This window comes from Urocitellus parryii, chromosome 2, assembly GCF_045843805.1.
Source record: "Urocitellus parryii isolate mUroPar1 chromosome 2, mUroPar1.hap1, whole genome shotgun sequence".
Classification (NCBI taxonomy): domain Eukaryota; kingdom Metazoa; phylum Chordata; class Mammalia; order Rodentia; family Sciuridae; genus Urocitellus; species Urocitellus parryii.
In genome coordinates, this window is record NC_135532.1 from 118,059,942 (window position 1) to 118,132,030 (window position 72,089).

At 42.1% G+C, this 72,089-nt stretch overlaps 1 protein-coding gene across 1 annotated transcript; it reads right to left on the reverse strand.

The window, feature by feature from the left end:
* Positions 1-16,926: 16,926 nt before the first annotated feature.
* On the reverse strand, positions 16,927-46,805 carry Sucnr1 (succinate receptor 1). The gene is made up of 5 exons (XM_026408152.2): positions 46,764-46,805; positions 37,393-37,458; positions 35,732-36,675; positions 17,271-17,430; positions 16,927-17,223 (listed from the first exon to the last, which is right to left on the reverse strand). Exons 1-5 carry the CDS (start codon positions 46,764-46,766, stop codon positions 16,927-16,929), a joined length of 1,470 nt encoding a protein of 489 aa, XP_026263937.2. The 5' UTR covers positions 46,767-46,805.
* Between the last annotated feature and the right edge of the window lie 25,284 nt (positions 46,806-72,089).

A 72,089-nucleotide genomic window follows, 5' to 3' on the forward strand; every position in this document is an offset into this window, starting at 1 on the left:
ACACAACATCTTTATTTTTTTTTTTATTTTTATGTGGTGCTGAGGATCCAACCCAGCGCCCTGCGAATGCCAGGCGAGCATGTTACCACTTGAGCCACATCCCCAGCCCCATGAACAATGTAATTTTTTAAAAAGCAACCTTGGTTGTCTTTCTTCTCTGTCTGCAGGAACCTGCTTTATCTGACGGGGATATGATTGACAAGGCAGCAGGACTGAGCCACCCCGTGCCTGGATTCTCTCATGCTGGGGTTAGAAGGGACCCTCAGATCGCCGATTTCCTTGTTTATAAGATGACACAGGAAACAGAGGTGGAGGATCACTCAAGGTGACACGGCAGGGCAGTGGAAGGCTTGCAGAAGGCTGGCTGGTAGAGACCTCTGTCATATGTCCTTTGGATGGTGAAGCTGCTCCTGTGCATTATTCCTCTAAGTATCTACTGTGTAAATGTTCTTTCAAAGTGGCCTAGCCTTCCGCCTGACCATGGGAGTGGGCCACACCAGGCTGGCCACAGGTAGTACCGGCTGCTGTCACATGCACCCGCATCCTTTCTTGGGCAAGGAATGGGGTAAAGAGTCACTCTTGGCTCTTGTTTTACGTGATACTATGGATTATACCCAGGGCAAGTGCTCTATTCCTGGGCTACACCTGCAGCCCCCTTTTTATTTTAAACTTTATTTGTGAGACCGGTACTCACTAAATTGCTGAGGCTGGCCTTGAACTTATTATCCTCCTGCCTCAGCCTCCCATGCAGCTGGGATTACCAGCACACACCACCCTGACTAACTCTTCAGTGCTATCAATGGACATGAGAGTAAGGAACGACAAGCAGTTACTTTCGCAGCTTTTGCAATATTTAGGGTTCGGACATGCAACCTTGACATTGCAAGTGATGCAGGTACAGAAGAAATTCTCCTGCTGCAGGAGACAGTTCTGGAGGCAGTCCTGGCAATGGAGCCATGCGATGCCCAGGGTGGGCAGGGTGCTATCTGGCATCCTGCAGCTGTGGCCAGAGAATTCATTTCACTGTTTCCTGAGGAATATTTGAGGCCATGCTCCTGGTACTGTCTTCCTTAGTTCCTATCTGCTTTGAGCTTAACACTCTGGCTTATTTTTGGAAACTCTGTGATAACATTTTGAGAATTCCTTTAAGATTTAGCTCATTTTGAGTTAGCTTTGGTGGCTTCCAATGACAATTCTTGGTAGCTGTGACTGGGTTTGAGTAGGGGAACATGCCCCGGGTCTGGGACTCTGCGGAGAGTGTGCTTTCTTGGCTGTGGGTGGCACTACCAGGTCATGTAGCCAGGGCAAGCTTAATCCCTCAACTGCCAGTAAGTCCTGGCTTCTCTTTCTAGCCATTCCAGAATTTTCTGTATATAATCAGCAACTTGTGAGAGTGAAATATTCCATCTGGGCTGGGGATGTAGCTCCATGATGGAGTGTGTCTCGCATGCATGGAGCCCTAGGTGGGCCCCATCCCCAACAATGAAAAACATCCCCTCCCTGTTTTCTTTTTCCTGATGGTGGAATCCGTTCTTCCTCTGTTATGTCGGCTCCACCCAGGATTTAATAGAAAATTGCATCTGGTGTAGAATTTTCTAATTTACTAAAATTTTGTTATTTTTACATCTTTCCTCCCACCTAGCATCCTGATCAGGAGAACACAGATCACAGTCGCGTTTCCCTGATTATCTGTCACTGTAGCAAATCTCTCCAGCCTTCTGGACAACAGTTTCCCCAGGCACAAAATATAGGGAGGACCGTAGGGAGATCTGCCCTGTCTTCTTCTCCTCGGTCCACCCAAATGTGCATCATTCACTGTCTTTCAATTAAATAGAGGATAAGAGAGGCAATAAGAGAGGACTAGGGGGAAATGCCAAGCCCTTCTTTTTCTTTTGTAGCTGCTCATGAAGTAGAGCCGGGTTAGTTTCAGTTTTTGGTAGTTTGGCTCCATTAGTTAATCATTGCCTCAAAAAGCCAAACACACTCAGGTCCAAAGCTTTAAAAAAGAATTCATTCATTAAAATGAAGGCAGGATCCAGGCATAGGTACAGTGGTATTTTTATTTTTATGAAGCACTGGATTTGTAATTTTCCAACATCTGTGAGGAGTTAAAAAACAATCAGTACCATCCTGTCGGTGACTCCACAGCGCATGAGTCATGCTTAAGCGCTTTTACGGTCCCACAAAATCATCAAATAGATTTTTCAAAAGTGTTCGCAGTAAGAACCGCACCTCTTTTTTTCTAGGCATGGAAAAAACATGTAAAATAGGCTCTCAATGAAGCTGCAATTGTAAGTAACAGACACAGAATTTATTTTTAGAGACTAGGTTACCATTAGCACATAGCTGGACACATTTTAGTCTGTCTCAAAAATGTAAAAAACTTTCCCTAATCATTTATAGAGAAAGGTCTCCCACTCTTGCCCTACACAGAATATAAAATATTAAGAATTCTAATAATAGGGGAGTACTTAATGCTTTCTTTTGCAACACAATTAATTTGCTCCAAGCAGCCTCTGCTTTCTGAGGTCTTGGGTTGTCAGTCTGGATAGGCGTGTTCTGCCTGGATTTCAACACCAGGCAATGGTAGATACCGCTCTTTTTGGCTACTTAAGTTGTCTTTGGAGTCTTTTCCCTCCCTATTTAATATCCCTTTAGGGAGATCGGGTCCATGGACTTCCAGTTGTCTGTCACCTGCCTATAAATCCTGTCACAATGCCACCCAAGGCTGCCCTTTGTTGAAAGCTGACTAATAAAAACTGCTGGCAAACAGCTGGAATGGAGAAGCGTGAGCTCAGAGTGAGGGAAGAGACAGCTCAGGGCCTTGTTCCCTCTTATCATGGCCATAAACAGATGCTGTCTAGAAGGTAGGAGGTCCATTCTGCTGCTGCTGAAACCTGGGGAAACACGGAGTGAAGGCCAGCCTCAGGCGAGATGAAGACGGGAGTGAATTCAGACAGGCTGGATCCCCAGAAGTTACTTCATTTAGGTTCTAACTTCAAATTTCCTTAGGAAAGGAAAATTGTCTTCATTCAACTTTTCAATCTAAGATGTTGAGGGGTGCTATGCTGACCTCCAGTCCCGTGACGGTGCAGAGCTGACTCCATGGTCTTCTGAAGGAGAGAAGAAGAACATGAGTTTTTAAGAAAGTCTGGGGAATTGGGAAGAAAGTGTAATTCATCCACAAAGAAAGGCAAGAATATGGGAGGTGGCTTGTGTGAGTGCAGCACCAGGGGCTGAAGGGCACCTTGAGGGTGGGGACCCTCTGCCAGGCCTGGCTGGATGAGCCCAGCTCGTGTCAGGCAGATGTGGGCCACAGATGCCACCTAGGACTTCTGCTTACTGTGTGTCCTCGGCTCTGGTACAGGAGCCCTTTGAGTGCAGGGAACATGACAGTTTTATTCACTGCTTGATCCCTAGCTCCTAAAAAGTCCCTGGCACATGGAAGGGACTCAATAAACACTTCTCACAGGAGGGAAGCAGAGAAGGAAGGAAAGAAGGGCGGAAGGGAAGGAGGGAGGGAGGGAGGAGCAGAGTCCCCCATTTGGTGGGAGGAAATCTGGGGTGTGTAGTTTTCAGTGTCCAATGTGCATGTGTTTGCAGAACCTCTGCAGGATGTGGACAAATGGATTCATAGCACCCAAGAGTAATCAGTAATGTGGCAGCTGAAGCAACACCCTCTTGTTTGCTACAGTTTGTCCCACCCCCTGTGCTCACTCTCCCCGAGGTTCTCTTTGCCCACTGAAGTCCCCCCCAGGCTTAGTGCCCCTCCCAGTACCCAGACCTCTCTGCTGTGTCCAGTGTGCCACCTTAGACGTGGGGGTAGCTGCTGGTCCTTAGATGGCACCCTACATTTATTCTTGCAATTCACCTGGGGTGACTGGCCTTGAGATACCAAGTCTTCATACAAACCTGTGACTCCCCCGATATTTCAGGTGGGCAGCGAATCCTCATTCTCAAGAATGCACCAATCTGGTCACTGCCCAGCCTTTTATACACCTATGAAATTCAGTCTTCAGAGGAGGGAAACAGAAGGTCACTTGTGAGAAGCTAGCAGCAGAAGGGGTTCAAGAAAGGGTAAGAGAGGAAAGGAAGAAGTGGCCAGGGATCGGGGAGCAGGGAAGCGGGGTGGGAAGGAGTATATTTTAAAGCATGGCCCTGGATCCCTCCTGTCCTGAAGGCTCACTGTACCAGCCTTAAAGCACCCAAGAAATTAACAACTATGCAGACAAGGCAAATTGCAAGCCAGTTTTAGTAAGGGATCACCCTGCCTTTCCCTGCAACCTCCTGTCTTGCAAGCCCAAAGGGAAATGGTTTGTTCCAGTCAGGCCTGTCATTGCTCATCCCACCCTTGGCTGGTGGCAGAGGAGCTTTCCTTCAAGTCCCTGCTGAACATATATGACATGCTCAGCATCCTTATCCATAAACTGCCTTCAAACTAGTGTCTGCCTTGTAAATTGTAATTGGGATTAAAGGAATCCCACCTGGAGTGCTCACAAGATTGCTGCACAGACAGCATCTAAGACGCATTAGCAGCGCTGTTCACTGCCATGATAAGAGGAGGCACTGGTGACGATTGTGATGCTAACAGGTCAGCGGCTGTGCTAACAGGACCAGAAGTGCTTCCCCGGGCTGCCCACCCAGAAGCTGCGTGGCATTGTGTTCAGTGGTCCTGTGATTGTGTGGTTGGTTTCAGAAGGTCAGGTGGACAGACAGACCCCTTACAGACAGAGCCAGGCCATGGTGGCTGGTGAGCGTCACGAGGTGGGAGGCCCAGGGAGCAGTGTTATGAGGGCGGAACTTGGAAGAGAAAAAGCAATGGAACAAAGAGAGAGAGAAAGGAGGATGCTTAAGAAAGAACCAGAAGCAGACACTTGGGAAGAGAGTGCAGGAAAAAAGCCCAGGACTCCCGCCTGTGCCTGTCCCCCACTCCACTCATCTCCTCCCCTCCCGAAATGTCCCCTGTGGTACGACTTGCACACTCAGTAGCTTGTTGTAAATTGCTGTGGTCTTGAATGTTTCTGGTGTTTCTTGAGCCCAAAGGCTCTTGACTGGGTTTTGAAAATACTTTGATAGCATAATTAAGCAGAGCACAAAAGGAGGTAGCTATCATCTGGCTGCAAGACTTCCTCTCAAATGTGGCTCCACACTTCAGAGCATACCAGTGATTCTAAACCTTGATTGACAGCTCGTGCCTGGGAGCCTCGAGTGTAAAGGAGAGGCCTCCTACACAGGCCTCCCCAGGTCCACATAAGAAGATGGCTGGGCTACAGAGACTTGAGCCAAAGATGAGCAGCAGAGGACAGGAGTGCCAGTTGAGGTGCCACAGGGACACTAGCACACAGATCGGGGGCATGAGAGAGGCAGGAGTTCTGCCAAACAGTACATCATTGCATCCCTCCAGCTCCTTCCTCAAGATGGAAATTTTCTTAAGATCAGAGTTCTTTTGATGGATGGAGATAGATTCCCAATTAAAAAAAAAAAAAAACCTGGAAATACAAACTCTAAAATTTTTAAATCTTCTGCTCTTTGAAAAACAATTGAACACAAGTAAGATATGGCCCAAAGAAAAAGCCAGCCTCTATCTGAGCTGCCCATGGGCACCTTCTGGTACAACAGCTGGGCAGCACCCTGTGGAGACCTTGGAAACTTCACAGGGTATCACACTTCCTGAGGGCACGGCCATCTCTGCCCTGTGCTGTCAAGGTCAAGGCACTTTGAGAGCTTTTGCCAGAAGGAAATGAACACATTTACATCGACATTTTTCAAAACATTCAAGCAAGAGTGAACATAGTGACCGAAATGTGGATCCTGGTGATAATGATGCACATATGAAAGGGTGTCGCCTCCCTTGGACACCTGAGTCTCATTATGCAGCTGACCCACCACCTCCATCTCAGCAAGTGTCTGGGAATTCATCCTCTGTGGGCCATTTTCAAAACTAAGAAAAAAAGAAAAAAAATATCCTCATGGATTAGATGACATTTGTGACTTTTGGACATGTGTTTAAACATTTGACTGTGGGAATAAAGTAGTTTAAATGATAGATATAAATATTTTAATTTCTATAGAATAATGTGCTCTAAATTTTTCTTTTCTTCCTTTCTTTCAATTTTCAAGACTGGATTAATTAGTTAACACAGGGTTAAATAGGTTTTGTTTAGTTTGGTTTGCAGGTGAAAATGTTCCTTAAAAAGAGCCACGATACTTCACGGAAATATATTCATTACACAAGTGGGTTCCTCAAGTTCAATAGATCTCAGTAATAGGCAAGTAGCATGAATGAAGCAAGAAGGGCCAGGTGTCCTACCATGGCCGGCACGGCCATCATTTCTGGGGTTCAGGGCCATTCTGAAGCTTAGCTTCTGCCTCAGAGAAACTGTAAGGCATCTTATGTTTTCAAGAGAAACCAGACATTTACATGTTTATAACTAAAACGTCTTCAGCTTATTCAACCAAAAGAAAAGGGTTTTCCCAAGTGCAGGGGGCCTGGGAGGAGAGAGTGGTTGGAGATTACAATTTAGTAATAGCCTTCTCTCTGCAGCCCTTGCCTTTTGACTTATTTTCAAAGAATCCCTGGATCCTTCTGTGAAATATGGGTCTTTTGTGCTCTATATTTTGCTCTAAATTCTTTAAACTGTTTTTAAGGGAGACACACCTCCTTTCCCCATCCCTCTTAAAACTCCTGGAGACAAAGCCAGTGAGTGCTCTTTGGAACTCTGTCTCTAGTAGGAAGACACACTCGCTATTCTGCTGTCAGCCCCGTGAGTAACAAGAGGCTCCAAATAATCACCCATCTTTAGAACAAAAACAGGCCAAGAACCTGGAAGTCAACAGCTGTTCTCAGAGTCCTTGGAGAACTGGATTTTCAAAGCTCACTGATGCTGGACATAGGATAAGTGGGGTGGGCAGGAAGATGGCCCCCGGGGGACAGGGGCTAACCCTGGGACCCGTGCATACTCTATTTCACACAGCAAAGGGGCATTGAGATAGGAGATGGAGCTGTGTTTGCCAGTCAACTGCTACTTAGACAAAGAGATCATTTGGGATGACCCCCTTAGGTCCAGTATAACCACAGGGTCCTCAAAGGCAGAAGATGGAGGCAGAGAGAACTGCACAGATCCCCTGGGCCCACAGGAACAGGCGAGAAGGGGTTGAGTCTGACACCCCAGGAGTGCAAGTGGCCTCCAGAAGGTGGAGAAGACAAAGCAACCTTCTCCTTTGAAGTGTCCAGAAGGAAAGCAACCTACCTGTCCATCGATTTTAGCCCATAGTGACTCATTTTAGAATTCTGACTTCCAGAACATCAAGATGATAAGTCTGCATTGTTTTGAAACTCCATGTTTGTGGTAATTGGCTGCAGAACTAATGGGAAAATAAAACAGGTGAATCTGGAGAATTACAGGGCAGCAGCTGAGCAGGAGCAGAGGTCACCAGAGGCCCGCAGGCTGGAAGAGCACCCACATGGTAGCCCACTGGATGGCTGGTGGCTAAGCGTGCTCTAGTTGAAAGTCCTGGGGGTCACAGTCTTAGAAAGCCTCCAACACTCTTCCTGGGTTTGACCTCCAGGATCCAAGAAGACCCCTTGTGGCTCTGGCAGGGGAAGGAGAGGCTAATCCATTGGAAGACACGTTCAATGCAAAAGACTTCAGCTGAGCCGTACCCCAGCTGGAGAAGGGCGATCCTGCCACTGCAGCACCCTCTCGCCTTCTGTCTTCACTAAGAGGGTGAGGAGAGGTAACCTGCAGGCACTCCTAAAGGCCACAGCCCAGAGACAAAGGCTGAGACTTAGTTCCTACAGTTGAAGGCTTCCCCTCCCCCACACCTCACCACCACACCCACAGGACTCCAGGTGACAGCAGAGGATGCCATCTGAAAAGGGCTATGAGATGCAGACCCCAGGGGCCCAGGTGCTCAGGAAACACAAAGTCCAGAGGAAAGAAAGTCAAGGAGAGCAGAGAGTATCAAGCCTCGGGCACCTGCAGCCAGGGCAGAGGTGGAGCCGCCCAGAGCCCCTCCAGGTTCCTGAGTCACAGTCAAGGGCTGTTCTCCCAAATTCCAATCATGCAGGCCACTCATCAGGCTTTCAACAGAGATTACAAGACATACAAAAGAAGGAAGCAGCAGCATCCCTGTGCCCCAACACACTCCCAAAGTCTGTAGAGGAACAGCAGCACGCGGATCAGGCGCAGGTAAGATGCAGATGTTTGAATTTCAGAAAGAAAATTTAAAGTGACCATGATATAAACACCAAAATAACCATGATAGATATGTCCAGGGCAGTAAAGGGGACAAACAAAAAGTCAGTTAAGGAAAAAACGAAAGTAAAATAAAATGTTACATGTTTCATTCTTAATTGAGTTAATATCAGTTTAAAGTAATGATAACAATGAACTGGAGGGTCATGGCCTATGGTGACCATGGTCAATAAGGCAATTCCAAAAGGGCCATCGAGGGAGGGTGAGGAGAGCCCTGCAGGAGCGCTCTGCACCATGCAGAAGGTGGTAGATTTGCATTCATTAAGAAAGGATGCTGGGCACGATAGGCACCACTAAACAGGCTTGGAAAGAAGCACACTTAATACAAAAGAGAGATTAGATGGAATCTGTAAATGGTCCAGTGGAAAGCAGAGGGATCAGAAAAGGAGTGTGACCCCCAGGGAAAAAAGAAGAAAAAAATTGAAAACCGTTATAAACATGGAGATATCGATCCAACAATAAATGACCACAATTACTTTAAATGTGAGTTGTCTAATCATGTCAATTAAAAGTCACAGTTTGTCAGAGTGGGCATAACACACACACACACACACACACACACACGCACACACGCACGGTGGTCAATGTGCTGAACACAAAAACCCACCTTTACCCATTAAGTCCCAAGTTTTCAACTCTATGGATAGTCAACAAAATCAACACTAGGTTAGAAATCATAATCTAGAGCTTCTCATATAATTTCAGTATCATTAATAATGTTAATGATATAATTATTAATATTAATGAATATTAATGAATAAATGCATATTAATTTTCTCAAGAAAATATAAATACTTACTTCAAAGTTTACCTATGTGGTATGTCTGTTCTCAATTTTATTTTTATAGCTGTCCCCCCATATGGGACGATGGGACATAACGGGTTAAATATGAAGACTGACCAGTTAAAAGTGGAATGGAGAAAGGTTTTTCATGCTAATACTGGTCAACGGAACATTGGATTAGCTCTGTTAATTTCTGACAATGCTGATATCAAAACAAGGGTAATTTTCAAGACTAAAAAGAAAAATAGCTGTAATAGTCAGCTCCAGAGTCCATAGCTAAACCCCATAGATTTGGCAGCTTGAGTAAAAGAAGCAGTTAGAAATAACCCATGAGTCAAAGAAAACTCACAGGACATCAAAATGAAATTAAAAGAAAAATACAACTTATCAAAATGTATAAGATGCAGCGAAAACTGTTTGTAGAAAGAAATTCACAGGATCCAACACATGGATCAGAACAGAAAGAGAAAGATCTAAAGATCAATAACCTCAGTGTCCATCTAGAAAATGAGACAGAAAAGAACAACCTAATCAAAAAGTGAACAGGAGGAGAGAAATAATAATTACAGCACAAACTGATGACATTTGAGAATAGGAAAACAACAGAGAATATCAATGAAATCAAAAGCTGTTTCTGGAAAGTCTAATGAAATTGCTGAACCTCCTGCCAAGCTAAGCAAGGGCAGAGGAAAGGGGAATCTAATTGTATTGAACCCAAAGAGAAATTGCCACCAAAACTCCCATGGAAACTTGAGGATCAGAAGAGTATAAGATTACAAACAGATAACAGATAAAACAGGCCAATCCCTTCCGGAACACCAACCATGAAACTCAAGAAGAAATGACAATTTGATTAAGTATAGTTATAGGTATTGTAATCACAAACATATAGAAATAGCTGAATGAATATAACATAAGTAAATATCATGTATAGTGTACAAGTATACACTAGTTAATGGTAAATAGCAGCACAAGAATGTGTAGCACTTTATACTTTAAATTGAATTAATAACTAAAAACTTCTCAAAAGGAAAGCACCAAGACAAAATGTTTTCTCTAGAGAATTCTACAAACACTGAAGAAGAAACATGTGAATTCTCCACAATCTCTTTCAGATATGAGCAGAAGGAATGTTTCCTAACTCTTTCCATGAGTCCATTATCACATTAATAACAAAACCAGATAAAGATATAACCAAAAGTGGCATTACACACTCATGTCTCTCATGAACACAGACGCAGAAATCCTCAAAAAGTATCAGCAAATTAAACCTAACAATTCAAAAAGGAATTATATGCTGTGACCAAGTGATAATTCTTCTAAGTATACATGGTTGGCACAATATTTATAGTGGTTCAAGGTAATTTACCACTTCAACTGGGTAAAGAAGAAAAGCCATGTTAATTGGAACAGAAAAAGCATTTGACATAATCCGGTATCCATGCATTATAAACATGCTCAGCAAACTGGGAAGACTAGGAAGCTTCCTCTAGTTGGTAAGGGAACCCCCAGGAACTGCACAGCTAACACTATTCTTAATGGTCAGAGACTGTGGGCTTCTCCCTGTGACCAGAAGCAAAGCAAGAATGACCTCCTCCATGACTCCTTCTAGACATCGTGCCTCTGCAATAAGATAAGAAAAATCAGTGGACACAATTTGACTAAATATAGATTTAAAAGAAAGAAAGCAACTATATCCACAAATGACATGATTGCCTATTTAAAAATCTCAATGACAAAAAGTTTCTGTAACTAATGATGGCACACTGAAAGATTAAAAGATAGAAGATTGATATAAAAAGACAGTTGATTACCTATATACCATCAGTGAACTAGTGAACAATTGGTCTTTGAAATAAAACATTCCAATTATAATAGACCCAAATTTAAATACTTTGATGTAGATCTAATGAAATACTTATATGAACTGTTTGTAGGAAATCACAAAACATTGATGGCTAAACTGACCTTAATGAAAGGAGAGAATATATATATATATAATATTATGTATGTATATGTAAATATCATACATACACACATGCACACACACACACTTAGAAAGAGAAAGAGAGAAGGAAGGACGGAGGTAAGAAAGAAAATATTCTACTCTATATTATCACATTCGTAGGTGTCTACCTAACTGGTTTGAAACTTTTGTGCACACAAATATGTATACATGTTTTAGGAAAAACAAAGCTCAGTACTTCGTTTTGTTTTCCATGTTCAGACCCCAGCACCACACATACACACACACACACACACACACACACACACACACACACACACACAAATTCCTTGTGTTTACAATTAATTTCCATTCTTATCAGAAATTTCAAAAATAAACTTTTCAGCTGAAGAAAAGGAAAAGCCTTCACAGCCTGTAAACAAACCACCATTGTGTTAAATAATTTTTCATCACGTGCACGTGGGAATAAAGGTTTTGTTGAGGTTAACTATCCAGAATTTGAAATCTTGATTAGGAATCTTTCAAACATTAAACATTATATTTATGAATTGTATTATCAGAAGTCAATCATTAGGATATTTGGGAATTATTTTAGTTGTAGTTTTTATAAAATTATTTTATATCAATTAAAATTACTATAGCAAAACAATCACTATAGCATTTGCATATATTGTTATCATAATGACATAATAAGAAAAATATACTGAACACTTACGCCAATCTCCATTGACAGGTCCCTGGGTCCCCTTAGGTTTACCTTTGTGTATTTTATAGTACTTGACATGGACTTGGTGTGAACAATTAGGGGAAGTGTGAACAATTAGGGGAAGTGCTAGTTTAGGACAGAGGCTTTAAAGGGTGGTCCCTGAACAAGCAGACGGACATTGGAGCTCTTCTAGTCTACAGAGTCAGAAGCCAGGCCTGGGTCTCGCTCCCAGGGGATTCTGATGCAGCCAGCACTGGAGCAATGGGGGCTTTCAGCAAAAGGAGGGATGGGGGTGCACACCTTTCTCGTGTTTTGAATGTGTCCCCCAAACCCTGTGTAGGAGACCATCATATTGTAGCAGCAGCGAGAGTGGGCCTTCAGAGGTGAGAGGGACCTGAGGGCCGCCCTGGAGAAGGGACCTATGCTGCCATCTGCAGTGCATCAGTCCTCACGAGTGGGCTCCTGGTGAAGGGGGTCAGCCTTCCGGGGTCTCTGTCATCGTGCTCCCTTGCCCTCCCACTTTCTGCCATGGGATGAGCAACAGGAAGGTCCTGGCCAGATGTGGACCCCTCGACCTTGGATTTTCCATCCTCCACAAGTGTAAGAAAAAAAAAAAACAACTTTGTTCATTATGAATTACCCAGTCTCAGGTATTCTTTTAGAGCAGCATAAAAAATGGACCAAGATACCTGCCTCAGCATGGACTGGCTCTTGGTGTGAAAATACCCTGACATTTGTTTTGCCTCCCACACTTGGGAAAGAAGGCAGGAGAAGCAGGAGGCCTAGAGCAGTCCCCTCAAGGTCACGTTGAAGAATAAATACACCAGGAGCAGAAGTTGCAACCAACTTCCTAAGCCAGAGGCTGGTGAGGGGTAGCAGGGAGGGGAGGAAGAAGGCTCAGCTGGGGCCCAGGGCACTGGTAATCCCAGGGGAAACTGAGGCAGCAACATGGACATCAGACATTCAGGCTGGTAAAGCCGTTGCCCTCAGGGAAGCCCAGGGAATTTCCTGCACCCTCCAATATTCTCCAGGAAGGTTCACGGGGAGGGGAGAAATGTTTACAAAAGGCTGAAGCTTGCATTCAAAATGTTTACTGAAATGAAGTGTCTTTAAGGAACTAACCGCACCCCCCGCCCAAACACTGACCAGATGTCTAAGATCTCGTGGAGTCACAGATCAATTGCAAAAGAACAAAAATATTTTTTGCAAAGCAGTGCAGAGAGGACATGCTTCAACAGATCACATATAGTCCACCTGATATTTTATTTTGTCATTTAGAAAATATTTCAAATAAAATATCATTATTCCAGATTGCCCTTGTCAAATAGCCTCTAAAATGTGAAGGCTGAGTGAATTTAATGAAAAATGTTCTCTCTTGGTCAGAGATGTTGCAGTGACAGATGAAAACCGCAGGGGGGCAGTAAAAGCACACGTCTTACTGACATATGGCAGATCAGTTCATTACAACCTCCAAAATAAGCACTCGGCCAGAAGACGCGTTTTGTCTCTTAACCTTGCCTTATTTGCAGTGTGTGTGTGTGTGTGTGTGTGTGTGTGTGTGTGTGTGTGTGTGTGTGTGTGTGTGTGTGTGTGTATGTTTTCACTCAGAGATGATAGAGTAATAAAATGAGCTGTAATCCTCGCAGAGAGCAGGCAGAGCTCCTTTGGACACCCCTGCAGCACCATCACTTTTCCTTGTCACTGTCCTGCAAACCCACCATCCTGCCTACTTTTCATCACCGAGTTAGAGCAGTCTTGGGCAAGTCTCTAGCTTCTTTAGATGTTAAAAAAAAAAAAGAATTTTCAAGTTACTGTTAACCCCATGCCCCCCAATAAATGTTTCATTTTTGTCATCATGAAACCCAGCTCTGAAAGACCAGTTCCCAAATATTTGTGGAATATAAGACAAATTAAAATTTATATCTTTCATCTATAAATACATGTTAACTCATTTGCATTCACTTATCAAACACTACAAATATGCTTTTTTTTTTCTTTTTCTTTTTTTTTTTTTTTTGCTTTATATAACAGCCGATGTTGAATGTGGTAACTAGTTAACTATTCACCAATTTTTATTGCTTAAATTTCTGGGAATTTCATGTAGATGGTGAGTCTATTTTAGGAAATTCTGAAGAGAAACTCCATTCAATTCAAGCTACTGCCTGCACAGAAGAACTTGTTAAGTTAATCGGGGATCTATTGTATGCTAGGTGAACAACACAACTTCTTTGGACAACTGCTTGGATGTTTCCAGGAGAGAAGAACATACACCTGCGATGTTTCCATGGAAGTTTTTCCTGAAGACTCATACCCAAGAGAAATACAAACATATGTCCACTAAAAGGCAATAATGTTTACTACATCTTTATTCATATATAGAAAAGCTCTATGGTGGCGGAATGAGACTCTGGGCAGTGTTCTCTTCACTGAAGATGAGCCAACTGTGTCTACCTGTACCCACACAGACACAGACATCAGAGACTGTCGTGGGACGGCAGCTTAAGCACAAAGATGTAAATACTATAGGATTCCTTCATCGTGAAGTTCAAGAACTAGTGTGGTTCATAGATGAAGTATTAATTTTCCTTTTCTGCTACACAAATAGATGACCACACATTTAGTGGTTTAAAGCAACACACATCTATTATCCCTCTTCCCGGGGGGTGGGGGGAAGGGGAGGTCTGGAAGGGGTCAGGTTGAAGGTTCCTGAACAGGGCATTTACAGAGTAGTCCATGATTGGAACAGGCTGGCCAGTCCTGTCTCTCTGGTTCTGAGCACAGAAGAGACAGGCAGACCTATCACACAGTTCGATGGTAGGATCATCTCCACACCGGCTGACTACCAGGTAATATTTTCCTAAGGGCAAAGAGCCACATTTGATGTAAATGTCATCTGCCTTATCACGCCTTCCAACTGGATTGGCTCCGACTCACGCCGTCGTCACTCAGATCAGGGGAAGAAGAACCCTGTTCCCTAGTTGTGATCACATCTGCCAGGCGTGGACCAGGGCTCTCCCATGGCCAGAGGTGAGTCAACCTCACCAGCTTGTTCACCTTTCCACTCCCTCTCACCTGTACCTCCAAACCCTCCCAAAGACCCTCTGGTAGTCCTCTGTTTCCACCGAGAAGAGGCTGATTTACAGTTGCACAATCTCAGCTGCTGTTGCTCTGACCCCCGGGGAGCCCCAGATTCCTGCTTGTGTCTCTGCTTACACCAGCTCTCTGAGGCCCACGCTGGTGGACTTTACTCCCACATTGAAGAGGGCACCGGGGGTCTGAGGGTGGCACGGCCTCACAGGGCATTTGCCTGTTCTGGCTAAAACCTGGCAGGGAACCAGCGTAACATCATAGCTTGTGAGCCCGACAGTCTAGGACACGAGGACATGTGAGACTGTCCCCACTAAGGCACTCTTGCAAAGGCTGTCCACCACACACTCCAGAAGCCTATTGTGTGGCCCACTTCATGGATAAAAGTTCTAGCTCAGGAAGAGGCCCGCAGCTTTGACCACAGACTAGCAGACCCCAGGCGCCCTGTCTCCAGTTGTTTAATTTTTAAGAACATAAACACCACTCTTACAATTTCTAGGTCAACCTCAACATTTGTTGTGTAACACTGACGGGAATCAGCAGAATTCTAATGGAGATAGGTTGATTAAAATACGTTCTGAACTCTAAGCACTGAAGTCACCTGGAAAAATTTTAAAAGGAAAACTGATGACTTGAATCAGAATTTCTAATCGAAACAAATCTCACCCATTAGTTCTCATGGCCCCGAAAGCCTGGAAATCCCAGGTCTAGAACTCTTCCTCAGAGCTTCACTGGAGGGGTGGTAGGGCCTTCCCTCTCCTCCTACAGCTCCAGGGACATCTGCCCACAGACGGGAGGGAACACAGAGCTAACCAAGCTCTCCCAAGTCAGCAGGGAGGATCAGATGTACTCTTTGACTTTAAACCTCAGCTGAACTCCCAAGCATGCAGGCTTCTCCAAGTCTCCTGGAAGGAGGCCAGCAGAGAAGGCCAGCCTCCGCCTGATGAGAAACTGCTTCTAGTGCACAGCGAACGAGGCAGAGGTTCCTCAGAACTGGCACTCCTTACCCCCAATTCTGCTTCCTTGAGATGGTCTTAACGCTCTAAGAATTCAGCTTTTCCTTCCCAGATTCCTCTCCAGTACCATCATATCATCTAAACATTAAAATACCTTCAAATGGCAACCCCTGCACCCATATTGGACGGGTAGGTAGATGGGATCTGGAGAAAGCCCAATTCATGGTTTCAGATGGAGCCAGAATTGCTCTGGACAAGTAAGAGCTCAATTCTGTCACTTCCTTCAGCTTCAGAATAGCCATTCCTTAAATCTCACAGTGAGAACCGCTGTCCCTTGCAGGCATCGTGGGGCATGCCAACACTGAGACTATTGGTCAGATTTATGCCACTCATTTAGTATACCACTAATATCTCTTTCTGATTTTTCAAGATTTCTCAAGACTCATTTGAACTAAAAATCTCAGTTCTACGAGGACCAGGACCTCAATCGTCAGAGGGTCAGGCATGTCACCGTTCCAGTGGGTCCCAGACCCCATCCCCACAGCCCACCTTAGTCCTACAGTGTAGCCTTCCCCATGGGGGAGAGTTCCTGTTCTCCCTTCCAGGCTTGGTTCTGGGTGGTTGCTGAAGTCAGAATTGTCTCAACTCAGCCTTCATGATGCTCCCTTTGAACCCCCTAGCTGAGACATACCTTCTGACATCTGTCCGTCTTCACAATCATGTGGGTTGGTTGAGTCCTATTCATTTACTTGAAAACTGGACAGAATATTATAATTCAAAGCTTTTCCTGCCTTAGGACTCTGGTCTTCCTCTTCTGCTCCCAAGTCCTCTAAATGGAGATATGGGATTGGGAAAAGGAATAATAATCTTTTTCATTAACTTGCAGCCTCTGGTCTTCGGAGTCCTGTAAGTGAAGCCTCCTCTTGGAGTGTCCTGGCTCTGGAGTCGTGTGCTGTATGTCCTCCGCTCTCCAGCAGAGGGTTCTCCACCTCTGCGCAGCTCCAGCGATTGTCTCACCTCAATGATGGCTTCCTGGATTGAGGGCCAGTAAGACAGTCCAGGCCTAGTGACCCTCGACTAATGGGAAACCCACAAATCCTCTCCAGGCTAACAAGGCTGCCCTGCTGCTGTCTCTCACATCTTGGCCACATGGGTCCACTCAGCGACCTTTAACCTTCTCGGGCTCCTGGATAACAAATGGCTGGAGCTGCTGCCTTCATGTACACACCCAAACATCCAGGGTACGACACTGGTTCCCTGAGGATTCTCCGTGATCCTGCCTTAAAATCAACTTTGTCTTCTTCACTGCACACATAACAGAAAATTTTGTCATCTGAGGGTCCTGATGGGTCTTCTGCTTCACACCCTTCCTTAGAGAGAGAAACCAGTTGGCGCATGCTGACCCGGGTACCGAACTGCTGGGGCCCAGGGCAGAGGCTATGTAGTGTCTTAGTCTGTTGAAGCGTCTACAGAAAATTTAGAAGCCTGGGAAACTTACACATTCATCACTCACTGTCAGGTAGGATGAGAAGTCCAAGATCAAGGAGCCTGGAGATTTGGTGTTGGGCAAGGGTCCACCATCCAGAGACAGCAGCTTGTTGCTGTAGCCACAGGGGGAAGAAGCCCCAGGATGCTCCCTGGAGGCCCATTCCTGAGGGCAGAGGTCTCCAGACCTAATCACCTCCAATGACAACATTAAGCTTGAGGGCACACCAAGATTCTGACAATAGCCTGTGGTCCTTGCTCATTCAGGAGTTGCTCTGGAAGCAGAGTCTCTAATCATGGGGCTTGGGAAGATTTATTAAGGCTCAACTCAGAGTGCAAAGGGTTGGTAATGTCCACTTTATTTACAAAGTCTCCTTCTCCAGGTGTAAACATCAAGGATAGGAGAGAAAGACTCAAATTTGGATACAAAAAGAGGACTATATTTTAAAAAAATGCTATTATTATAAATTCTTTGCTAGCCTCACTAACATCTAACAAGATAAGTAAAACAAGTATAAACAAAGTGGTTCTATTTTTAAAGTGAGAAAAGACAAATTGGAAAATGGAATTTTTATTTTGATTGAGGCTTTATGGTTGTACATAATGTGGGATTTTTTGTTACCTATTCAGAGTAGTGGATATTTGCATAGCCAGTTATTAAAGTTATTCTGCAACTACATGGAAGGAATTATATTCTGTGGTGTGTGTGTGTATGTGTGTGTGTGTGTGTGTGTGTGTTCCATGCCCTTTTGACACATCCCCTATCTGTCCCAAGATACTTTACATGCATCTCTTTTATGCATAACCAAATGGCTCCGATGAAGCATGAAGCACTTGAGTCTTCAGCAGATCTTCAGACAACCACAGGATTTCCCTTTTTTTTTTTTTCCAGGAAATGTCTCGTGAGAGCAAGTGGGACTTACCAGAAGTAATGTGACAAGCCTCCAGAAGTTTCCTGGAAAAGCATCCTACAGTCAAAGTGTAGGAAAAGCCTGAGGCTTGGCTGTGAACTCTGTCATCCTGATAGCAAATCAGACAAGGAGGGCCAGCAGGGCACCCTGGGTGTCAGGAACATGGCCAAGGAGCTGGTGATGTGTGAGGAGCAGATCCTGCTTTCTGTCATGTATTCTCGCTACTGGGTTTCTTATCTCCCTTGTAGTAATATTTATGTGCATTATCTTCTTTATGAGACCATGAAGCTCTGAGGGACATGGTTTTTAACTTATCTCCACCTCTTCCTATCAGTCAGCGTGAAGTGTTATTAGCCCTTAGGATGTACTTGATGGTTGTTGAATGGGTAAAAGGATTTGGGGGTAGGACTGACCCAATTCCCACAGAAAATTCTGACCATCAGGGATCATTTGTTTGAAAACAAAGGGGTTGTGCCTTTAAAGAGAGAGCGTCCCTGGCCACTGTCTTACAGCTGAGCAGTGGTTCTCCTTTGGAATGTCTCCCCAGCCACTCCTGGGACATTTGGTGATTCCTGCAGGTGCTGTTTGGTTGTTCCCAGTTGAATAGGGAGTGCTACTGTCCCCAGGTGAGTAAAACCGAGGGATGGAGCTAAATGTCTACCAGACCAGAACATCCCGCCATCCACCCATGGAGAGGTATCTGGCCCCCAGCATCAAGTGTCAAGGCTGATAAACACGGAACTGGAGCTTCCTGTGCTCAAAGGCTTGGTCTTGCTCACAGGATCAGGAAGAAGACCCTGAGCTTTGGCTGCTAATCCCAACAGCCGGTTGTAGGCTCTGGAACTACAGCATTCTCTGTTTATTTTTTTTTTATTAAGAGTCCAGAGTCATGCCTACCTACTAGAAACCATACTTCTCATCTTCTCTTATAGCAAGAATTAGTGGTGGGACTAAATTCTAGTCTATGGAAGGAATGGAAGTGATATCGACTTTGGGTCCTTAAAAAAAGGAAGCTCTCACCTAATGATTTCGAATTAAGTTTTGCTATCCTATCTGCTAACCAACGCCTTCAGTTTTTCTTTAGGAAATATGTGCAGTTACTGACACAAAAATGATTGAATTATAAACTTGTGTTAAAATGAAAAGAATCTTTCTTCTAAATAAATCAATAGGAAACTCTCAAGAGTCTCCATTCTCTCCTCCCTGCAAGGCCTAACCTGGTTGTGGAGGTGCAGGGGTCCTTGCAGATATGGATGATAACACAGAAGATGGAGGAGCAATGGTCCCTTGGTGACCTGGTGGGGCAGAGTCACCTACTGGTGTTGCTCTACCTGTTTTCTGTGAGAAAGACAAGAAAGCCATGAACCTCTTTGACCACAGCACTGTTGGGACTCTGTCCCTGTGGCTCAGCTTTTTCCACTAACTCACACAAACTGAGAGCAGGTGTCACTCCAAGAGGCAGGCAGCCTCACTCCTGAAGCTCAGGACACAGGGGGCAAGTAATGAAATCAGCTCCACAGGGCATGGTGCCAGACAGAAACAAGCAAACCACATCCCCAGGGAGGCCACACCTGCCACGTGCCACAGCCTGTGCAGCAGCAGCCAGGGAACCAGTGGGTCACACCAACAATGGGGCATGTGAGGACGTGACGTCACTGGGATGGTGCAGTTGCAGGAGTTAGAAGATGCACTGATACTTTACCTGCACTGGTATTGCTTTAAATGTGCATGTTGATAAGCTTAGGAACTGGTTATAACATATGCCATCTAGAGAAAAAAGACACTGGTGTTTTCTGGGAGAATGTTCTATAGGTAAAAGAGAGAGATGTTTGACGGTTACTGTGAGCATTAGAGATCTTAAGAATAATGCAGGATCTTATTTAGAAAGTCAAGAAAAAGCTGGGCATTTGAGCTTCTTCAGCCCCTACCCAGTGCCTGGCACTCTGCTGGTCTCTGCGGTGGGTGGAATTCAGAGGAGGTCACTGCGTTTCCCTGCTATACTCTCAGGTTGCTGCCTTGATCTCCACCTGGCCAGGGAATGGCTTTTGCTCCTCTCCAGGGACCGCAAATGCAGCTGAGAAAAAGGAAATCCACTGATTTCCTGAAGAGAGATGTTAAGCCAGGAGTTGCAGCCAAGCTTTCTGCGAGCCAAGGTTTTTGAGATCACAAAAGATTTTTGAGTTACAAAAGGTTGGGCCTCTGGAGACAGCTGAGCAAGGAGTCTGGGGAGAAAGCTGGGGAAAAGCTTCCTGAGATAAGAGTACTTTCCCACACAGAAGGAGGGGGCGTTTAGCAAGTGCAGGGGAGAATGTGTTTACAGGGAACCACAGTCTGGAAACTCAGACGGCGGCATTTTGTGAGGACTCCCTCCCCTACACGCTCTGGATGGTAGAATGCAGAGCCCGGGGGCTTTGGCAGGGACCAAGGACACAGGCTCTCTGAAAGCCGGGGAATTGAAAGTCTTGAGGATCTGTCCTCTCCGGACACACGCACTTCATCCGGTCATCATGGTTTAGCAAGAGGAGAATATAATTAATCATAGAAGGCCACATACACTAGATCCCAGGCTCCTCATACTTTGGGAATAGCAGAGAAGGGCTTCAGAAAGTTTTCCATGTCCTGGTGAGAAACACAGAAGGCTGAACGGGGGTCTGGCCTGATTTACAGGTGGGATGTTCTGGATGCAGAGTGGATTGCTGGGACATGGAAGAGGGAGGGTGCAGGGTTATGTGGTTGCCATGGCAACAGGCACTTGTGAGCTAGAGGCTGTTGATACCAAGCAGACCCCAATACCAGATGGAGAGAAAAAGAGGTAGAGCATCTGCACTTCAAAATACATTAGTATGGACTCCTCCAAATTAATTTATGTTGGCCATTCATCCAAAGGAAGGTGGAAGCCTCACTAGCAACTCAATTTCATTTCAATTGTCTGGCTTGCACCTAGGATTTCAGCAGAAACTGGAGAGCAGGTAGAAAGGAGGGTGAGGTGGTCACCAGATATGCAGAAGTTGTGAAATGTCCATTTTACACCCCTGAACTTTCTGGGTATGTAATTTGTTCTGAATATGAAAGTTTCTCACCCCAAGCCCACCTGTGGCATGGCTTGCAGCTTGCTTAGAGCAAATGACTTTGGAAATAAAAGATGTCTTGGGCAAAAGGAGAGGGACAGAAGATGATTTTAGTGTTCACAGCATGAAATCTGATGCTAGATGTGTCAGAACTTTTTACAAAGTGTAAAATAACTACTCCTGCCTGTTGTCTCTGTAGTCATAGGTGTGATCAAAGCAGAATACAAAAGCCCCCCGATGTTCCTTGCAATCTTTCCAAGACCCGCTGGGTGCTATACCAGGGACAGAGGCAAAACCTATGTGCATTTTTCCTATATAGACATGATAAAATTTAATTTGTAAGTTAGGTACAGTAAGAGATTAACAACAATAACTCATGATAAGATGGAGCTATTAGGCTTGTGCTCTGCCGAGCTCATGCTCTTGCCATGTGTGAGACGACACAATGCCCTTAGTACCAGAGGAAACTAGGAGGTCAATGTCTAGGCATTGTGACAGACGGTAGGGCTGCTGTGTCGAACTCAAGTACTGTGATGTTATGACAGTTGACTTGACAGCCCAGGTGATTGTCTAAGGCACAGATGCAGTGAACGCAGCAAACTCTCACCGGGCAGGATGGAGCGAGAGGTCGTCACAGACAGCAAGCCATTTAAAACGCATGAGTCATTTAATTCTGGAAATTACCAATTAATATTTGGGGGCTGTGGTTGGCCTCAGAAAACTGAAATGGTGAAAAGCAAAACTGCCAATTAAGGGTGCTACTGTATAAAGTCCTGTCATCGCCAACCCTGATTAACCCTTGACTTGAAAGAGAGAGAGAGAGGCAGAGTGTGAGAGAGGAGAGAAGGAAGGAAGGAGGGAGGGAAGGAGGGAAGGGAGGTGAGTGGGAAGCTGAGGCAGCCCACTGTCTTTGCCAGGCCCAGCCCAGCCTGGACATCCTGAGTTAGGGGCGAGGTGGGGAAGGTATGGGGTCCTGGGGTCCAGCAGTGGGAGGAGGGACCCTTCTACAGGAATACACAGTGACCTCCAGTGAGACAAGGCGGAAACCCTCACATCCATGAGACTGAGGCTAGATACTGGGGACATGCCCCTCCACTGCCCCACAGCTCAGAGCCTGGAGACATGGGCTGGGAACTAAGATTAAAGTTTCCAGATTCTAAGAGAGAACAAAAGTAAGTGCTTTCTGAACACAGCGGAGCAGGAGATGTGGTAGGATAATTTTCGGGGGGTGACACATGAAGCTTCCCACAAACTTCCCAAAAGATTTTGATGGCAATTTCAGAGTCTGGGTAAGGACGATGTCAGAAGGGCAGTGGAAGGAGCTTAAATAGGTGATGTCGGTTCCTGTGGTTAGATCCTGGTGGTCCCCATGGGTCATTGAAAGCCAGGGCTTACTAGAGGAAGAGCCAGAGTGGCAGAAGCACAGGGTATTGAAGGGGCAAATTTCTAAGATGTAAAGATGGCCAAGCTGTGAGTGGAACTGCCACAAGAGGAAGAAGTCCTGGGGATCAGAGTGTGCTTTACTCAGTCCACCACACGGGCAGCCAGGCACCAGGGCAGGAGCCTCGCACAACCAGGGCACCTCCAGGGACTGTTGTGTCGGAAGACGGAGCTTTCAGCCTCCCTGCCCCCTCACTGCCCCACCGCTCAGAGCAGTGGGTAGCAAAGGAATCAGCACCACCGTGGTGCAAACTCCCTGCTCATGGCCAAGTCTGTGTACAGCCATTGAAAAAAAAAAAAAGCTCAAAGCACATGTGGTAAAAGCTCAGTTATTAAGATTTCACCTATAGAAACAAGTCAGAAAACAAAAAGATGGTACTGCCTAAGCCAAGATTAAAAAAAATATACATGTGCACACATATGTATTTACTCTCTCTCTCTCTCTCTCTCTCTCTCTCTCTCTCTCTCTCTCTCTCTCTCTCTCTCTCTCTCTCTGTGTGTGTGTATTGCCTTATTTTTACTGGATTTTAAGAAATAAAATATAAGTAACTCAAGTCCACCCCTACTCCACTCTATTCCCTTACTCTTTTAAGAATATCTTGTGTTTGCTTTTCATAGATGTGAATCCTATGCTGTACTACCCACAGAAAACTATGAGCTCTGAAGTGGTCCCTGGGTCTTGGGCTGGACCTGGGCCTGGGGCTGGGACAAGGCTGAGTCAGTCCTGAGCCTGGGTTGCCATTGTGGCTTGTTCTACGCCGGCCTGGCCAGGAGACACGGCTGAGGTGGGATCTGGGCCTACAGAGGGGGCTGAGGTCAGGGCACAGGCTGGCCCTGGTGTTGGGCCTGGGACTAAGTGTCCATCTAGAGGTCACGACCGCTGCTGGGTGGCAGAGGCCTTACTCCTGATCAAGCCAGCTAATAAGGGAGGTTTATCTAGATGGACTCTGAGAAGGTCACCCACACTGTTACTATCAACACCTTTTAAGTGCAGACTTTCGTTTAAATTTAGAAAATTCAACATCTGAGCTTTAATGTTTACCAAGAGAACAAAAGTAGAGATGCAGCTTTAGTTTTGTCAGAACACAGAGTCTTAATAATTCATTTGTATTTAGCAAAATTTAGTGTTTGGGGTTATTTTAAATCTTTAAAAATTTTTAGTTATTCATATTTTATAAATTTGAAAGCACAAATTCATAATTTAAGCAAAGTATTCTTTTGCTAGTTATTTGCTATCCACATTTTGTGAATCTCTGATTTTGTGAAGCTGGATCATGTTTTAGACACTGCATGTTAGAAACCTCATTTTGTACCTTGATAACAACTTTCCAAGTTTGGCTTTTCCTTTGACTTTTTGTGCCAGGTGGCTCTTAGGACATCACTTGGATAGAACTTCACTGTCTCACGGAGTTGTGAGGATCCGCCAGCTAAGGGGAGTGAACTATGGGATAGACCAGCAGTTTTCTCTAAATGTCTGTTCCCTGGGTAGGTCCAGGAGAGCAGTAGCCAGCTCCTTCTTTGAGTGCTGGTCTCCTGGAGAGAGCAAGCTACTTTGAGCAACAGCTTTTCAGTTGAGCAAAAGAGGCTGCAATGACCTCAAGGCCATAAAGCACTCATGGTAACTGGCTGAAGTGGATTCGCCTGGAACCCATTTTGCCTGTTTGGACCTTGCTGAGGGAAAATCACTGCCGTCAAAGTTTCCCCGGGCATGGCTGGCAGGAGAGACTCATGTTCTCACTTAATTTTTGTCACGACATCCAAAGGGGCATTATTTTCCCTACTGGGAATATGAATCTGAGAGAGGCTTCCTAACTTGCCCCTGGCTGTGTGAATTACCAGATGACAAGTTCACATCCTCTGACCCCGACTAGGAAGCTGTCTGCCTTGTCTTGTCTCTGGCTGCCATGGTGCCTCAGTAGGTGACATTTGGTGGCTCTGACATGTAACCTAGTGCTTGCCTTCTGGTTCCTGACACTTGCTAGGTCCCCATCCCTGGCTGTTCTTTAGCATAGAGACATGGCCACTCCCCTCTTGAACAGGAGCCTCAGCCTGCGACTCGCCTCAACCATTCCCTTAGGTGCCTAAAGCTCAAGCTTCTAATGTATATGAAAAGTTACTTTAGTTTGGACTCATATAATGATGTAGAAATTAAGATATATGATGTATAAGTTGAGGGAAACTAATATAGTAATTATGTATTTTCCTAAGTGTGTAAGTAATATTACTTAGAACAAATTACAAATTTTTTAGACAATTTCTCAAACCTATCTAGCAAATACACTGCTGTCTCCACCAGTGTTTGCAAATTAATTTTAATATTGACGTAAGGCATTTGCAAGTAAGGGAAATCTGTTTTCAAAACATCATATAATTCAAATTTCATTTGTATGTCTCTTTGAATAATATTGCCTGTGGCCTTGCTTCATCTAGTGGCGCAGATGGTAGAAGTGTGTCTGTATATTCAGTTTTATTGTGTGTTTCCTACTGATTTTGTTCCTATTCTTTGGCCCTGTGAGTTGAGACAATTTTGGTTATGGAGATTTTAGCCTAGGTCTAGCAAGTAACCTGTTCAGCTGCTCTGAGTAAACTGGTCCAGGAAGTGCAGGGTCATGAGAACATCATTAGCCGTGACCTTGACCAGTTAGCATAGCAAAGAAATCCAGAAAGAAAGTGTCCTTGGCCTCACAAACTTGCTCATACCACTTATTGTAAAATAAAAATGAGAAAGCCTTCCCAGAGCTGCTCCTTATTGCTGCCCTGGAGTGGCTGACATCATGGTAAATGTTGTCCCTACAACCGTGCACATTCTGCTAGGAGTCACCATGGAAGAACTCTTTTTACTTTATTATTTTCCATTAAGAGGAACTTGTGAATGGTAAGCCATTCAATTAGCTTGAAGAAGCTCTGGCTATTAGAAGCAGTTTAAAGAATGCTGAGAGGAAAATTGAAGAGACCCAACGCTATCATTAAGTCCTAGAAAGGTGGCCTTGAAAAGGAGTTGTGCAGCTGGAGCTAGGTTCATGCATGACAACCTGCCTAAACGCTGACCTGCTGTGCATTCTGTAGTATTGCAAAAATAAGAAGAAAACTTATAATACTCATGCCATCTTTGTTCTCCCTTTAAGTTAGATTTTTATACTCTAATTGATGCAGGCAATTCTCCCTGGAGGACATTCCCCAGACAGCTGCTGCAAAGACGCTTACAGGAGAAATGCAGCAGAGTGGTAGGAGGGACCTGCTGAGTCAGCCACCTCGAAAGTCCATACAGGCTGATTTTCTTAGAGATGCCAGAGTCCACGCCCCTTCCATTCTGCTCTTTTATTTATTAACTCCACAACCTTTGCAGGATACTTGCCCTTGGACATTCCCATCCCTACATCTGTAAAATGATAGTCATATCCAGCTTATAATTAAATATGAGGACACAATGACTTTATAGAGAGCCATTGGATCCCACAAATAGTAAGCACTCAATAAATGCTAGCTGGGATTCCATCTATGTAATTGTAACTACAGGTCAGGATGAGTTCCTCTTTTATTAAATCTACATTTTTTTGATTGCTTCTTATAGGACAGCAGGGTGCAATCTCAGAGCCTGACCTTGGCAATAGACTGAGTGGACAAAGATGCATTACTTGCAGTGTTCATTAGACACTTCTGACATTGCATTGCTTCATCTGGGAATAGGCTGGCAGCATCTGATTTTAAAGTTTGCTCTAGGGAGTAAATGTGTGAATATCTTCACAATGCCAAACACCAAATAGACACCAGTCACAAGGGACTCTCTTGACAATTACTTTTTTACATGGCATGCTTCTCCTGCCATCCTAGGCTGTCCCTGATCAAAGGGTTTAGTGCGACAACATGTGGAAGAGAATATGTGATCACTTCCACTTTTGTGGGATGTTCTTGTATTTGGTTTAATCTTAGCTCTGAGGACTCTTACAGATGCATGGAAATTTCTTGCATGTGAAAAGTGTCTTGATAGAACATGTGAGGGTCACTTATTGTGCCAAGTACATAAGGCTCATCACATAGTATCTTTTCCAAAAATAACACCATGAGGCACAATGTCCTCATTGTGCCCATTTTGTGAAGGAGCTGTGTGGCTTGCATTCCAGTTTGGCCCGTGAGTTGGTCAGTCCCTGTAGACTGAGGGTTCTTTCCTTCTCAGGGCAAATGGTAGGACCCACTGGTCAGACTCAGCCATGGCACAGTTTAGTCTACACTAGTGTCATGGCCACAAACATTCATGGCCAAGTTCAGCATCCACAGGTGAGGTCAAAACTCAGCAGGAGAGGCATACAGGGAGGCACTGCAGAGACATATGACAAAGGTCACAGATGCTCAGAGCGAATAGGAAAAAACAAGATCTCAGCTGACAAACAGTGTTGCTGTCTAAGTGACAGCAACACTGGGGTTTACTTACTATTCCACCTTTTTATTATGTTTCATTTTTTGCTAAAAAGAGCTAAAATGTCAGATTATTTGAAAACAAATAGGGCAGTGATCCTTTATCAGTATTTATAGACTATAAAGTAATAAACAACTACATGTCAATCATCTTTAGATAATGTACACAGATAAGTGGTTAACTCCATCTTAGATAATTTCTTAACCATGAGGTATTTCTAAATTGTGAAAGATCAGATGAGAAGCCCACCATGCTTCTGAGTAATACGTGCTAACAACCTAAGTGACTGTTTCCCAATAGAGCCATTTCAGTTGTATGATTAAATACCTCCCCAAATACCTTCCTAATGGTTACCCAGTGACTTCGCTAAATGAATGATCTTTGGTCTTTTCAGTGTATCAATATTATAGATAACAGCAAAAAAAAATACAATTCTGATCCTTTTCCCTTAACAAATTCTACATGATCAAATTGTTGCCCAATTTACAACCCCCCCCCCCTTTTTTTTTTCTGTTCCCAGGATTGTCCAATCACTTCACATTTTTGTTTGGTGGTATGATGTTATAGAGATTATTTAGCTCTTCCCTTTATTCATGGGAATCTTACAATATTTAAATTCACACAAATCCTTTAGAATTATGACATGAACTTCATCTTCATTACTCTAAGGCTCAATATATACCTTCCAGAAATGTGAGAAAGCAGAGGCAAACATGTTTAAGAAATGTTTCTTAACAGTGCTTTGCCTAAAGAGACAATCATTGACAACTGAACTATCCAGCTCATTGAATGTGGATCCTTATGCCTTAAACAACAATAAGAAGTTATAAAAATAACACAATATTCTAACAAATTAAAATATTTGAAGTCAAGAGTATTTTCACATGAGAAGTGACTTGAATCATGCTGATTTGAAAATAAATTGGACCCTGGATGGACTCAAGCTTGATTCCATGTGTGATTTGAACATGACAAGATCTATTTACAATCAACTCAGCAGAGTTTGGTGATGTTTACAGAGCATAACTAACCAGGCTGGAGAGTGCTGGAACTGAATTTGGAAATGAGTCAGGATTCTCACAGCTGCTTTTTGATCTATTTGTCATTGATTGGGAAGGGAAGATTTCAGCAGCTGCCTGTGATCCATTTCAGGGAGTGGACAGGCAACTAGGAAAGAAAAAGGCTAGTGATGACCTGGCCTACTTCTGCAAACATGGTAACCCCACAGCCTGTAAGACAGATTAACCATGTTTTCTAGAGAGTTCTTATCTATGGAGTGGTTTTGGCAGAATTTTCATGGTTTAGGATTCAGGTATTAATAAATGAAGATATAATCTGACCTCATGAAGCCTGGCTTACTAGAAGCTATCTGGAACTTTAATATCAATCTGTCCTAACCTAAATGCTCAAATAACCTGTGAACTTTCCTTGGTACTTCCTCTGTTACTTGGGTCAGAAACTCTGGCATGCTAGAGCTCTCTCTGCCTTCTCCTAACCTTGAAGATTTATTAGCAAATCTTGATAAAAGATGATATCTTATCTGGGAAGTAAGGTTGATTTTACAACATTTTAAAATATTTAGATACCGTTTAATTTAAATCTTGGTATTTGCCAAAGACTAATTTGGACAATGTGATTCAGACATGGTGTAAAAGATCAAAACAAGTATCATTTTTTGAATAGTTATAAACAATGATTAGTAAAAAAACATTAGTTATCTATTCATAAGAAATATTAATTTTACTGATAAGTGTACTTATGCCAATAAATCAAAAATCATAAGTAAACTGTATACTGAATACTTGATCTGTAATCAATACTTCATTGCTATTTCAATACCTCAGTAGAAAAAAAAAACATAGTTATAAAGTGAGATTGCTTGTTACAATTCACAATGAGGTGCAGGTACTTGTGCATCTGGCATTTACCTTTAGAAGTCTGCATTCTCGGGGGCTTTGGAAAATGTAGAAGCATTGAAAATGGTTCACCTACAGAGGGGCATGAAATTTTTCATGAGTTTGAAAAAAAAAAGAAAATAGCTTGAGAGCTTTGCAGTTGATGTTGACCGCAAGGCTCTTAAGATACCTTAAGAAACCCTGCCAAGGGGGCTGGGGATGTGGCTCAGTGGTAAAGTGCTTGCCCAGAATGCATGAGGGCCTTGGGTCCATTCACAGTATTGGGGGGGTGGAGTTTAATTATTTAATGTTATAATTAGCATGATAAAATGTTTCTCTTTACTGTCAGGCCATCTATAAATTTTTTAAATGGAAGATGAAGTCAACCTTCCCTATACCACAGAATTACATAAAGTGTGTCTGTGGGTGGCACTGTACCCTGTGCCCAGAGGTTCACAGAGGTCGTGATATGGAGGTAGCCCAGAGAGTGAGCTGGAGGCTGGCCTCTCTGTGAGTCTTTACTCACTTCCTTGACTTCTTGGATCACTTGGGTGTTTCTCTTTCACCACCTACTGCCCTACTTCCTGTGTGGTTCCTGAACGTGGAGAGATAATAGGCACATGAATGATGTCCAGGAAAGACTGATGGGGAATGAACTTAGGAGACAAATCTACACTAGAGACAGAAGCTGGTAGATTGGACAAAAGGCAGGATAAGGACATGGAGAAGAGGAAGGGAAAGATGCATCCCTGTGTCCCCGAGAGCATGGGCAGACGGTGGCGAGTCTGTTGAGGAGCACAGCGAGTGCAGTTCTGGCCTCATTAATTGATATTCATGAGAGGGTGCACAGAGAGGCAAAGACATGTGGAGACCTGCGCAGGCAGCACAGGGAAGAGGCCAAGCCTAGAGAGAAGGCACGGGTCGAGGGAAGAGGAGGAGGATGGAAGAAGGCACCATCGGGGCCAGCACAGCAGCCCAGGAGGGAGAGCAGGACCAAGGACATAAAGTCATCTGTTAGATTCTTCAGTGAAACTAATTTTCTGTCTTTGTTGGAGCCTTCTTAAAAAACAAAACCCTTCTCTAGTTTGAGAACCCTTGAATAATTCCACATTCACTTCACTGCAGGCTGAACAGCCCGAGTGCCTGTGTGGCTTCACCACCAAGAGAGACACCACTGAGAATGGGCACCAGTGAAGGAACTGCTCCCTCATCTGGTGTCCCTGCAAATGCCCCAGCAGGTGCTTCAGACCTGGACTCCCCCTGAGGAGGACGAGAATCCCCTCCAAGTCACTCCCCAGCACAGGGACCTGCAGTTACGATCCTCTTCCATGTACTCTGACCCCTGGGCAGATGTGCTTGCCCGAGCACCTCCGTATGCCTGCTTTCCTATGAGACCCTGCGCCAACCGAAGGCCAGTGATGTTGACTATTCACACCTTAACCAGCAGCAACATTTCTGCCAACACAGGTATCTGGAGAATATTTGTTGAACAGGTAGACTTGTTGTGGATGTGGAAGGCTGCCACAGAATTCCGCCTGTTTCTGCAATACAGTTTTCCTGGTCGTTCTGTGTGTGTTTAGGCCCCAAGTCATGCCAGAGCTCAGCACACCTCCCCAGTCCCTGAGACAGAATTTGATAAGCAAACATGAGCTGGAATGAAACAATGGAAGGATGGACACAGGGAGAATTCTCTGTGCCCACCGATGTGTGGACACAAATGGAATCATCGAGTACCAACGCTTTTTCTTGCTTATGCTCAGCCCACTCAACATGTTTAAAATAACGTGAAGAGTGTGTTTATGTAAGACCATTGTGTTAGTCAGCTTTTCGTCACTGTGACCAAAATACCTGACAAGAAACACTTAGGAGAGGAGAAGCTTATTTTGGGCTCATATTTTCAGCGGAGCCGTCCATGGCTGGTGGACTTCACTGCTCTGGGCCTCGGTGAGGCAGAATATCATGACAGGAGGCTGTGCTAGAGGAAAGTGTCTCAGCTCATGGCAGCCAGGAAGAGGGAGGTTAAAGGGCCGGGGTCAGATGTAGTCCAAGGCCACGTCCCCAGAACCCTACCTCCTCCAGCCACTCCCCACCTACCTACAGTCATCACCCTATAGTCCTGAAATGGATTAATCCACTGATGAGGTTAGAGCCCCATGACCTAATCCTTACCTCCAAACCCCACTTCTGAGCCTTGCTGTATTGGGGACCATGCTTCCAAAATCTGAGATTTGGGGGCACTTTAAAAACCCAGATCATAGTGGCACAGAGATGGGTCTCATTGGCCTTGCGTGTTCATGCTTCCGCTTCTGTTCTGGATTCTTCTCTGTGGCATTCTCCTGGGGTCATTGAGCATGAGCCTTCTGACTGACCACCTTTCTCCTTCCCAGTGGCTGCTTCCACTTTGCTGCGGGGTCACAGATTCTCACAGGGGCCACCATCACTACAAACATCGCATGTGCCACTCAGACCTCAAAACAGCTTGATATTCTGAGATCAAGTGTGGGAGAATCTTTCTTCTTCATTTTCAGTTTTGACTGTCTTGGGGTTTAGGGGGTATTTTGCAAAGCTTGTAATGAAGCAACTCATCTCGAATTAGTTTACATCCATATTGCTCCATGGAACTCAGACAGCTATCCTGGGGGGTTGGGACAGAAGAAACCACCACGTGACCCACACTGTGCTATGCTCAGAGTCACCCTTCATCCTCTAGGGGCTCGATCCTGGACCAGATAAGCCTGCCTGTTTGACTCTGTGCTTGGCGTGGTCCCCATACTGCTCTAAAAAGTCTGTCCTGTTGTGAACACAGTAAAGGCTAAAGTTGAGGTGATCATTTCTCATTTCTACATAGAGGTGCTATAGATTGTACCAATGTAACAGCACACTGACAGAAATATTTATTACTCAGTTTCTGATCTGTTAAAAAAAACACAGGAAGTGTGTATTTTGTGAGTTGAGATGCCAACCGCTTGAGTAACAGTTAGTAAATCTAAGGATGGTTCCCCCCCATCCTTTTACCCTACCCTGATAACATCAAAGTTCACTGCAGATGAACTTAAATGAAAAGTTTTTGAAATGAACTTTTATATATTTAAGCTTAGTACAATTTGGATGAAGGGTGACTCTGTAATTACATCCATTAAATTGGTTTCAATTGCTCTACTGTGTCAACAGTTAAGGCTTAAGTGAAGGAAACAACATTTTCAGGAAGAAAACAAAAATCCCGCCCCCCACTCATATTTGTCTCCTCTCATTGAAAGTGATGCACATAACGTTCTCTAAACAGCCTTCCCATTTAGGCCTTTGAGGTAAAACTGTTGGTAATCACTTGGATGGCATTTCAGAAGAGATTGTCACTGAGGTCACATTTCTTCAGAATCAGAAAGAATTAAGTTTCAGATCCAGCTCTGACCCTTTCTTTGAAATCTCCTTCGCAAGGCTCTTCTGCAAGATGGTGATACAGGCCAGTGTGGCAAAGGTCTTGGCAGCCTAGTGAGTTACACAATAAAGCTAATACTTGTGAACCGTATACACACATCATCATGACATTAATTTTTAAGTATTTGTCAACATAGGTTTACATGGGGCATGAAAAGGATCATAATTTTCCATCTTTAGAAATTAGGTCAAACCTCTGTTTCTGCAAATAGAGTTAATAAGTCTAGGAAACTTTGCATTTGAATATGCTGTTTGTTATTCAAAAGGAAAGTTCGACCTCTGCGTAAGAGAAAAAGGAAATCAATGGAGAACAACCCCCAAATGACCCCGATGTGACTCTAGCAGACCTGGATTCCAAGCATCCCTTAAAACTATGTTCAAACATATAGAGGAAAACATAAGGGGCAGCTGAATGGCATCTGGAACCCGTGTTTGTATAGGTACCTGCAGTTATGCACATGAAACACTTATTTAGTAGTGTTGGCAGAAAATAGCTTGACCAGGTGTATTTAAAGGAGCATCGAATTCCAGTTTATTCTGTACATGCACTCATGAATAATAAACAGTAATTTTAAAAAGCTTTCTGGGTATTAGGGAAACAAATACAAACCAAACAAAAAATAGGTCTGATTTTCAACTCATGGACTCTGGATTTGACATAAATTGAAACAAATATAATAGGTGGTTAAAAAAATAGTGCATTTCATAAAAACAGCAATTATTTGTAGCCCAAAGCCCCAGGGGTACTAAGTTTTACTTCCAAATTTGGGGTGGACATAAGGGAAAGCTTGAAGGAATGACCAATGAACAGATGAGATGAACCCTATCAGATGCTTGGGAGGTTTACATGTAGCCAGGGTGGAACAGAAGGGAACAGCCAGGGTGGAACAGGGGGGAGCAGGCAGAACGACAAGGTGGTCTAGAGAAGGTTCTGAATACAGGAGTGGAGGGGGCAGTCTTCCTAGAGTACATTGTGCACCCAAGGTGCAGAGATAAGGTAAGAGGAGCAGGTGAGTCCAGGTTACTGGACACTGGACATCCTCTGAAGACATCAGAAAGCCAATTAAAGGTCAAGATACAAAAGCTCAGTGTTATTTCCTTTGTAAACTACAACTCCAGAAACAATTTCCAAAATTGGTCACAATTCCTACAATTACTTAGTAAAAAAGCAGATGAAATAGCTCTTGTAATTTTAGGGTAGAACCCTTTAGTTTATTCAGGATTAAGTTACCACATGATAGATTTGAGCACCAATTAAGAATCAAGAAATGTGCTATACAGTTTCTTAACTTTTTAATTACAAGATATATGTAAGTTTACGGTTTGACAAAATATTTCAATGCATTAACATAAAGAATCCACTCTTGACATTCATTGGAATGGCAGTAGAGGAAAGAAATTTTTATTTTATGTATACAAAATGAAATCCACACATCAAGCACAAGTTAAAGTTAAATTATAGGTTGCTAGTTTTGCAGAAATAAGTAAATACTTCTTTCCTAAGGTCTTGTCTGTAACGTGTTCTGATGAGGAAGTTAAGGAGTTCTGTTTCTTAGATAACTTATAAAATTACATTGAAAAATTTTAACATTGATAAAGTCGAGACATGACCAAAATATCTTATATCCTGATGCTATGTAATAAAATAAATTCTTAGGGGCTGTGGGTTTTGCCAAATTGTATGGTGCTTGCCTAGTATGCACAGGGCTCTAAGGTTTGATCACCAGCACTGCAAAGATAGAAATAAGAGATAGAGAAAGAGATAGGTAGAGATGAGATAGATAGATAGATAGATATAGAGAGAGAAATATTAAGTTCACAGCAAATAATGTGTTTTATAATAGTTCAGGTTTTGGGGTCTAGTAGGATTCACCAGAAATATTTGAGGATTTTGAAATAATAGAATATAATGCCATCAGAGTATTTCAGAATGGGAAAAGCAAAGGAATTTTATGACCCTGAATTCAAAATGCTTATTTTATCCTTCATGTTACTCCTTACAGCTAATGACATCAAAGAAAGGAACTCAGACACATGGCAGTGGTCACACTTAGTTGCATATCAGTGATTATGTAATACTTGTTTGACTTTTAAAAGCAAACACAGCACAAGTTCCCGTCCCCACACCCTACTCTGTTTTGTGGCATGGAATGGTGCGTAACCTCCTGGGATGATATGTGTTAACATGGACATAATTATTCCTTATGTTCTATAATTGCATAAGGTACGTCTTACAGAGAACATTTCCTCCAAGGGTCTTATGCAATGTTCTATGAAAACAAGCCTTCTCTGGATGTGTGAGTCACTGTCTCCCAGAAAACGTCTTCCTTGTAAATGATTCCAGCGCTTATAAAACAAAAGAAGGGAGGAGAGAAACCATGACCTTTTTCCAAAAGAGAAAACTAACCCAAGGGACAGAGGATTGTCATTTCATTTCCTCTTATTTGCTGGTTTTGGGATTGTAAGACTTTTTAAAGTTGGTTCTTTAATCAAGAGCAGAAAGCCTGATGAACTTTGTCCTGTTTCCATGAACTGGTGGTCAAACGGGGAGTATAAAATTCCAAAACAGCAGGATCATCATAAAATCCATGTACTCACTTTTGTTCTGTTTTATTTGGCTTTAGGTTCCTCAGTTGGCATTTTATGTTCTACACCTGAAATTTTTGCAACTATCCTTGGCATTTCTCTAGTATTTTGATACAATTCCAAGGAATTTTATTAAATTTAAATTTCCCAAGATTGCTTAAATTTCCAAGCACAAACAAATCTATTTTCTCCCTTTGTTGAATTATCTCTTCAGGTTCTTTCCACTGATAACCCATCTAAACAAAACAAAACAAACAAACAAAAAAAGAGTGATTAGTGATTAAATACACATCCACCTCAACACATGGTCAGTGTAAGGAAATATGCTTGAACTCATTACACTGCTTTCTGAATCCTTGTTACTTTAAGTTTTCTTAAGAACACAACTCCTACAAACGACATCTGACAGAATATATCTAATCTGCTCTTTGGCGAGGTCTGGGATGGTACAAATGAGAATCACCGGAGAACTTGGCCAACACAGTGGCTGCGGGTCTGCCCCCTGACTCCAGGCACCAGAAGCTTGCTCCGGGTGAGAAGTCTTTGAGCACCTGGGGCTGGACCTCTTGGGTTCATGGGTGGAGAGCCCCGTACTTTCTCCCCTGCTTCCCACCGCATGTCCAGGTGCCACGCGCCTCTCGAGCTTCAGTTCGGAGCCCCTCCTGATGGACTCTGGGTCCGGAGGAGCCAGGCCGCCGACGGCTTGCTGGGAGCGGTGGCCTTGTGCAGAGCCAAGTCACCCTCTGAGCGCCGCGAGGGACTTCCAGCCCTGCCGCAGCCTGCTGGCCAGCATCTCCCTGAAGTGGTCGCCCAGCAGGAAGTAGAAGACAGGGTTGACAGCGCTGCTCAGGAAGGCTAGCGGGCGCGACAGCACATACAGGCAGCTGATGACCACCTGCGTGCAGCCCTGCCCGCTGCCCAGGCGCGAGGCGATGCGCACGTTGCGCAGCACGTGGTAGGGCGTGAAGAACACGGAGAAGACCACCACAGCCAGGACCACCAGCGCCAGGGGCTTCTCCAGCGTCTGCGCCACGCTCAGCTGCCGGCTCCGCTGCTGCAGGAAGATGGCGATCTTGTAGGAGAAGAAGCACATGACGGCCAGCGGCGCCAGGAACCCCACCAAGGTCAGGCACAGGCTGTAAACGAGGTTGTACCGCGGGTCCCCCGAGCTGGCGTAGTCGATGCAGCTCGTGCCCTCCTCCGTGGTGACCGGGCCGATCACATGGAGGATAGGCAGCAGCTCCAAGGTGACCAACGCCCAGATGGCCAAGGAGATCAAGACGGCGAACTCCTTCTTCTGCAGAAGGTGCTCCCGGAAAGGGAACTTCATGAGCAGGTAGCGGTCGACGCTGATGAAGGTGAGGAAGAGGATGCTGGTGTAGAGGTTGGCATGCAGCACGTAGCGGTTGCTCACGCAGAGCACCTCGCCGTACTGCCAGGCTCCCTTGGCGTAGCTTCGCATCAGCATGGGCAGTGTGCACAGGAAGGCCAGGTCCGAGATGGCCAGGTTGAACAGGTAGACGTTACTGCTGCTCCAGTTCTTCAGACAGAAGAGGTAGCCGAAAACCACCGTGGTGTTCCCGAGCATGCCCACGACGAACTCAAAGCCGTAAAAGATGGGGAGGTAGTACTTCTCCAAGGCAGACTGGACCTCCAGCCAGTCCTTGCACGTTTCATTCCACGCCTGAAGAAGACAGGAAATGCAAGGGCAAAACAAGAGAATGTGACGCAGGACAAGACTCTGCAGAACGCCGTTAACAAAAGGAACACTGGAGGAATGATAGCAGTGAGCTAAGCAAAATTCCTATCTCAGAGTTCACTCTCTTGGGAAATTTTAGGAAATAGCCAGGCGTTGTGGTGCACGCCTGTAATCCCAGTGGCTTGGGAGGCTGAGGCAGGAGGATCACAAGTTCAAAGCCAGCCTCAACAACTTAGTGAGCCCTTAAGCAATTCAGTGAGACCCCAGCTCAAAATAAAATATAAAAAGGGTTGGGGAAGTGGCTCAGTGGTTAAGCTTGATTTCCAGTACCAAAAGAAACAAGTAAATAAAAATTTAAAAAGTTAGAAAGTCAGGAAATAAATAAATTTATGCTATGAATAAAAAGGAGGAACGCTAAAAATTTTAGAGTGCTTGGGGTAGAAGGTGGCTGTGAGCTATTCTTACATATGATGATCAGGGAGCTGCTTCTGTATGAGATTACATTTACACAGAAATTTCAGTGGCGAGGGAAAGAGCCACTTCCCTATCTGGAAAAAGAGTGTTTCTGACAAAGAAAGGGCATGTTCAAAGGCCCTAAGAAAGAAGTGCACAGAGGGCTTAACAAACAGTAAGAGTCCAAAGCAGAGTGTGGTAAAGGAAATGAAGAGGAGAGTCTAATTTGCTTTTGTTTCTAGAACGTACCACAGTTCCTGGCACATCATCGCTGTCCAACAAACTCTGCTGAGTTAAACTGAATTGAACCATAACCTAGAGAAGGAAATAGGGATTGTTAGAATTCCAGTCTACAACTGCCATCTTAAAATAGACTATTTCAAAATTTACAATGTGAAACTGAGCATCTTACTAATGATAATGGTCCCTACTGTTTATTGAGAGCTGATAGCGGGGACAGGCACTGATGCACTACTTTCCAAGAATTATCTCATTTAATGCTTACAGTGACATAATGAAAGAGGGACTTGTGTTCTTTTCATTTGACACATAATTTCTCTGATGCTTGGAAAATTAAATATCTGCTATTTTAGTCTAACCCTGCTGCTATAGCAATATACCTTATAGTGGGTAATCTATAAATAATAGAAATGTTTTCCTCACAGTGTGAACGGTGAGAAGTCCAAGGTCAAGGTGCCAGCAGCTTCCATGTCTGGTGAGCTGACCATTGCTCTTTGCTCCAAAGGTGGTGCCTTTTGATGCTCATAGCAGTGGTGCAAGGCATCCCCCTTGATGAGATCTCATTGATGCTGCAGAGTCCTCATGACTTACCTGTTCCCCAAGGACCTGCCTCTTAGTACTGTTAGTCCCAATGCATGTATTGTTGAAGCCCCCAATACTCAGAGCACAACACTTGTTGAGATCAGATGCTAGTGAAAGATCTTCACAGGGCTATCTTCTGAATACAAACCATGAAAACAGTAATCTAATTCAATAGATCTCAAACATCTTGCTAACTCTTCATTTTCTCCCTTGTCATCAGACCAGATTGTGATTGGATAAGGTATTTCAAAGAATTTGAGTTATCTGAAAAATGTGCTGGATTGCCACTATTCAGTATTACATCTTACTTATCTCAAGGTTGAATATTCTAAATAAAAAACCAACTCCTTATTAAATAGGTTTTTGTTAAGGTCTGTAAATAAGTCAAAAATAACACCTGGTATTTTGCCAGACAAATGTTAGAGTTCGTAAACAAGTCTGGATGGTGCCTGGCAAAATGTCAGAGGGAGTGGTTTGAGAAGTAACAAAAGTGTGGAGATTCCTTATTGGTTGATTGATGTATCTAGTTTATGCTAATTAAGATAAGCTGTGCAAAATGTATAAATAGCTCTGTTGCCCTACAATAAATGGCTCCCATTCCTACTGTATCAACGTGCACAAGTTATTCGTCACCCCCCCGGTTATTTTGCTGCTGCCGCCCTGCGGCAGATGGTGGCCCGTTACGGGGAGCCCCGGGACACTCGGGGGTAAGTGACGAAAAAAAAGCTGCCCGTCCATAGATAGGACGGGAGCAATCCGCTCGTCCCTAGGCAGATAGGGCGAGAAAGGAAAGAGAGAGGAAAAATGGCCATTTTGAGAAAATGGAAAAGATTGATACAGTATGTTTGTGTCTTGTTTTGTCTCAGTGTATTGTATGGTCTTTGTGATGAAAATATTGAAGGGGTGAGAAGTAAATTGATAAGGGAAAGAGGTACCCCAGTGGAACCAAGAATAATTAGGGCATGTGTTGATAAAAGCCCAGGAACTCTAGTCAGAAAGAAAAAGAAAAGGAAAGTTCAGAAGAAAAAGGATTATCAGGAAAAAAGTTGCAACAAAAGGCTATTACTTAATACTTTTCGTTACCGGAGGGTGCGTGAATTGTTGCGGCGGCTGCCACGTGCGGGAGCAGGTCACGGTGCAGCAAGTACTTTCCAAGCGGTGGCAACCGGCCCTTCCACTGCGGAGAGCGCAAATCTAGACCTGACCTGGAGGCACAGTCTCCCAGGCTCTTGCTCCCTGTGCCCAGTAGCAGTTTGAGTCCGGGACACTCCCTGGACTCTCCCCAGGGTCATCTGGGGCTGCCTGGGACGCTACAGCCAGCAGAAGACGCTACCAGCATCCCTGATTTTTGGTCATTTTCAATGCCAATAACTAAGCTACAATGGTTCTCCCACACCTGGAAGCTAATGAGTAATGAGCACTATTAAGGCTTATTTCAAATGTAACAAAACCTTGAGATAATGTACTAAATTGTTCAGAAGGTTGTTTTCTTAGTAGAATGCTACAAGATTTTCTTTAGCCATCCGGAGTTCCTGCCTTCATCCCAGTGCCAGTGAAAATGAGGGTGGAAGAATTTCCAGTGTTGCTGAAAACCGGAGGAGATTTCGGCTGAAAAGCGGACGAGACTTCGGATCAAGCTAGCTGCCTGCAGAACTTACCTGGACTGTGATTTAAGCTAGCTGCCTGCAGAATTTACCTGGACTGTGATTTACCTGGACTGTGAGTTATTCTATTGAGACACTGCTTTACCTGGACTGAGACAACAAACTGTAATGTACAACAAATTGTAACTCGGTATCTTTGCTAACAGTGTCATTGCTGGTGTAATTTTTCCAAGGGCTTCTTGCATGGATCCATCAAGTGGCTTGGTATTGTTACATTTTGTATCCTCACTTTCTGTTTGTAGCAGGTTATTTATGGTGTTTCTGTAAAAACCACTATGGTCTTTATTTAAATTAAACAAAAGGGGGAATTGTTAAGGTCTGTAAATAAGTCAAAAATAACACCTGGTATTTTGCCAGACAAATGTTAGAGTTCGTAAACAAGTCTGGATGGTGCCTGGCAAAATGTCAGAGGGAGTGGTTTGAGAAGTAACAAAAGTGTGGAGATTCCTTATTGGTTGATTGATGTATCTAGTTTATGCTAATTAAGATAAGCTGTGCAAAATGTATAAATAGCTCTGTTGCCCTACAATAAATGGCTCCCATTCCTACTGTATCAACGTGCACAAGTTATTCGTCACCCCCCCGGTTATTTTGCTGCAGCCGGACTGCGGCAGGTTTTAGTGGCAATGAAATGATTCCTTCAATTGAAGAATTTGGGTAAGTACAGCAAAATAATAAGTGCATCTGAACTGCTTTTATCAAGAAGCAGCATCAAACATTCAGTAGAATCTTCTACCATAGAAGCTTCTGGAAAAGTTGCACGACCTCCTTCCAATTCAAGTGGCTTACCTAAAGGCTGGGAGGAGAGGGAGCAGGGCCCTGGGTCACTTCTTAGACAGGAGAGCACAATAGCCCTGCAGATATTTGCTAAGAAACTTACAAAGAGGCTACTTTAAAATCAGGACCTATGTGATGATCGGTGACACTCCAGAAGAGGAAAAGTGCCTGGTTGACATTTTGATGGGACTAAAGGCTGCATGGATACACTGAAGCTGTCCTCACAGTTGGGCAGGGTGGACTTCCAACCTGTAGATCCACACAAACCCCTGTGGTGGGCGGGCTTGGGCGCCTCTCTCCTGGGACCACTCCCTCCTCCCGAGCTCTGCTTTCTTTGTGCTAATCAAGTAAACCCTGTTACTTTCTCTCACCCTGTGTGTGTGAGACACTGGACCCTGGGAGCTGCCCTAGTGCCCACCCACTCAGCCACCCCACAGGGCTCCTCTTCCTCAGGCTCTATTCTGACTTCTCAGCTGCTTCTCACACCAGGATTGGAGAAAACGCCCTCCTGTCGCCTTCTGTCCCCTCACAGCCTCCTGGTTTTCCTCCTTCTACCCTGGCTGTGCCCTGCAGGCTCTTTTGTAGCTCAACTGGTAGATCCTAGGTTCACTGCTCAGCCCTGGGGTTCCTTCTCTACATTCGGCCTAGATAATCTCATCCACTTTAGACCTTCCATGGCTGGCCATCCACCAACAACTCCTAGATTTACAACCAGCCCAGACCTGTTTTATAAGCTCTGGCTTTTATACTCATTGTCATGTATTATTTCTCACCAACGTCTCTGCCATTAAATCCTATGCTAAGTGACACTGGCACCAAAACAGACATGAAGACCATCGGTACTGAACAGAAAACACAGAGACAGACCCACATAAATATAGTTATGTCATACTAGAAAAAGGTTCCATAAATGTACATTAGAGAAAAGATGTCCTCTTCAACAAATGGTCCTGGGAAAACTGGAAATCCATATGTAGAAAAAGTAAATTAAGCCCTTATCTCTCACGGTGCACAAAACTCAACTCTAAGTGGATCAAGGACCTAGGCTTTACACCCAAGACCCTATACCTAATAGAAGAAAAAGTAGGCCCAAATCTCTATTGAGTTGGCTTAGGAACTGAGTTTCTCAACTGCCGCAGTCTGGCTGGGCACAATTCAGGAGCCACTTGTCAAAAGAAGCTAACTTTATTTTTAGAACCACACAGGCCAAACAAAACAGCTCCTCAGGAAAAAACCCTCAGAGCCCAACTGCCACCACCAGCTTCCCACAAGCCTCTCACACCAACACCCAAGCCTCTCCCACTCCCCCAATCCTCCTGCTCTTGAGGCCGATTGGCTGGGTCGTGTGGGCGGAGCAAAAGAAGTCCCCCAATGAGCAGCTCCGTGGTCTGAAAGGGCAGGGAAACAGCCCAATGAGTATCACCGCAGAGGAGCCAATCAGCTAGATGTTGCTGGGGCCGCTGTGAGCCAATCATCAGCTGGCAGTCTGAAAGGGCGGGGAAACAGCTCAATGAGCATCTCCAATGAGCATCACCACAGAGGAGCCAATCAGCTAGATGTTGCTGGGGCCGCTGTGAGCCAATCATCAGTCGGCAGCTGAAAGTTTGCTGGGGCCCCTTCGGCTATGGCTCTCAACACTCAACAAGACTCCTAAAGCGTAAGAAATAAAATCGAGATTCGATAAAAGGAATGGAATCAAACAAAAAAACTTCTTCAGAGCAAAGGAAACAATCAAGAACATGAAGAAAGAGTTTACAGAATGGGAGAAAAATCTTTGCCACCTGCACCTCAGATAGAGCATTAATCTCAGGATATATAAGAACTCAAAAAACTAAATCACACACACACACACAAAACATATGACCCAATTGGTAAGTGGGCAAAGGAACTGAACAGACATTTCACAGAAGAAGAATGTGATTGGTCAATAAACATGAAAAAATATTAAGCATCTCTAGCAATTATAAAAATTCAAATTAAAACTACTCAAATTACATCTCACTCCAGTCAGAATGGCAATTATCAAGAATACAAGTAATAATAAATGTTGGTGAGGATGTGGGGAAAAGGCACACTCATACATTGCTGGTGGGACTACACATTGGTGCAACCACTTTGGAAAGCAGTATGAGGATTCCTTAGAAAACGTGGAATAGAACCACCATTTCACCCAGTTATCCCACTCCTCAGTACATACCCAAAGGACTTAGAATCAGCATACTACAATGACACAGCCACATCAATGTTTATAGCAGTTCGATTCATAATAGTAAGCTATGGAACCAACCTAGGTTCCCTTCAACAGATGAATGGATACAGAAAATTGTGGTACATATATCCAATGAAATATTTCTCAGTCATAAAGAAGAATGAGACTATGGCACTTGCCAGTAAACAGATGGAACTGGAGACTATCATGTTAAGTGAAATAAGCCAATCCCCTAAAACCAAAGCTCGAATGTTCTTTCTGGTATGTGGATGCTAACACACAATAAGCAGGGGTAGGAGGGAAGAACAGAAGTTTGTTGGGTAGACAAAGGGGAATGAAGGGAATTGGGAGGTTTCTGGGAATAGGAAAGACAGTGGAATGAATCACATATAACTTTCCTATGTTTGTGTATGAATAACGACCAGTGTAACTCTACATCATGTACAACCACAAGAATGAGAAGTTATACTACATGTTTGTATAACATGTCAAAATACATTCTACTCTCATGTATAACTAAATAGAATTTAAAAAAAGAAAGCCTATGCTAAGTTCTTCCACTTCCTTACCAGTGTTGCAGATAGATATCCACCTATCTCAGTAAAATTGTGTCATCATGGACTCAAGTGTGCACCACAGAACTCTAAGCAACGACCTCAAAGTCATCCCTTATTTAACCCCAGTAATGAGTCAACTCCCCACATCTTATTGCCTGTCATTCCAGATGTTTCTCAAGTTCATCATTGTACCCACACACCATATTCTAGTCGAAGCCACTGTTCTCTCTATCTTGGATTATGTCACATGCTCTTACTGTCTTACATCTTCTCCAGACCTTTTCAATTTATTGTCCCTATAATAGCCACATAATCTTGAAAATAGAATCACATTGCTCTCCTAGACTTCAACGACTTTCCACAGTCCAAGGACTGCAGTCTGAATCATTGATGGGGACCCCACACCATGACCTGGCTCCTGGGTGCCACTTGGCCTGCCTTAGTGCTCCATGTTCACCTCTCCTCCCACCTGCTCTTGAACACACAGAGTGGTCCATGGCCATCTTCCTGAAGTGACTCTCTTGTGTGACATTCCTCATCTTACATGTAGACTTCTTTCAGGACTCAAATCAAGTGTGGGTTTCCCAGAACAAGCTCTCTGGCCCCCATTCTAAGCCAGCCTCTCCCCCTGGCGCTGTGGGGGCAAGTTGAACTTCCTAGCACCTCTCGCAACTTTGACTCATTGTTTATCTTCTACATCTGGCCCAGTGACTAGCAGATGGTAGATGGTCAGAAAATGCTTGTTGAGTGAAGATAGGACTGTAAACATCTGACTGTTTACCAGGGAGTTTTATAAATAACTCCTCCAAGTTCAGAGAAGTAGCATGTCCACAAAACTAAACCCCAAATTGCTGTATTTCATTACAAAATATGACACTCTGTATAATATAAATGATATTAAAAATTGGAAATGGTAGTACCAATAGCTATGGCTTTGAAATATTTAAAGAAAATGTGTGTGTCTTCTAGGATCCATTTAATAATCCAAGGCATTTAATTAAAAATTCACACCTGAAATTAAGAAACATTCGAAAGATTTGCATCAAAGTGTTGGTAGTTTCATTCCTAACAATGATATTCCAAATAGTTTTTTTCATGTCCTTTTTCCTTTTAGTCTCTGAACATTTTTTTATACTAAAGCAGCATGTATTCAATAATATTAAGTTTTAATTCTTAGAAATATAGAAAAAGGGCCAAGGAACTTCTCTGTGTAAGCTAATATTCCTTGTTTTTCAGATCAGTGGTCTTTTTCACTAGCTCCAACTCTCCTGCTGCTGCTGCCGTTCCCAGCCTCCTGGAAGCATGCGTTCCCTGTCTTCTATGATGTGCCAATCTGGTCCCTCCAGTCCCCACTGCAGACTCCCTTGTGACTGACCCTTCTTTGCCCAAGTTTTAAATGGCTGGACAGTCTGAAGGCTCAATCTGAATCCCTTTGTTATTTGAGGAGCACCCAAAAGTTGGGGTGCACACTTAAAATTGAAATTAAGATAGTAGAAAATTTCTTTCAGACAAGAAACTCATTAGTTTCAGTTTTGAATTTCCTTTTTCCAGTCATAACCAGGAACCAGGTCTTATTTCTGCCTAGTAAGTGCTGGCTTTTGTCAGTAGTTTATGCAACTTGTGCGCAGCAGAAAGTTTGGACGATCATGAATGGAAACTGTGTCTATGAGGACAGGCGTGACTTGAAGCCAGATTGCCACTGACCACCACTCAGGCAAGTTAGGGACCTCATGGAAATGATGGGGAGCTCTTCTACTTTCCAAAGAGGCTGGATATTGAGGGAGCTAGCAAGGATAGAGCACTGCAGGGTGGAGTAAGGAAATGAGGGACTAAACTCACCTGTTCCTTTCCTCCATTAATTTACACCTGCATGTTGCTTCTCATAGAGTGGTTGCCCCATTAAAAAAAAAAAACAAAACTTTAAAAATGTATGTATGGGGCTGGGTTGTAGAGCACTTGCCTAGCACCACATAAAAATAAATAAATAAAATAAAGGTATTGTGTCTATCTACAACTAAAAAATATTTTTAAAATGTATGTATGAAATACATACTAATTGTATAATACCTATCGATGCAAATAGGCAAAAATGATGGAAAAAAGATCTTTAAACCCATCATTTATAATATTAGGGTACCATTCTACACTTTAATTTTTATTTGAATTTGCATTTATAAAAATGAGATGATATTTTTAATGATGTTTTATTATTTGTTTCTTTGATACTTTTGTTTAATAATGGAAAGTTTTTTCTAAGTCTATAATATTCACAAATTATGGCTTTGTAAAGGCAGGCGATCCAATATTCGTAGGCCAGCTTATCTTCTCAAGGAGCCACGGTTATATTCCAAATTGCGTGATATGTGTATGTGTGTTTTTCATGTGGCCATCATGATTGAAGAAATTGGAGAAGTAAGTTGTTTCTTTAAGCACAACTCTCTACTGAAAGGGAAACTTTGTCATAAAAAATTACTATTCTCTTCCACTGTCTAGTGGTTGTACTCTTGGAAATGGAATTAGTGATAAATAGCTTATAACTGATCTGTTTAAATTCTTTTAACAGATCTTTTTCTTTAAAAAGTGTTGTATACTAAAGTGAAGTCAATAATTCTTAGTCCAAAATATACTTATCTAAACCTGCTAGAATTAATACACTAGAAGCAATATCAAATTTACTCTCATAAACATATCAATAATACTGATTTTTAAATTTGGGATAATATTTCTTTCACTTTAAATATATTCATCCTTTTGGAAACATACAGTTTTGACAACTAAATTTAAAATATATATATATATATATATATATATCTGATAGTTTCTTAGACTTTAAATTATTTTCTTACAACCATCAAAATTAAACACAGGAAATTTGTGGAATTTTAATTTTTTACTGCTACCATAAGGTGAACTTACAATTTGAGTGAAAATATATATTCACACTGAAAAAGATACAATAATTTAACTGGTGACTTAATTTTCATATATTCCATACGTTACATCAGAAGTTAAATTATTGAAAAGTGATAGAATGACATCAAATAGTATGCACATTAATTTCTTTACAAATATACTACATATAGGTAGAGTAGCAATGATTTCTGTAATTTTTAATTTTTCTTCAGTAAGTTATATTCTTGAATCATCTTATTTTATTACCTATAAAGGCTAAATTTAATTTTTAAAATACCTTAAAATTACATCTAATACTTTGCTTTCTAAGCATGATAAACTGTTTCATATGATTTAGGATCTTTAATTTTTTCTATAAGTGATAATACATATTCAAGTGAATCCAATTACTAATTTTTGTTGCAATATGTTACCAAGATGTCAGTAAATACAGTAAACCTTTCTAAATGAAATAAACTTACCATTTGGCAATTAACACAAGACATTTAATTTTGTATAATCAAAATGCAAAGGCAACAATTAGGGCTTCCCTTTAGTTTCTTTGGCTGGTTTTCCTCTCCTTGAGAGCACTTCCCCTAAACAGGACTTATACCCCTTTGGCTCACAGAGCAGTTTTTCCCAAAGCCCCCAGCAGCAGCCTGCCCTGCATATGGGAGGAGGAGATGCAGAGCAGCTTACCATTCTGCTGGATGGCCTCTCCCTTGACAGAACCTCGGCCAGCTCTGGAGACAGCTTCTGACCCAGTGCAGTGCGGCCAGACATGCTTAGTTGGGTCTAATTTGCATATCAGGCAGCCAAGATTAATAATTCAAAAGTCAGGGATAATTTATGCAGTCAAACCTCCAAGTCAGAGACATGCATGCAGGGAAATTTCTGCAGAGTGGAGACACGGAACAAATGACTCATTTTGCAGAAAACACATTTGACAAACAGATTTGGAGAACACTACAGTCGGATTGATTTTATCCACTAACAAAGTCACGGAGAAGCAGTCCTTATTTTCATATTTATTTGTGGACTTAGACAATGAGGAATGGTAAACACATTATATTGAGTATACAATTGCATCTGTTTTTTTTTTTTCAATTCTCAATTTTTTGGTGAATGCTAGGTTGGGCATACAATGACTAAGCTACTGTTATCAACAATTTTGAGGGAGCTATAAAACGGAAACTTTGAAGGGACTATACTTATATCCTGTTAGTGTACTAGAAAAGGGACACTAGAGCTTTTTTTTATTTTTTCCATTTTACTTGCTGTGATTAAGTTCAAGAGACACATTAAAAATGCATCAGGTGGCTAGGGATTAGGGAGAGAGGTGCTATAAAAGCCACCTCCAGAGACTGCAATGTATCCATCCCAATCAATGCCTGAGTAGCACCGGGAGCTCATTGCCTCCATTTCAGACAGGAAGCACACCTGGCTTTTCCTGAGGATTATGTTAGATTTATGATCAAGTAAACACTCTGTCTGCTTGATGTGAAGCTTGGGGATTATGCTGAGGAAATGCCTAACTGTTCAGGCAGTAGAAATTCAATTTGAGTGCCATACAAGTTGATTGTAGAGTTAGCAGTGATAAGCAGGAGTCCACAAGAAACTTCATTATGTCTCCTCCTAACCAGGAATTTCCTCTTCCCCCAGGCTCTATGAGCCTTAAACTGAGAAACTTCAAAAAAACCATAAATATTCTTTTTTTTTTTGTGTGTGTGTGTGTGTGTGTGGTGGTGGTGGTGGTGGGGATTAAACCCAAGGCCTTGTGCATGCAAGACAAGCACTCCACCAATGGAGCTATATCCCCAGCCCAAATATTCTTTAAATATATATAAATGTACTTAAAATTATATACATGAATTAAATATAAGTGTATTCATATGTGTATAAATATTTACACATATACAACATGTTTATTTATCTGAAATAACATATCTTCAATTTGTTGAGTTTTTATGATAGCCAGGCATTGAACTGAAAACCTTTATGTGTGTTAAATGCTTAGAGTATGCCTCTGAGTTTGTTATTATTTTTATTTTACAGAATGCAAAACTGAGATCAGAGAGGTCATTAACTTTTCTAGGGTCACAGAATCAGCTAAGGGTGACTGAAGTTTAAGCCTCTGCACTTCCATACTGAAAGCACCTGCGGACCTCTGACTCCTGTGAGAGTGAGTGACAACATTCTTCTTGAGGTGTACAATAAGTTCTGGGAATTAATGACAGGTACTTTTCTACTTTCTCTTTTCTTTAGAGAAAGGCTAAAAAATTATTCCTGTCTATGAATTTAAAAGGGCAAGCGCATTTGCAAAACCATCAGTGTTGTTAATTTTAGACCTAAAATAACACAGAGGAGCAAAGGCGCCTGGGCGTATTTCACAGGTTTCTGCCACCCTTCCAATGGAGATAGGGCAATTCCCTCTGTGGGGAGGCGGGAGTTCCCCAGAGCTTCCTCTTTCTCCTCCCCACCTCCTGACCACCACAGAAGTGGTTTGCACTTCTCCTTTTCCACAGGCCTGCCATCCAGACTCAGCCTGGTGACCTGCTTCCCTGCTTAGTCCACCTTGTCAGGGGCCCCTTCCCTTAGGACATTGTCACTGGAGGAGGAGAGTGAGTCAGGGGAAAGACTTAGGGAAGATCTCCAGTACTCCTGGTGTTCTCAGTACGTCTTGAAGACCTGTGAGAGGTATCCAGTACTTCTGGTCATTTTGCACACAAAAGGAATCAGTCCAGGGACCAGGTTAGATGCAGGGCCATGGCCCATGAGCAGAGCTGGTGTGTCATTGACTGCTGAAGCAACAGGGTCTTGCACCCAGAGGGGCCACACACTTAATCTAATGCTTTTCTGTCACATTCTGTATTTGAAATTCTTCATAATTTCATAATGAACGACCCCATCTTTTCTTTTTGCATTGCTAGCTCCGCCTGCTGAAGTACAAAGCTCGTCGGAAATGATCGCAAATAGCATAGTCAGTTTCAATGGGGCAAAGTTTTTGGTTTTTGCTGTCTTCTTTTTTAGAAACAACCTAGTGAAGTTCATGGCTTGAGGAGCAAGGGGAGTTGGAAGGGCAGTTGAGTTTGCAGGAAAAACCTGCTCTCCCAGAGGTAGTAAGGTAGGAGTGAGAGCCCGGCCCAGGTCAGACCTTTCTAACCCAGACTTTGCTCTTGAATGAGAATTTGGATTCAAGGCCATCAATGCTAGAACATTTTCTTAAATTGACCTTGTAAAAGTCAGCACGAGTAAAAAGACCAAGGGGTCATTGTCCTGACTTTGCCTTTTACTAGTTATGAGATCTTAAAAAAAAAAAAGTACATATTTTAATTTCCTTGTTTGGAAGATGGGAATAATGATCCCTACCCCATAAAACTTACAATGTTCACAGTAGTGAAATGCAATGGGCTGGGAATACCAACGCAGAGCACAATCAGCAAATTCCAGAGGAAAAAAGTGGGAAAGACAACCAAAATATTAATTAAATCTAATACCACCCTACTTATTAGCTTCCACGAGCATCTTTTGAACACCTACTCTCTGTACTCTGTTCTTTAATAGCTGCAAGAGTTTAAGGCACTTCATGATGTTAAAGTTATTAGGATATTCAGGGGAAGAAAATGAAGCCCAACAATGATTAAATAAATTATCCACCATTACACAGCTAAGAAATGAGTGGGCCATAACTTGAGGCCTTGCTTGTTTGATTCTTCACTCTGAGCTTTTGAACATTATTGTGCCTTCCTCGGGGTAAAGAAGAAAATATTAAGTCAAAACCAAATGCTACTGATATTGAATAATTTGACCTTAAATATGGCAATTTTATGTGGTTTGATCTGAAAAAGTAAGTTTAAAAGAATTACTACAACTCATTATGGGATATAAGACTATTGTTTATCAAATCTGATGATTCTAAAAAGAATTAGACATTTTAGGCAAAAAAACAGAGTCAGTAACAAACTGTGACAGCGCTTCTCCGCAGCTGATGCCAGCCAGCTGCTCTGCACACTGTGAGGTACTTCCTTCCACAGCACAGAGAGTCTGTGGGGAGAGTACACCATCCCAAGGTCCCACGATCTTCAAGAAATCGCACACAGGGCAGGAGGAGGATGATCAATCGGTTCAAGGAATTTCCTCCATAGTCTTATGGGGAAAGAAGAACGCAACAGATCCAAGGTGTCCTGTGAAACCGAGGAGGGTATTTGGGCGATGGTGTGCTGGGTAGACATAACCAAGCCTGCCTGGCTCTTCCTCTTTCCAAGAAATGATTCATGAAGGGGAAAAAACGAAAGGGAACAGCAAAGGGAAAGTACAGTAGAGGTTGTCTGTGATTATCTCTCAATTCTCCAGGCAGCAGGAATCATGCAAATTTTATTAACTAAATTTCCTTTCCCAAGGGATAGGGACTATTCAAAATGGGCACTAAAGTCAAGGCAAAGGAATCTACTTCGTCTAACGATCAAACTCCCTATCATTTAAGTTATACTTGTAATGCAAAATTCTACATTATTGTTTTTCCTTATTATGTCATATCTATTAGCAATGCTTTAACTAAAAAACAGAATATTGTTTTCTGCTGAATTAAAATACATTAAGTGGCTTGGCATGGTGGTGCGTGCCTGCAATCCCAGAAACTCAGGAGGCTGAGGCAGGTGGATCAACTTGGTGAGACCTTGTCTCAAAAATAAAATAAAATAAAATAAAAAGGGCTGGAGGTGAGACTCAGTGGTTAAGTACCTCTGGGCTCCACCCAGTATAAAAAAAAAATCAAATTCCTTGAACTATTAATATTTTACCTAGAAACACAGGGAACTCACCTTTTATCTTTTAGTTCATTCTCAAATTTTATCAGCTAAATGATTTTTTAATGATTCATGTGATAACTTATTAATGCTTCTGTAAAAGTACTGTTGTTTTGCTTCCCTGATAAAAACCAAGATATGTGAAATTCAAGCATTTGAATTTAATTCTTAACCATTGATTATGGTATAATCTTTTTGATTGAGAGTTTGTCTGAAATATCAAAATAACATTCATTTGCTAATTAGTCATTCAACTACTCAGCTTCTCTCAATTCACATTGACTGTGGATTTTATAAATTTGCTTGATCCGTGTAACATTTGGCATTAATAATGAAAACAAAAGCCAGGTTGTTGGTTATTTTGATGGACATACTGTAGAGGTACTTCCCCTTGCCTCCTGATTAACCATTCTCTGTCTTGCTTGCTCAAAAATAAAATTTGCTCCTTGAATAAAGAACAAGAAGTCAGTCCAGTTGAATTTCACTGAGCATTTTGGTAATAGAGAGGTTTTCAGAATTGCAGAGAGAACAAGGATCATGCTCACTAGGTGAGCTAAGTGCTTGCTGATTGTGTTATGAATTCAATAAAGTAAATGATGCGACCCCATACAAAATTTGATGACATGATTCTCTTTTTTTAGAATCTTTACCTTCACAACATACTCATTAATGTGAATATTACATTTAAATTTATATTTTACACTGATTTATGACACTGTAAAACTAATACAATTTGACTTCAGATTAGGTCAATATCGTAATGAACTAAGTGAAGATTTTTCACATTGTAGCAACTGTGACATTATAATCAAACACTGTAAAGAATTATGAAAATGAGTCAATTGCTACCTTTTAAAATATCTCCTTCATCCTATAGGAATTATTTATGTGTCTATAAGAAGTATTTTTTCACATTGACCTAATATTAAATTCTAATATCACTTTGTATTATTTATAAGAATCCTTGCTGGTCAAAACACCTACTTTGAATGTCAGATGTAGAGATGGGTTTAGAAGCCATTGAGTTGAGTTCCTAAGGATGAAAGTGGGACTCAGTGGTTAGGAAGGAAAGGGCTGGGGAAGTGACCTTGGGAACAGAGGGGAAGGTCCTGAGCATGAGGGAGATTTAAGTACCATCTTGCGGGAGATGAGCATGGTAGGGAGCCCTCCCTGAGAGCCCTCTCTACACCCTTTTACCTGCCGGAAGAGAAACCCTCTTTCATTCATCCCTAGACCAGAGTCTGCCACTGACTACTTTCATCATTAACAAAGAGGAACGATAGCAAGCTTGAGAGAGGGTGTCCCAGTTTGACCGGGCCAATATATCTTCAGGAGATTGATACAACATCCCAGAGTCGACAAGACCTTCTCACTGCCGAAGCACTTTGGGACATGAAAGCTTATGCCTGCAGACTTTCAGTATAGAGAAAACTCTGCTCGTTCACTGTGACCAGAGTGAAAGACAACAGCTACTGGATTTCTTTTACCACCGGCATGGCCTGTAATTCCCTAAGTCCTTGCAAACTTTTTGAATAAAACTGACCCATTCCCTTTATTCTACTATTTCTTTGTTCTTTTCCCAACACCTTTAAAGGGAACTGAAAATGGGAACTGAAGCATCAACAGTTCAGTTCCCAACGTTAATTGGAAAATGAAAACGGTAAAAAGTTAATTTGGGGCAGAAATTAGAATATGGGGAAAATGAAACTTTAAAAACTCTTATTAAATTTTTTAAATTCGATTAAATTTTTAAAACTAAATTAAAAATCTTCCAGTGTGTTGATTGTTCAATATTAAGCACTGGGAGAGGAAGAAAAGAAGCAGAGATTAGAACAAAGCCATTTCAGATGCTTCTCTTGTCTCATCGTTACCACTCAGGCACTGATCCTTCATGGTCTACCTCACATCTGACCTTCTTTCCATGATTAATTCATAGAACAGAGTTTGATCGCCTACTATGTTCTATGTCCCTGTTGTTGATTGGCTAAGTCAGAATTAATTTAATATTTGATCTTGGACACTTCATATCATCACCTGAGCCTGGACTTCCACAGCTATGAAGGACATTGGCGGAGGGGGCTGTAGATGACACAGGAGGGCCTAAGGATGCCTCTCTCAGGTCTGAGTCTGTGGCAGACGTCCTGCTTCCAGCAGGCTGTGGCTTCTGCTGTGCCCAAGCCTGACAGTGTTTCTTACTACAGTGCTCCAAGAACCTAACAATTAAAGGTGTCGCTCCCTGTATACCTTGGCTTCAATATAAGGAGCTTTCATTTGAATATAAATTTTCTGTTTCTCTGATAGGAAAGCTTCTTAAAGGGGTACCAGGAGTTTGCCCCCCTACCCCTCACCATTTTTACTGCCTATTCTTGATTCTTTATTGTCCTGTAATTCCTTATTGTCCTGGGTTCCTGTCACCCTCTTGGTTGTGGTTTGACCACAGTTGAAACATTAACTAGATTAGCTTACTCTGGCTTTAATGGTTTTACTGTATCTGTATTGTATTTTTGTTATAAACTGCTTCAAACTTGCTTTGCAAAATATCCAGATCTAAGCGTTGTGAATTAACTTTTCCGTGATCATCCTTAGTGACCTGTGTAATCAGGCTCCAGACTCCTATGGTGTCAGTGTCAGCTCAGAGCACCCAGGTGTTGGAGTGTGGGTGGAGTTAGAAGGCAACACAGTGCATGAGATGGCCGGCATTCATTTTGGGGAATATGTGGATTTGTGAATCATGGAGGGATCTTGTTCATCATTGCTTCTTACGTAAGTCTCCTGTAAACAGCAGAAAGAAAATGCATAGAGAACAGAGGGGAATACCAAGTTTCCAAATATTGTTCTCTAGAGAAAGGTTTTTCAGAAGGTCTGTGGTAGGAATGCTGGAAAGTGTCCTCTCCAAGGCCACCACCATGCTGTGAGTGCTTAGGAAGGGAACCAAAAGGAAAAGTACATTATAAGAAGGGGGAGGGGCCAGAATTCTAGAACCCAGGATGGTAGAGAGAGGTGCTGACAAAGAGCAATGTTTGCAAGCTTAGGTACAGGCATGCCGAGGCCAACAAACAAGAACTTATGGAAAGAACAAATCCTCCACCTATACTAAAAGCAACAAATTCAGTGCTGATGGGAGAAATTAGCAAATTTCAAGGAATCTGCCCTATTCTTCTTTTGATGGATCAGTTGCACATTTGTTTTAGTTTAGACAGACTGCTACTCCCATCCACTTTATAGCTACTGTTTTACCTACACAGATGAAAAAGGTTGTGCCAGAATTTATACATATTTCGTTAATTCTACTTTGCCTGCTGTGCCTTTAAGAAATTGGTACTCTTTGACAATCAAAATGTCTAAAGCTCATTTATGTGTTTTGTAACACAAAGTTCTAAATTTTCAGACAAAATTTTATGTTATTTTTTAAGACCTGGTGAAGTTAAAAAAAATCATAAAATTATATTTTTCTGAGATAAAAGTCAGTAGTGTGACATCTAAGAAATAAAGAAGAAACACAGTATCAATCACACAGCATGAAAGAGGGGACAGTAGCAAATTATTGGCCAAGAGAAAAGACCAATAGGAGTTTCCACCAAAGTAGTGGCAAAGAAGCAAATACTAGGAATTTTGCTCACAAATATATCCAATTTAAGTAAGAGGGTGTGCCTCACACTTGCAGGTTCAGTTGCATGGTTATATTTTTAGTTAAACATTTAGTTAAAGTGACTGTACGGTCACATGTAATTGTAAGAAATAGAACAAGAGAGATCTCACGTACTCCTCCTCTGGCTCCCCAGCTGTTAGGCATTGCAACACTGCAGTCCTACGCACATCCCATGACGACATGGACCCCAATGCAGTCATTGCCTTGTCACGAGGATCCCTCAGGTCACCCTGTTGCCCACCGCCTACTCACCCCGCCCCCTTCTTAAAAACCAGCAACACTGATCCTTTCTCCTTCTCTAGAATTTCATGATTTTGAAAATGTCACATGAACAGAACCTCGAAGTGCGCAACCCCCTAGGAAAGGCTTCTTCAGTCTTCATGATCCCCTGGAGAGTCCCAGGTTGTGGCATGTGTCACCAGTGGTAGTCGCAAACTTGTGTTTTAGGAAATGTCCAACCATTTTCCAATGTGGCAGCTCCGGTTTATATTTCTTCCTGCAATCTGTAAGTGATCCATGTTCCTCTACATTCTCACCAGCATTGGGTGTGGCTGCCATTTTTTATTTTAACTACTCTGACAGGTATTCAGTGGTATCAGGTTGTGGATTGAATTTGCACTTTCCTAATCATTAGTGATACCAAATTTATTTCATGTGCTCATTTTCCATTTGTATATCTTTTACAGTGAATTGACTATTCATGTGTTTGTCCCATATTTTAATTAGACCATATGGCTTTTGTTTATTCTTGAGTGTTGAGAGCTCTTTATGTATTCTGGATGCTAGTCCTTCCTGGATGCTAGTCCTTTGTCGTGATTGTTCTCTCCTTGTCTGGAGAGGTAATGCACCGATGCTGCTCTCCTGGGGCTCTGCTAACACTGCGTTGGGGTGAGCTTGTTACCACTGGGTAGTGATGCAAGTCTTGATGCTCTGCTGTTGGTCCCCTCTGACACCCAGGGGGAATAAAAGTCCTGGCTTTCTACTTGATCTCCTCTGACACAGGATGGTAGGGGCATTGAGGTGCCTCAGTACACCTGGGCTCCCACTCAGCCTTTGCTGCTATGACGGGATATGTCAGTTATTTCCGTGGTGTTTGGTTCAGTGAGGGTGGTTGCTATCTGTGAGTCTTACTGGGATGCCCTTTTCCTGTCCCTCTATAAGAAAGAGCAGACTTTGGCTGAAATTCTTTTGTTGTCTGTGCCTGTCTATATTACCAGGTTGTCAGTTTTCTTAGCTCCTAGTCTGGCATATCCGGAACAAAAAGAAAACCAAGGGAAGTCACCAAAATGCTCCTTCCTTGGCTACTGAAGATTGCAGCTTGCTATTTTCTGCTTTCCATCTTTCAGCTCTCCTCTGTTTAGACAGTGTGTCCAGGGCTTTAGTTGTACTTAGCAGGAGGAGTAGGAAACCTATGTTGACTCCATGTTTCTGGAAACAGGGCTCTCAATGCTGTGATTTAAGTTGAAAAAGTTTATATTATTTTTTAAAAAATAGGAAAAATTCACTGTTGTTTTATGTAGCTACATGCAGTGGCTGCTTCAGTCTTAAAAATAAAAAAAAATATTGGGTGACTGACATTTGTAAATTTTGATATATTTAAAAAAGCAGAGATGAGGTGAGAAGAGAAATGTTTTTTAAATCACTTGGAGAAAACTCGTATTTAAATTAAGCAGATTTTTAGCTAAGCATTACATTTGCTCCCACAGTATGTTATAAATCTTTTAAAAAAGCATATTAAAATGTTTCCAAAATATGTCAACACAACAAGAAAGTTGTTCTGGATATTAAAAGGTTCAAATATTTTTTCACCTTTAATTACAAAGTTTATCCTTTTCCAAAGTTTATCCTTTTGGAGAGAAAATAAAGATGTGAGTTAGAAAGTGAGTTCTTTATTATGATGCTGAGAAAAAAAAATGGAAATTTTAGTTGTACTCTAAATAATGAAACTTTTTGTGCCACTAAAAATATATATTTCATATTATGAAATAATACAAAAAAATTTTAATTGTATTTATATCCCAGGAATTTCTAGGCCAAATATAAATGCACACTCTAAATTATGTGAGTTAAAATGTAAAGGGAATGTATGCATTTTTGTTTGAGTACTAATTTGGCCTCGTGAGTTGTATCTGGCTTTTAGAGAATGCTGATGATGTCTGTGGTTGATAAGAGACTTGAGTGATTATGTTGTGATGCTGGTCAAGGAGAGGAAATGGCTATTCTGAATGTCCCAAGTAATGTGAACAAAACCCTCCAGGGTTCAGAAGACACTTGTATAAACAGATATCTATACTCACAAGCAGTACCCCTGTATGCAGCTGGCTGTGGCTGGATCTCCCTCATGACATTGTGTAAGAACTTATGACTGAGTTTTCAGGAATGTTTCAGGGTAGTTGATGGCAAGGGGTAGGTTGATCTTGGTCTTGGTGGGAATATTTACATCATGGGAATATTTACTTCATGGGAATAGATAGACAAACCAGGAGTTTATGTATGGCAAATAAGTATAGTTAGAGATAAATGTGTATATGTTCACACACATATATATGTATATATGTGCACACACACACAAACACACACACACACGTAGTGTCAAAGATCACTCTTTCAACCAGTGTGCATTGTAAAAACTACCCTTCATGCAGCCTGTAAAGTACAATTTAGTCAGAGAGCCACATTTTTTTGTTCATGATTTTAATTATTAAAATGCACAATATTTTTAATATGCAAAGAAAGAGCTTTAAAATCTAAAAAAATAAAAATAAATAAAAACTACCCTTGACCAGATACTACCGTGCACATAGAGAACACTAAAATGACTAGGAGTCCCCTGTCTCAACCACAAGAGAATAGCTCAGTTAAAAAAACAAACAGTATTAGGACATTTTCTCCCTCATCTTTGCCTCATTTACCCTTTTGAGTCTTGAAACAAGGATTTCTTGAAAAATGGATAGTAGTCCAATAAATGTTTGTGGAAACATTGTGGAGTGGAAAATTCCTCACTCCCTTTGCTGAGCACACTGATGTCCCTCCTCTACAAGCAGGTGAGTGATCCTGACGGACACCAGACGATCCCAGAGCGTGGACCAGTCCTCCCTTTCTCACAGACATGCACTCATGAGCCAGAAACAAGGAATCTGCCCTACTTGGATGCAGCTGATGGCAGGTGGTGACCATGGCATGGCCATTAGTGGTCATGATAAGGCCTTGAGGAGCGTCCAAAAGTTCTGTCCCCTTCCTCCTTTTCCCTGTAGCCCTCTGGCCCCAAGGGCACCCCCAAGGCTTCCTTCACAGCGTCACTAAGACAGAAGGAAATCACATTCTTCATCCCATTAACTCATTTAATTAGAAGACAGCACATCCCTCACTCCTGACTGCAGTAATTTTATTTTTAAGTATCTGAATACAGAGAGAGTAAAATAGCCTACCTAGGCCTACAGGGAGAGAAAGCTATCTGAAATAAATGTTGAGTGTGGCTTTATTTTGTTCCTCCTCGCCTTCACACATTCATCAGCTGAACATAGAATAATAAAATATCTTTCCGATGAGAACACATGACTCTGATTAGAATCATTAAGTCTGAAGGGATAATCATTCTGCTCCAATGCCTTTTAGGAGCAAAGTGATAAATGATTTAAAATTGCATGTCCTACTTAAATCATGAAATTCAAGAGTATTATTTATGCCATCACATAAATAATTGCCACACAAGCCTCAGAGGGAAAATGACTATGTACATCGTGATTTGCACCTGGCTTAGTTTAAAGTTACACATTGCTGTGAGATGCAGTCATAATAGCAAATAAGATATCCTCTTGATAGTCTTTATTGTATAGACTGCCATTTATATGGCTGTTTTTATTTCTGTCAGTTTAATGTCCTTCATTTCAAACTGTGCAAGTGTTGTAAAGAGAAAGAAATGCAATGTAAAATGAGTTATCTTGATAACTCTGGCAATAAATGTTTTATAAGTGCCATGTGGAGTTGACTAGAATAAACTAGAAAAAGTCTGTTGCACTGTTGTGCTTACAAAGGTGCCCACCTAAGAAGGGAAAATGTCCCTCAGAAATGCTTCTTTGCAGCTGGGTGTGGTGGTGCATAGATGTAATCCCAGCAGATCAGGTGACTGAGGCAGGAGGGCAAGTCGGAGGCCAGCTTCAGTGATCTAATGAGACTCCATCTCAATAAAAATTAAACAGTCCTGGGGTTGTAGCTCAGTGGTAGAACACCCCTGGGTTCAATCCCCAGAACTGACAATGAAGTTTTGCTCCTGTATGTCCAAGGAACTTCCTCTGGCACAATCTTAGATAGTCAGAATAATAGAGACCTTAGGACCAGAGATAAAGGTATTCTTTTGAAGAACTGGTGCTCTTCATCTTGAAGGGCTACACTGAACCCATCCTTGAGCCTCACAGCTTCCTGAACAGGAGCATCCCTCCCTCTGGAATGCTTGCTGCAGACATTCTTGAAAGCATACCAGGACTAAGGGCTTGGTTTTCCTACCCCCTCCCCACCACAGGTCAGGCCAGTCTTGTGATAACTGATGGAAGCGGAAACCTATGCTGGTCATGACCTTACAAAAATGATGATAAGTTATATTTTAATACACAAGAGAGGAACTTTTAGAGTTACAGCAAATGAGCAAGATGTTTTGAAATACCTAATTATCATTTCTCAGAAGCAATATTTCCATGTCTCTGCACAGAATTCACCTCACACTTCCTGGGGTCTAGAGATCAAGCCTTACATGGTAAAGGGCTTTTAAAGTTTGGGGATATAGTTAATTATGCTAAACAGACAGGACTTATTTGTAATGCATGTTTTTGGATCTGCATAGTTCCTCTGGGGTTTAAAAATCCCTGAGAGATCATATTACAGACTAAAAAAATGCAATTTAATAACATCTATGTTGAGAATCCACTGAGGACTGGGACTTTGAATCTGCAGTATTGGATCAGCTGAACATAGAATAAGTTTTTCTGAATAATGGCATGCACATAGCAAAATGACCCATCAGTAGTTGAAATTTGATGCAAATGTTTCATAGATATATTATTTGCTTGAATTTCTCTATTTTCCCTCAAAGTTTATTTTCTTATGTTTCATAGTTGCTAAGCCCCCATGTACTATGAGAGCCTGTTCCTTGACCTCTTCTATCTTTAAATCCCACAGCTAATGACTCTGTGATATTTTCATTCCAAGGACATGAACTTTGTGGCTAGTCTCGCCCTCTCAAATCTGAGTTCCAAGTAAGGCAAAGTGGTGTGGCTTGCTTAAATATGGAGCCAAAGATCTTCATGACAGACTACTTGTATTTGGCAATTTCCTTAGAAGTAAGTGTGATTTACAACATGCTAGCCTTTTTATAAAAAATTGCTGCATGTTATTCACCCCCTCCATAAGCAGATAAATAGACACATATACTTGGTAACAAAGAGATAAATTAGTGATATGTTTAAATTATTCTTCTTATGGTTTAGTATCATACTGATTATCCTGGGGAAAGACAGATAAGACAAAAAAAAAGTCCCACCTTGAAAATTTCACTTCATAGCATATTTTCTTGAAATGCTGTTACCACTCAGGAACTACAGAGGAAGTGGCCTAAGGACATGGTGAGACCTGTAATGGAAGCCTTCATCTCACTTACATTTCCTTGAACACTATTTGACATTTGAAATACTAAATACTGAACTTAGAAAAGGGTGAAATCCTTATGTGGCTCTTGGCTTCCAAGTGCACTGTATTTCCCATTCTTTGATGTGCTGTCTCTGCTACACTTGATATGGCATTCCATTACTAGTGCTTGCAGAGCAAAAGCAGAAGGTGTCTGCTTACTGATGCAATTTCTTGGCTTTCTCTGCGGTGAATTAGATGAAGGGGCATCATTTCTTAACTCATGAAATAAGCATGACCTGTAATGTCAGTTCAACTCTGAGATGAGGAATGTACATGTTTGAGATCACAGTTCATGATTGTAATATGTATTTCTTCTTCATATCATTACCCTAAACTTGCTGAAATAGAGCATCTGTGATTTTTACTGGCCCTATATAGTAGAGTTGTTTGGGGATTTTATAAAACAGAAAACACCAACTAGGTAGATGATCTCCCCCATAATGTTCTAGTGAGTCCATATGTAATTGCAAAAGAGGCTGATGGTAAGAATGCAGTCACTGATTTAAAAAAAAAAAAAAAAGGAAGGCAAGTACGTGAGTCATCATCAAGGAACTAGAATTTAAAACTTGAGCAATTCATGAATGGGAGCTAGTATCTCTGTCTAAATTTCTCTTTCTATAACTACCTGTCTGTCTGTCTGTCTGTCTGTGTATATGTATATATCAAAGTTAATTGAGCTACAGAGAGAAGAACTTTTTAAAACAAAGAGTGTATTTGGAAAAAGCAAGCCTCTGCCATCTGTAAGTTGTAAGCAAACCTGGAATACTGAGTGAGACCCTGAGGTGTTTTGTGGTGGGCCATAAGTATATCCCAAGAGGTTGGGGCATGGGAAAGAAAGGAAAATTCTTTTTTGTCTTGGTACTGAGGATTGAACCCAGGGGCACTTGACCATTGAGCCACATCCTCCGCCCTATTTTGTATTTTGTTTAGAGACAGGGTCTCACTGAGTTGCTTAGCACCTCGCTTTTGCTGAGGCTGGCTTTGAACTCATGATCCTCCTGCTTCAGACTCCTCCGGAGCCTCTGAGATTACAGGCTTGTGCCACTGCAGCCAGTGAAGGAAAAGCTTTTAAAAGAAGGGGTGGGAGGAGTCAGAGAGGGAGAAAGCCCATGTAAGCTCTTTTGGAAAAAAAAAGATCACTGGTTATGGAGGTCAGCTCCTCGGTAGAGACAGCTGTTGCCAGGCAAGTGTTCTTCTGCAAGCAGTTTATCTGAAATTTTGCAATTTGAGGCAGTCCTCATAATAGTTCTTGTCCTAGGAATATATGTGCCTAAGGATTCTTCTTTTTTTGGCCACCTGGCTTCGTTTTGATTGAGTTTCTCTCTCTCTCTCCCTTCTTTCCTTCTTTTCTTTTTTAGCACATCTTGATACTGGAGGCTTCTGTTCAGTTCTCTGCTGACATCATTGACCCACCATCTCCATTGACCCACTGTGAGCTCTTCCTTAGTGGCCTCCCCGCTTGCCCATTCCTCACGGCCTCCCGTGTTCCTCTTACACAGGATGTGTATGCCTTACGCTTCACACCCTTAGCCTAATTTCCCATTTTGGTTTTTTTGAGAGAGAGAGAGAGAAGAGAGAGAGAGAATTTTTAAATATTTATTTTTCAATTTTTGGTGGACACAACATCTTTATTTTATTTTTATGTGGTGCTGAGGATCAAACCCAGCGCCCCGTGCATGCCAGGTGAGCGTGTTACCGCTTGAGCCACATCCCCAGCCCCCTAACTTCCCATTTTTGAATGACTGTTCTTATTGTTCAAGGTCACGCTTTTCACCAGGTCTACCAGGGGTCTCGCTTAAATAGGGGGGGTGGGCATCACAGGGTCACTTGGTCATGGGAGGGTGGTTTTCATCAGAAAGAGAAATGGGTGGAGCAGTGAGGGAAGCTTCCTCTTATACACAGTCACTGAGTCAAGGGCCCCAACCCAGAAGCTCACTTCTGCTCTCCACACCCTTCCTCCACCTTTCCTCTGCCTGTCCCCACCTGCATCCATGGCATCACTCTACTCCTGATGCTAGTCCTCCAAGGCCAGATTCCTGAGCATTCCCACCGTGGCCAGTTCCAGGGGAGCAGCTGTGTGATCATGAACAGGCCAGGCCCCAGCCTGTGAACCTGGGACTCTGCCTCAAGGCAGTTCCTTGCCACCCCTGCTGCCCCAACACCTGGCTGGGTTGAACCCTTGGGCCTGGAAACCTTAAAGGGCCTTGAAGGGACAAGGGTCACTGTATAGAAGCTTTTCTTAGGAAAACTTATGGGTGCTGCTCATAGAATATTGATAAGGGGTGTGGCTTAGAAATCCTTCCGGGGGTGTTGAAGGCATTTGTCGATGGTGGGGGCACTGCAGACCCCCTTTCTTTTCACAGTGTGAGTTCTGTTCTTTCCATTGACTGTTTTCCACGACCCAACTTGGGTTGTATTTCAGATTGATTAATCAGTGGTGACCTCGTCCTCAGTATCTAGGACAGAACTGCATTTATTCTCTGTAAATATTTGTTCCTGATGGTTGTGTGCCCCACGTCTTCACCTGTGTGTTTGTGGATGTGACTGTGTGAGTGGGGAAGAGTGTCAAGTGCATCACTAGGATCATGTGGATTTAACTTGAATAATAGGCATATAATTCCTGCACGTTTGTTTTTATGACACTGATGGTTAAAGCTGTGAGTGATTTGATGTTGACTCTTGGTTAGATTCATATAGAAATCCATTAACTATTTTATAATGACCACTTTCTGGTTTATTTTGCAGCAGTATTTTTAAAGACGTGGATAGGACTGTACATGCATTTCCACCCAGCATCATAGGATCTTTGTTGTCTAGAGGAAGAGTCTTTCCTGACCTTGTCTATGCTTCTGTACTGTGTCCTTCGCCTTCAAACTCAGCCTTCTCTTAGCAGGTTCCTGTATCTTTGCAGGGCCCAACGCACATCCTGCTGTGTGGACAAGGTCAGGTGATGCCGCCATGTTGTAGTTCCAGAGAAACCCTCAGAGCAGGGCTCACAATGGAGCTTAATAGATATTAGTGAATTAAATGGAAATCCTATGGAACTGATTGAATGTTATGTTTTTTTAATTTTTTTTAAATATTTATTTTTTTAGTTATAGTTGGACACAATATCTTTATTTTATTTATTTATTTTTATGTGGTGCTAAGGATCGAACCCAGGGCCTTACACATGCTAGGCGAGTGCTCTACCACTAAGGCACAACCCCAGCCCCTTATGTTTATATTGTTTCATCTTTTTTTATTTGTTCTTCAAGTTTTAGAATAAATTCTTTGGAATATCAACTGAGAATGCCAAGTGACATATGGTCCACACTAGTAAATGTTACTGACTTTAAGCATTCCACATTTTTGTTTATTTATTTAAACAAATGGGGACTTCAGCCAAATGTTTTATGTCAACGATGACAACATTTAAATCAACTTTTTTGTTGTTGAACTCTCATCTCTGCAGGAAAAAAAAAAGATACATTAAAAGTCTTTAGTAAATGTCCTGCTTAATTTTCTAAATAAAAATAAATTTGTTGCTGTTAGCATTGCATTTACAGTGCCTGACTACATGAAATCATATTTGGTTAATAAATAACATGTTTAAACTCACTCCCCAAAGGGTTTGGAATGGAGCTCAGTGGTAGAGCCCTTGCCTAGCATGTGTGAGACCCTGCTCTCCACCCCAGCAATGCCAACAATAGAAAATAAAGGAAAAATAATGAAGAATGAAATTATTTTTTGGGGATAATTTTGAAAGTGAAGCCTATTATTGTACATATGTATATATGCTGTCCAAATAAACATGATAAATGAAAAAGAAACAGGAAAGTGAAGCCAATTAAAATTGCTAATGGATTCGATGTGATCTATGAAAGAAAGGGGAATAAAAGATTAATACAAGGCTTTTGAAGCATGTAACTGGAGGGAAGGATTCTGTTTACTGAGCTTTGGAGGAGTTGAAGAACAGCTATGTTATATTTTGTTGTTTATTAGTTATATGAAATTGCCAGGGCTGGGGATGTGGCTCAAGCGGTAGTGCGCTTGCCTGGCATGCGTGCAGCCCGGGTTCGATCCTCAGCACCACATACAAACAAAGATGTTGTGTCCGCCGAGAACTAAAAAATAAATATTATTAAAAATTCTCTCTCTCTCTCTCTCTCTCTCTCTCTCTCTCTCTCTCTCCTCTCACTCTCTCTTTAAAAAAAAAAAAAAAGAAATTGCCAATTGTGCACATTTTTAGGGTCCAGGGAAGAGAAATAGATGTGGCATATAAATCTGGAAGCCATCAGGATGCAGATAATAAGTAAGCCATCTTAAAAAAAAAATCTGAAGAATAACTTACAGCTAGAAGAAGAGGAGGTTGTGGATTGAAACCTGATGTGTGCCAGTTCTTGGAACATTTGAGAAAAAATTAGCAAAGGAAACTGAGAAAGCCAGAAAACAGAACTGGCGATGAGGTACAGGGAACATCAAGTTCTGACAACCATTTCTGCTGACAAGACAAGGGAGGGAAAGACCAGGCTGCAGAGAGGCAGCTTTAGAACAGTGCTGTGAGCCGGGAGCCTGGTGGAGGTGGGGTTGTGCCAGGGTCTGCATTATTTAAGAATGCATAGTTAGGACATCATCGAAGACAGAGGGGTTGCCCAAAGGTGTAGATGTGTGTTAGGCAAAATAGTGAGGTGAAGGGATGTTCTCTTGTTTGCTTCTGAATTTTCAGTAAAATGCATTGCTAGCTGAGAATGAGGGGAAGTGTGGGCTGGGGAAGGTGTGCAGCAGGTGTTCATGCACAAGGAACAGCAGCGGAGAGGAAGGAGGGGGTCCCTTGGTGTTGCCATGATTGAGAGAACAGGCAGCAGGGGTTGATCTTCCCCTGGCTGGGAGCGCCTGTGAGGGGCTGGGCTAAGAGACAGTTCAGGTATCAAGATGGTGCCAGGGAAGGGTGGGAGTAAGGAGAAGGGGCAAACAGGTTAGAGTGCCCAGGAGCAAAGGACTCAAATGACACAGCATGGAGTCTAATTGGGGAAAGAAAAGACTGAGCTCATGAGGATGGTGTGAGACAGAAAAATAAGGTTCTCATGGGCTCTAAGATCCTGCTAAGTTTGGAGAATTGTTGGCGTGGAGAACCCAAGAAGGATGATCTGAACACATGAGAGGCTTATGAACAGACCTAGAAAATGAGTTGGTGAGTGAAGTGTGGGTATGGCTGACTGAGATGCAGTGGAGAAACTGGCATTGCAAGAGTGGAGGGCAAGGTCCTGAGTGGAGAGGGCCCTGGAAGGGAGTCCTGGAGAGGTGTCCAGATGCTAAGTCCCTGGGTATATGTGGGGAGCATCAGTGACCCAGGGGGTACTGTCTGAAGGGAACATGGGCAGCGGCTCAGGAACCTCTAGGTGAGAGCAGTGTGGAGGGCAGGAGGGACAATGCGAGGACTGTGGAGAAGTGGGAGGAGGAGGGCTGGCAGGGGCCATGGAAATCCCCACTTGGGGCCACTGGTGCTCTGGATGCATCAACTGTAAAGGCGGCAGGAGAACCAGAACTTGGCAACAGTGTGTTCCAGTTTGTGCAAGAAAATAAGAGACTTTCAGGGTAGAGTTGAGGTTCGAGATTAAAGATATTTCACTTTGACCAGCTGTGATTTCTGAAAGAAAAAGTGGAAATATTCAGAAGGGAGAAGGAGGCTAATGGGAGACCCAGGTGCATGCAGAGCTTTGAGCACGTGTCAGCTCAGGACACGCAGGATGTCCTAGCCTGAGCTTCTCATGGGTGTGGGTAGGAAGAGGATGGAGACCTAATTTCTGTTAAATGTAAAATGTGGCTGAGGGCTCAAGAGAACCCAGGCAGCATATGTAGAAGGGACAAAGTAAGGTGAGAGGAAACAAGGGTCCTGGAACACAGGGGCAAGGGGCAGTGTGCTGGTCCCCTGCTGCCCCGAGATCAGCAGGACTGCGGGGGCAGGGAGAATCACTGAAGGGTTTTAATTAAAAAAAAGAAACATATTTGCATTTTAAAAGGATACATTGCTCATCACACACACTATACACATTTTCTCCACCTTCTAGTTTTTATTTTCTTATATTTGAATTACTAGAAAAATTGTAAATGTAAGATTCCTATGTCTAACTCTGTTAGGTTAACCCAGATGTCTAAGCACCTCCTACTCAGATACTCTCTGTAGTTACCTCTTTATTATCTGGAAATCAAATCCTCCCTCTTGACCTTTGACCTCAGATTTCTAGATACTATAACCGTGAGAAAATAAAGTCGTCATTTAAGTCACAAAGCTGGTGGTAATTTGTTATGGCGGTCCTGGCAAACTCATACACCCTTCTCCTCCATCCTGTCTTCTCTACTTCCTCTTTTTATGATTCCTTTTATTCAGATGTTATTAACTCTTGAATTAATCCTCAAGTTTTCTTATCTTTTTCCTGTTATTTTCCATTTAGCTCTCTTTTCTGCTCTGTCTGTATTTGTGATGATGTGATACTTCTGTACTTTTACCTCCCAGCATTTCCATTGAATTTTTTACTTATGCTACCTTATATTCCATATGTTTATTTTCCAAGGCATTTTTTTCTGGTTCTCTATTCTATATTTGAGGCAAAGGTGGGGCAGTTCTGGAGATTGAACCCATGCTCCATGTAGATGTGTGTTAGGCAAAATGCTAAGCACTTGCTCTACCTTTGTGCTTCACCTCCAGCCTCCCGTTTTCTGTTTAGTTTGTCCTGTTCTTATATCACTTGATACCAGTTCTCCTTTTGTGGTAATTAACATGCCAATTATATATTTTAAAAACTTTTTTCTGCTTCATGACTTATCTTTCCTTCCAATTTCTGCCTTTTGCACACCAATCTGTTTTCATACTGGAAATTTTCCTCAATTGTCAAGTAACTATTTCTGTTTGGACTAAATAGTAATGCACAAAAACAAACAGAGGATTATTATACTAACCAGTGAATTTTGCGTTACATTATGATAAGCAATGTTCAAGCTGGTTAGATCAACAAATATTAACTTTTGGCTTTGTCTTCAGTTATTCATATATTTTAGACAAATAAATGTTAGTATTTTGTTGAAACATGCATACCTGCTGCCAATGTATTTAGAATCAAGAAGTACAACTTTGGGTTCAATGTGTAAATTTTCGGATTTTTGTGTTATTGTTGTTACCTGTCTTCCATAGGTCTGCTGTTACCCATATGGGTGACCACTTAATTTAATTTATCCTGAAATTTAAAATATAGGTTCCCATAAATTTAGATCTTTACATCAACTCTATCTTTTAATCCCTCATCCAACCATTGAGTTTTACAACTTCTTGTGACTTAAACTTCCGAGTCTCTCTGGCTTTCTGTGGCCAGGTTTCCTTGTTTCTCATGGACATAGGCTACTCTGCTTTTTCAAATATTTCTATTTTCCAAAATCTCGGAGAGCCGTTTTTTTTTTCCATTTTCGTTCTCTTTTCCTGAAAGATTTAGATAATGCAATTCTTTCATTGTCTTATGAGGGTTATTCCTTGATAAGCAGAGAAGTACATGTGTGTTCAGCACTCTGTGTTTAGGCAGAAGTGGTCACAGCTTCTTAGGGAGAGGTCATCAACCCTTCTAACCCAATATGGCAAGGTAGCAGCATAATAAAGTGTATTAAAATTAACTTATTAAATTTACTTTCAGGCCAAGTCAAACATTTAATTTCACCCCCTTTTTTCTCTAGATCTTGATATATGAAAATTTTCAAATTTAAATGACAATCTTATTCATTATAACTAAAATTTCTCTTCAACATTTCAGTTAGTCTATAACATGGAGAATTCATGCCATTTCAGAAAGTTAAATTTTAACACTAAAAAAGTCTGTATCAATGCTAAACTTTCAGGGAAATACAGAATATAAATATTTATTGTGTGTTTGTCAATTCTATAAAATTATTCAAAAAAATTCATTGAAGACTCTTTAAAGTCACACACCTAAAAATAAAAGATACATGCTTGTCCTTTAGCAGATAAGTTTATGTAGTCACTCAATATAGGAGGCTAATTTATGAGAACAAGTAAGAAATAGATTGAATGATGCAATGGTTTTTGTGGAATTTATAAGTCTAGTAGACATGGTAAATTTGTAACTTTATAATTTGAAAAGTTTGTGTTTAGTTTTAGGCACAATGTAAACAGACTATATAATATGGCAAGTAATTAAAAGAAAAAAAAGACAATTTGTTCAGCACTCTACTTCCAGAATACAGTGGCTCAGGTTAGGGACATATGAAGAAGCTAATCGGATTGTTCTTCAGTTGGATGGGTTGATGCAAGACAGTTGCTGGATGGTGGCAGAGACGGTGTAACGTAGAAATCACCAATAGACATTGTTCATCTTGTAGAGAGGATATTTGCCTTCATATGATCTTAGGAGGCAGAATTCTGAACCCTGTAGAGCACCTGTGGAATTTGGGAACAGATGTGAGCACACATTAGGAGCTGCTAATGTCACATGGAAACAAGTGACGTGCACTGACATGGAAGGTGCTCAGGTGTGTAAGGGCACACCAGGAGGCCGTGCAGTATCTCCCTGAGCACTCCCACACAGCACCCCATAGCTCTGCTCACACATCTGTCTTGTGCCACTCCTGGGGATTTGTCTCTCATTGTCACTGCATCAACCTTAATTTCTAGAACATTCTGGAGGAAAAACAAGTAGGGTCATTCTATTAAATGCTATCTATGTTTCCAGATTTTATGATCACCCTATACATTCCCATTTTGCATGTAAAAAAATTGGAAAATTGTGTGAGATAATGGGGGAAACTCTGGCTCTGAAGGTTACAACCCTGGGGTTGGATCTGGGCTGCAATTCCTATCTTCCTCCTCAGGTAGCTCCAAGTTCTTCATCTATAAAATAAGGTTGGTGGGAGGGTAGAATCAGATAGTGCATGCCATTTGACTCCTCTTGACTACAAAATACTTTGACATTTGTTATTAAAATTTAACAGTATTTTACCCAAATAATTATTTTACCACTAATGAAAACTAGAGCATGTGAAAAGATTTCTGACAGCTGAAAATACAAGTCTACTGTGATTTGAACAATCGAAGCAAAGATTCCTTCTGTAGACATGGGGCTGGGACACACTAGAAAGGGATGGGACGGAGCCTCTGGGGATGACAGTGCATTCTGCATTTTGACAGGGAGAGAGTCTGGAGTTCCTAGGTGTGTACAATTGTCAGAACTCAATGGATGACGTAAACTTTGTGCATTCCATTGTATGTAAACTTGATCTCAAAGACAGTAAGGACAAAAATAAATCCTGTCCTCTGGTTAGTGAAACACCCACCAGAAGGTGGAGAGATGAGATGACCGATGTGTGCAACTTTGAAATATACCAAACCTGCGACGGATTGGTGCATAAAATATGGTAGTGAAGAGAGGCTGAGGAAACAGGCACAGAAAAAATAAATTGTTTATTGTCAAATTTAGGTGGCAAGTATATACCCATGGGTATTCTCTGTAAAATATTTTCAACTCCTTTGTTTGAATATGATCCTATGAAAATTCTAGAAAAGGAAAAACAAAAATCTGAAAATAAAAATGGGACCTTTCACAGAAGGTACCCCCTTCACCAAACTCTCCCTTAAGGGCTCATGTGTTGACCTTGATATCTCCAGTTGTAAATCAGACAGAACGACTTCTGCTGGTAAGTCTCCCTCCAAAGAGCTGGAGAAGAACCCAGAGAGAGGAAATAGCCAAAGAGCAGGAGTCAGCGGAAAAGAAGAATGACATCATGGCATGTGTCAGGGAGTGGGTGGATTGAAGGTCAACACCCTGAGTGACATTAGCCAGTCCCCAAAGTCAAGGTGGAGGAATGTTTTCTCTGATGTGCAGAAGCTAATCCAAAATAAGGAGGGAGGGGATAACCAGAAATAAATAGATAATAAATAAATTAAATTAAATAGAAGGAAGATCAGTGGAGTAGACAAAGGGGAATGAAGGGAGGGGGAAGGAGGGGGGAGGGAAAGACAGGGTGAGTCTGACCCAACTCTCCTGTGCACATGTATGAACACACCACAGTGGATCTCACCATCATGAAATCCACAAGATACTAGTTAAAATAGCATAAAGATCAGAAGAATAGAGGGAAGGTAGCAGGGGGAGGAAGGAGGAGAGGAAAAGGGGAAGTGCTGGGGACTGAATTAGAACAAATTATAAGCCATGCTTTCATAATGATGTCAAAATGAATACCTGTGTTATGTAAAGCCCACAAAGAGAACAAAAGAAGTAACTGAAAGTGAAAGCAAGTGAAATCAACTCATTTGAGTCTCCAAATAAACAAAGTACCAGCTTAACTGATAAAATAGAAGGTATCATGTGTCACTAAATAGAATAAGAGCTGGAGAAAGTTCACAAGATAGAAAATAATAGAAAAAAAAACAAATATTGTTTCTAACTCTAAATGTAAAACTACTTATGAAAACGGGAAAGAGCAGAAATGACAACATTAAATAGCGAACCCAAGAGGAACAATAAAAGAGGAATTAACTGAACAAAAAAAGAACAGTAACCTCAAATATAAACTACAGGAAATTTTTTTCAGAATGTTCTAGTGATGAGTAATTTTGTTACAAATATTTCTCCAAGATATAAAAAGCATAGTTAATTGCCAGGCTTCCTTCATTGAGAAAAAAATGTAAAAAAAAAAAATGTGCTCTTGACTACTTGACATGACCAGAGCATGTTAGAAAGGGAAGCATCAGCCCTGGCGCCTTATGAAGTGAAGTGCATAAAATATTACTGATGGCTTGAGAATCTTTATAATAAAAGGTTAAAAAAATATCTTAGGAAATAGAATTTCATCTATAGCCTCTTAAGAATTTTATTCAGAAAGTGAGATAAATGCATCATTATAAATTAGCCTATGTTTGATAAAATTAGCAAGTGTAATTTTCCTCTGACCAGGGTGTAGAGGGCTTATCTACTGGACAAACCATCTGCTCAAGAGGGAAATACACAGGACATCTCAAGGACACCTAAGAGACCCTGCTAACCCCCAGGCCTGGTGGGGCAAGCAAGCCATTATTTTGAAGACTATTTAGGAACAGTTTGACATGTTTTGACCTCTGACAAATAAACTCACACATCTACAGCCAACTGACTCTCAACAAAGGTGCCCAAAACACAGGTTGGAGAAAGCACAGCCTCTTCAATAAAAGATTCTGGAACACTGAAGACCCATTCACAGAAGATGGAGACTGTATGTCTCACCCTGTACAAAAGCCAACTCACAATTGATCACAGATCTAAAGACCTGAAACAACTGGAAGGAAACAGGGAGACATTTCAAGATGTTGGTATAGGCCATGATTTCCCAGATGCTATTTCAAAAACATAGGAAACAGAATCAACGGACAAGTCAGATGTCATCAAACTGACAAGCTGCACATTGAAGAAAACAATTGACAGAATAGAAACAATTTACAGAATAGGAGAAAACATTTGCCAACTATTCAACTGACACAAGTTCAATATCCACAGTATACAACAAACTAAAAAAAATCCTAACAGATATAAATCAATTAAAAACTGGCCAGATGACCTCAATATACACTTCTCAGAAGGAGAGATATTAATAGCCAACAACTGTATGGAAAAAATGCTCTATATCATGAATGTTCAGGAAATGCAAATCAAAACAACAATGAGATCCTATCTATCCCTACTTACAATGGCTATTATGAAAACATTTTTAAAATGCTGTCAAGGATGTGCAGAAAAAAAAACTTTTACACACTGTTGGTGGAAATTAAATTACTACAGACATTCTGGGAACAGTATGAAAGTTCTGAAAAAAAAAACTGCAAACATATATATTGTGTGGTCCACCTGTCCCACTTGTGGGTATGTTTCCAGTAGTGGA

Bases quoted from the DNA above. Each gene is read 5' to 3' on its own strand.
- Sucnr1 (XM_026408152.2), bottom strand. The intron at 17,431-35,731 runs GTGACTTGGCTC...GGAGGTGATTAG, and splicing joins TCCCTCGCGGCGCTCAGAGG to GTCTGGAGACCTCTGCCCTC. The intron at 17,224-17,270 runs GTGAGTGATGAA...AATTTTCTGTAG, and splicing joins ACTTCTCATCCTACCTGACA to ACGCTTCAACAGACTAAGAC.